This window comes from Amaranthus tricolor, chromosome 13, assembly GCF_026212465.1.
Source record: "Amaranthus tricolor cultivar Red isolate AtriRed21 chromosome 13, ASM2621246v1, whole genome shotgun sequence".
Taxonomy (NCBI): domain Eukaryota; kingdom Viridiplantae; phylum Streptophyta; class Magnoliopsida; order Caryophyllales; family Amaranthaceae; genus Amaranthus; species Amaranthus tricolor.
In genome coordinates, this window is record NC_080059.1 from 21,956,224 (window position 1) to 22,018,040 (window position 61,817).

Genomic DNA, 61,817 nt, shown 5'->3' on the forward strand with positions numbered 1-61,817 from the left:
AGATTGAGCAACTTGATGTGAAGACTGCTTTCCTCCATGGTGACCTAAAGGAGGAAATTTACATGGAGCAACCTGAAGGCTTCGAGGTCAAGGGAAAGGAGAAACTTGTGTGTCGCTTAAAGAAGAGTTTGTATGGTCTTAAGCAAGCGCCTCGGCAATGGTACAAGAAATTTGAGTCATTCATGGTTGATAATGACTTGCACAAGACATATGCTGATCATTGCGTGTTTGTGAAGAATTTTGCTGAAGGTGATTTTCTCATTCTCTTGTTATATGTTGATGATATGTTGATTGTTGGTCGTGATTCCAATAAGATTGTTGACTTAAAGGCTAGTATGAGCAAGTCCTTTGCTATGAAGGACCTTGGCCCTGCAAAACAAATTTTAGGCATGCGTATTTCTCGTGATAGGAAAAATAAGAAATTGTGGATATCACAAGAGAAATACATTGAAAAGGTGCTGAAAAGGTTCAATAAGAACAATGCTAAGCCTGTGTGTTCTCCACTGCCAGTGCATATGAAATTGAGTTCCAAACAATGTCCTACAACAGATGAAGATAAGAAGAAGATGAAAAATGTGCCTTATTCATCTGCTGTAGGTAGTTTGATGTATACTATGGTATGTACTAGGCCTGATATAGCTCATGCTGTTGGGGTAGTTAGCAGGTTTATGTCTAATCCTAGAAAGGAGCATTGGGCAGCAGTTAAGTGGATTCTAAGTTATCTCAGTGGTACTTCTAGAGTTAGTTTATGTTTTAGTCCTAGCAAACCTGCGTTAGATGGGTACACAGATGCTGATATGTCGGGTGATATTGATTCTAGTAAGTCCACTTCTGGTTACATGATGACGTTTGCAGGGGGAGCTGTTTCTTGGCAATCTAAATTGCAAAAATGTGTTGCTCTATCGACTACTGAGTCAGAGTATGTTGCAACTGTTGAAGCTGGTAAAAAGTTAGTATGGATGAGGGACTTCCTTGAGGAGTTGGGTTTGGAGCAAGACGATTATTTGTTACATTGTGATTGTCAGAGTGTCATTCACCTAGCTAAGAATGCTACCTATCATGGTCGAACGAAACATATACGAAGGAGGTATCATTGGATTCGAGATCAGATAGAAGAAAAAATATTTGAGCTTGTGAAGATCAGTACTCATGAAAATGGATCGGATATGTTGACGAAGATCCTTCCAAGAGACAAGTTAGAGGTGTGCCGTTTGAGAGCGGGACTTGTCATACCCCCCAAGTTGGAGTGAAGGGGAGATTTGTTGGGTTATTCCCTCCCACTTGGAGGAAGGTCCAATTAATATATTTAATTATGGGCTAATAATAATAATATTATTTATTAATTAAAAGAAAAAAAAAGGTGGAAAACTATAAATACCAAGAATAGGGCAGCAGCATATTGGTATTGTAATTGAAACACATATACACGCACAAATCAGAAACTGCGGCAGAGAAAGAAAAAGGTGCGACGCGAGTTTTTCGGCGATCCGATCGAAGGCCATTCGTACTCCAATTTTCGTCAAATTTTGACACAGTGTTCCTGCCTACCCAACCTACATATTCAACGGTTGGATTATCATTTTGTGCACTGTAAGTGGGTAATTTGTATTTTGCCCTAATTTTACCCTAATTATTATTTTACTACTTTTGAGTGATGTTTTAGGATTGTTTCGTGTTTGTATTACCTCTAGTATTGTCTAGAGAGGATTTTTGGTTGTACCCATTAATTTTATTGGTGAGTAGTGGAAGAGTGTGGTACCACATACGGTCCCGTGGTTTTTTCCCGCATTGGGTTTTCCACGTAAATATCATGTGTGCTTTATTTTCGCATTTTTTATTTTATTGTGCTTGATTGTGGGATTATTATTGTTTGTTTGATTGGATTGGTTATTTTTGCTCATCTAACAACACAAAGGGAGAAAGTGTGTATTATATCGCCTCTTTTCTCAACAGTTAAGAGATACTATTTTAATGTAAACTAAATCATAAAGCTTGTTGGAAATTTGGTGTGTTACAAAGATTGTCTATAATCAACTACAGTTGGGTTTTTCTGTTCCTGAAACACAACTGAGGGCATGTGTTTCCGTTAGTGAAGCCATCAAGATCATTTGTAGGGAGCATCTCTCTCTCTCACTTGGTGAAGAGAGTGAAGCTTTGATTGAAGTTGAAGGGCAAGGGTAGAAAAAAGTGAGTGAAGCCTTCCAATTCAAATCCAAGATCAGAGAAATCTGATTATATCTTTTTACATTTCAGTAGTATTTTTAAGGTACCAATTTATTTCCGCAAATAACTCAATTCAGTTCACTACACATCATCAAGAAAGACCATTGTTAATAGAAGGATCAAGGTTAACAGCCCTGGTTCACAATGCAGAAATCAAAATCTTAGCTATTTTGTTTTGTTTTGGTGTTTTAAAGTTTGTTAGCTATGTTTAGCCTTATAACTTTTCTTTATAGTCGTTGTGATGTAGAGGAATAACCTATATATAGAGCCTCCCTCATACATTGTGATTAATTCATCAATTTTTCAATAAACAAACACTTTCAGTTTTTTTTAGAGTTGTGCTTTCATCAAGTGCCTTTCTGAATTCATTCTTTCTTACTTGGATCTGAGAGGATCAAGATTTCAAGAAGATTCATCAATCATCAAGATCAAAGGATTGATAATTTTGTGAAGAGTGAGATTAGGGCCTTGTGATCAGTGAGAAAGTAGTGTTTTAATCAGTGACAAACAATCTTCAAGATTATTAGGATTTCATCAGTTTTTGACATTCTGTTCTGAGGAACATCTGAGTGTGTATAGGTTCAATTATGAGTCTAAAAGCCAGGGAATAACATCATCTTCCTCTCCATATTGGTGCAACTTCGTATCAGAGCCACGGTTGTTTTGAGGAATTCAACCAAGGAGAAGGAGGCAAACTTACAGTGTAGAAACAAGTGCAGAAGATCATTCGGGGCATATTTCTGATAAGGTATCTGGTTCAAATGAAAACTCGTGATTTTGATTCAACAGCATATGCAGGTATCCCATGTCAAAATTTCTTTGTAATTTTTTCAATTAAATCACCATTATTCAAGCAAAGCAGAAGATCAATCAGTATAACAGTGGTAAAGTGTTTTGATATTTAAAGATTTCTTTTCTTGAAAAACGTATCTGAATTTTGTGCCTTAATTTCGTGTTCTTTTTATTTTGTGTGCATTTTCTTGTTGATAGATTCATGATGGATGTAGAGGAGAGATTAGATGTTCGCACTAACATGGTTCAACAATTGGCTCTAACTATGGCTAATACAGTAAGCATGGTGTCAAAACTCAGCCGAGTTGACTCGAAACGGCCGAGTTCACATGATTTTTCAAGACACCGTTCCGAGAATTCGCAATTTGTAACAGTGGGTAGAAAAACGGCGCATTAAAACGGTTATCGGCCTTTATGACCGTTCCAAACCGGATCTAAACCCTTTTCACGGGCGAGTTTGATCGTTCCAAACCAATTGACAAGGTAAATTACAAAATTAAAATGAAAAACTGGAACAAAAACTTATATAACAATTTAAAAGATGAAATATTGAAATAAACTATAAAATTCGTATATGGAAGCTGGATTTAGATGGGAATTAGATGAAATGGAAAGCTTTTAGTGAATGAAAAAGTATAACAGAGAAAAAGAGCTTTGAAAAAAATGAAAAAATGACCATGCACAATAAGTTTTAAATTAAAAGAGTCGTACTTTATTTTTTATTAATTAATTACTAATATGGTGTGTCGAGTACCTATTGCTTCTAAGGGTAGGTGGCAGATACTACACTATTAGGATTTTAGGAGTATTTCTACTACTTACATGTCAAATACCTTTACTTAATTTAATTATTTTAATATTTTTTGAAAGTAAAAGTAAATTTCACCTTTATACATACAGTAGTTCACTGTTCAGTTTTAACGTTATTTAATGTGTATATATAGTGTTTCGGTGATGAAACGAGGAAGTGGGATACACTTGAAATACCTGGAGATAAGTAGAAGTGTGATCAAGAGAGGCGACTTATGAGAGGAAGCGACCTGAATTCCTGCAATACAACACGTTAGCCTTGTCCGGGGGGTGATCTCCCGGAAAACCCCTCCGACGCTCAAGTCAGAACGTAGATCGGAGATTAATGAATGACAGATTGTAGAATGAATGCAAGAAGGAAAGTCGGGATTGGGATTGCTAGTGCTAGTGCTAGTGTTTGGGAAGGCTAAGGGAGTAATGTAAGCAAGGATACTTGGAAAGCTATTTCAGATGTCCTTCTCCTCTCTGATGGTTGTCCTATTTATAATGTTGAAGGAGGAAGTTACTTCAGAGAGGAGAGGTAGAAGATCATGGGAGTAGTGGGAGGTGGACTGGTCATGAGAAGAGTGGATAGTTATTCATTTTCAAGCAAGGAGAGCCATACAATGTGGGAGAGTGGGAAATTAGGGTAACTGGCTCATGGGCCATTCAAGGAAGATGGGACTTCCAGAAAAAGCCCATTGACTGAAAGTCAAGGTCAACGAAAAAATGTCAAAGGGTATTTCGGTAATATGACGTTAATTACTTAAATAAATAAATAAATTAAATAAATGATACCATGACATTTAGCCCCATGCATGAAGGATGATATGAAATGAGAGCCACAACGACTGGAAACATCCTCCTTTATGCGGAAAGACAGGTGTCCGTCGGAGCTTGATTTAATAAGTGTAGAGAACATTCGAAAGCCCCATGAGGCAAAACATATACCCAACCTGGCGAATCTCCTCATGATTATTGAAAATTGAGCTGGCAGGCTTCGAATTGACAGTTCATGTGCTGAATTCCGAGTTGTAATGAAAAAGATATGACCTTTTTAAGCTTGTTAGGTAAGAATGTATTGAATCCGGATTAAACAGGCATATGAAGCCGCGGCTTGAAGTATGCCGCGGAGTAGCTTCAGACGCGTTATATCACAACAGCGTAGTGAATGTGAGATTTTGATTCCGCGACATCATGTCTCGGCCTTTGTTTCACTGATATCGCAGAAATCCCCACACTCAAAAATGTTTTAAACACCAAAAGAGGGTCCGACTTATCTACTGTACGGATTAGATCAACTTTCTGTTTTGAACTGATGCCGCGTAACGCCAAGGGTATTTACGAATCGAATCCCTAGTAAGGACGCGGCATAGCGTTCTCCTCAAGATATTTCTACACCTACGGTTGAACTATGCCGCGAACTAATAGTTTGCATCTTTACCCGCAAATTCAGCACGAGAATCCCTTCTTCAACACTTAGAATATTTTAAGAAAGAGAAGGACCACCTGGGGGTCCGACTTATCGACCACACGGATATCCTTGATATTTGTAAAAATGTTCAGTATTCCGTCAAAGCAGTCCCCTCTACTCTAGCATGATACGGAATGAGCCCCATAACTTCCATCTTCGATCCCACGGGCACACATGAGAGGTTCTATACTTAGAATTTTTCTCCTGGACTAAGGTCATTTGGGGGTCCGACTTATCGACTACGCGGATGAATATGGGAATCAACCAATTTACTTTTCACTTCTCATCTTTTATGACGGGGAACCAGCTCGCAAACCCGTGTCTTCAATTCATACAGAAATATGGTACTTCTCTTATACTTAGAATTTCTGCATCGTGACTAAGAGCACCAAGGAGTCCGACTTATTGACCACACGGATTTCCTTCGCCCTTGAGATATTTTTATATTTCCTTCAATCATATTTCATCCGCCTTGTCCATGAGTCGGACGGTTGAATGCGTAATCTCTATACTTAAAATGTTTTTCCTTCCTGGAGGTTCAGTTTAGGGTCCGACTTATCGACTCTCCGGACCTATTCGAGTGCTAAAGGACTTGAATAATTATCTGCTTCACCCCTCCCTGGGGGTCTGATTTGTCTACCCATTGGTTGGATGGCTTTTGACACTTAAACAAATTTATGTCGTTCCTCTCTAATTGGGGGTCCGACTTTTCGACCTTCCGGCTATATTTAAGGATTAACTTAGAAAATTTTCGCAACATTACCCTTTCAGCAAGGGTCCGACTAATAGACTCCACGGTTATTACTAAACACATAAGAAAAATCTGTCTTCCCCTTATTGGGTGTCCGACTTATCGACTTCCCAGTTTTCCTCTGGAATTCCACCCTTTCGTTCGAATGCTCAAGTCCCAAGTGAAGCATTTATTGCTGCAATAAATAGGGTAGTTGGAATAGTTTCATTTCACCTAATCCTCATTATCTCCCTCAAATCTTCAAATTGCAAGAAAGAGAAAGTAGAGAGAGACGCTCTGACAATCTTCATCCTTCCTTCAAACTTCTGATAAATTCTTCGAAGATCTTCAAGGTTTCTGACAGATCTTCATCAAGTTTCTGACAAATCTTCAAATTTCTTTAAGGTATTCAAACTTTTCCCAGATTTTTTCGAATTTCTTCAAGTTACTCTTCAAACTGTTCTTGAATGTTAGCCTAGAACTTTGAATTTGTTTATGAATTTAGTCTCTATTCTTTACAAGTTTCAACTGCTACTTTATTATTAACATGGATGTCGCGACTACTCAAGAGACTATAGCTAACTCAGACACCAACCCTACTAACTTGCCGGAAACTCCTTTGATAGTACGTAGGCGTCTTAATAAAAAGGGGTTACCAATTAATGACTCGGATGAAAGTAGTTCGGTGAGAATTACCCCCCATTATGAACCAATAAAAGTTGGGGACGAGTCGTCTGTATCCCCTATATACCCTCCGGAGATTGTGAAAACTGCTCCTTGGGAAGTGAGCATTGCTTTCTTTCCAAATTACTTGCCGCGAATAAATCCTGACCTAGAAGGGTTATTGTATGTAGATATGGAAAACCTTGAAGGATCAGCCGAGTCTTCTGGAAGGGAGAGTGCAGCGCCAGTTCCTCCACCGTTCTACATTCCAAACGGCGGCCCTCTAAATTACTTCATTGACTCACAAACCAAAAGAGATCTAGACAACCGTCGGGAGACCATCTCTCAGAAATGGGGTTTGAAGGACAATATAAACATTATTACCCCGGGGAATTATGACACCGTTAGGTTTCCTCCCCCACATTGTATAGCAGTATACTTTCCTTCTTTTGAATTAGGGCTTAGATTTCCTCTTCACCCGTTTTTTAGAGAGGTGTTAGAGTTTTGAATATTTCGGTACCCGAGTTATACCCAAACGCTTGGGGTTGTATGGTGGCGTTTTTGATCTTGTGCAAAGTTTTGGCCGTGCCACCAACACTCACAGCTTTTAGATATATATTCAGAGCCCGCCTATGTAATTCGCAATCATACGGCTGTGGCTGGATTGCTTTTACACACCGTCGAGGACTGAAGATAGTCCAAGACCTCCCCGACAACCAGAAGGGGTATAGGACAAAATTTGCATTTTTATATAATTCAGAGGGATGGAATATAAAGACCTCTTTCGACATTAAACCCAACCTTGCGGGTTTTAATAATGGGATCCCGCAGTGTTCTTTTAGTGACGCGGTGATCCTTGAATATGCAAAGATGGACGTTCAATTGGGAAGGAAACCAATGAACGTCCAACTTAATTGGATACCTAGTCGTCCTGAGCTGGAGAATGAAAACCTCCTCTCAGCATTCGGCATCAGCTTGGCTGTCGATCGGAGTAAGAGTTGCCGGGTTTCTTCCTTCTGTTTTCTATGACATGTTTAACTGTTTCTAACTTGCGGTTTTACAGGGATAGCCAAGGAGAACCTTCGAGCAAAGAATCCGGAGCTGATGAAAAAGTTCAGCGTCCTAAGACTTGCTCAAGGGGCCATCCAACGAGCCGAGGACAAGCCTCTTCCCCTTCCTCCGAAGGTATAATTTCACCAAGTTCTTTGTTATGAAAGATTTCTGTTGATTCTTCCTAACTTTTCTCTTTTGTAGGACTCGGCGACAGTAGAGAAGGGTCTGGAGGACGTGCCCTCAGAGCGAGAGGCTCTCCGACTTCTCGAGGAGAGAAAACGGATTCACCTCCCCGATGAATCTGTAAGGGTGATTCCTCCACAGACGAGGGGGGTGAAAAAGAGTGGGAAGAAGAAGAGGAAGCGGGATTCTTCTTCCCACAAGGAGAGCTCGGCCAAGAGGCCCTCTGTGGGTACGATCCCCACGGCCGTACCCCTCCGCATAAAGTCGGTTAATGAGGAGGCGTCGCCCCCTTTGGATTCTCCTCAGCCGGCTTCAAACAAGGGGAAGGAGAAAGTGGGGGAGTCTTCCGCGGCTCCCTCTTCGCAGTTTGCCGAGGTCTATCGTCGTCGGGAAGTTTCCCCTTTTCGACACGAGACACCCTTTCCGGAGTTGGGGCATAAGGGCTTAATTGTTCGCTTTAACAGGGCGACGTCCAACTTAATCAGCAAGGTGGACGTCGACCTACTAGAGTCCATGCCCCCCCGTGATAGGGTGCGTCAAGCACAAGCTTCGGCGGCAGAGGTAACGACTTTTTATGCTTAGTGGTGTGATTATTTGGTTTCCGGACTTTTTAAATAGCCGTTCCTTTGCAGGCGTTCATACGGTTGGCTTTTGAGCTCGACGCAAACCGTCAAAGTGCCGCAGACCAGGAAACCGTGGCTGCCCTTACCTCCCGCTGTGAGGAGCTTAACGACGAATTATCAAAATTGCGGGAGGACCTGCCGGGCCTAAAAGAGAAACTGGCCAAGTGTTCTGAGCTGAAAGAACGCTTGGTCAGGACCGAACAATGGCGGGAAAGGGCAAGGAAGCAGCTGGACCAGACCATCGAGAACTTAGATGCTGCTTCCACCAGGTCTGCGAGCCTCGGCCATGAAGTCGGCTTGCTGATGGATACCCATGCCAAGCTCGTTCATCAGAACCAGCAACTTATGCAGCAAGTATCGACTGATTCTGCCCACTTCGAGATGATCCTATCCGCGGCTAAGGTGTACAAGCTGTGTTTAACCAGGAAGGCCAGGATAGCTCGAGACTGGCTTCTTTCGGATGAGCCGGAAGCGTCGAAGTTTCTTGGAGATCTGACGGCGGAAATGGTGAAGGCCGGAACCCTGATTAGTGACGAAAAGTATCGTTTGGCTGCCGCAGAGTTGGGCATGGATTTTACCTTCCTTCAGCAAACTGCTGATCAGAAGGGGAGTGAAGCCTTGTCCAACCTTGCTCCTGTCTTGGACGGGGAGTCGGCGGTACTGGTCGACGCTGTCTGGGATGCGGAAGAAAAGAGGGCCTGGTCCGAAAGGATGGATGCTGAGGCTGAGAGGGAGGCTTTATGTCTCAACTTGGATCAGTTGGCTCTCTCTTCTCCTCCGGCGTCAGATGTCCCGGAAAACTTGACGCTCTCCAACCTGGAGGTTTTGTGCCTTGATCTATCGAATCTTATTATTGACGAAGGTAGGAACCTCCAGGGCTTGTCCCAAGAGTTGTCCGAGATCGGGGTGGAGCCGTTTAACGCTGAAGATTATATAAGCTTCACCCCCAGTCTCGAAGAGGGAAGGATCGGGTCTCCTCTGCCGCCGAATCAAGACGTCGAGACCTTTTTGAAAGATGTATAATCTTGTAATTTTTGTAATTTTGATTTTTACAAACATTCAACTCTGTATTATGAATATTTTGATGTATATATATATTCCCGATTACGGAGTTTATTCGTGGTATCCATGCTTTTGTTTGTTGAGCCGTGGCTTCTTTCGTCTGAGGCCGCGGAATATTGCTTGATCTTATTAGCAGAAGACGTGATTTGTCGATGTCACGCGCAGGCGACATCAAGGAGATTCGTACTTAGAATATTTCCAACCCTTAGACCCAGTACGGGGGTCCGACTTGTCGATATCCCGGTTGGGGGTATCTTAGTTGGAGACTTGGGATTTTTTGAACTCAGGGACCCCAAACTGGGGGTCCGACTTGTCGACGTCCCGGTTGGGAAACATCAATGCGAGAAACTTAGAATTTTTTGAACTCAGGGACCCCAAATTGGGGGTCCGACTTGTCGACGTCCCGGTTGGGAAACATCAATGAGAAACTTAGAATTTTTTTGAACTCAAGGACCCCAAACTGGGGGTCCGACTTATAAACGTCCCGGTTGGGAAATATCAATGCGAGAAACTTAGAATTTTTTGAACTCAGGGACCCCAAACTGGGGGTCTGACTTATCGATATTACTGGTTTAATAAGATTTGCAAAAGAATTTTACCAAATATTTGCGAATTATAAGAGCCGGATAATCTGAAAAACCTGTTTATTAATGATTCGATAAGGATACAAGCGATGATTGAAGTAATTGAATTACAACGCAACTATGTTGCGGAATGAATGTAGTCGCGGATTGGTACAGATGAGCCTGTCACTGATGAGGCTGTGGATGCTTACTGATTGCCCCTTGCAAATTTTATTAAATGAACAATTTTTTCAAATGGTCTCCATTCCATGGTCGGGGTAGCTTTTTCCCTTTCATGTCTTCTAGTTCGAAAGTTCCTGGTTTGATGACGTGGGTGACTTTGAAAGGTCCATCCCAGTTGGCCCCTAATTTTCCTTTCTCCACAATCTTTCCCGTGGCTTCTATTTTTCGGAGGACCAAATCACCAATTTGAATGTGTTTGGTTTTGACGTGGCGATTGAAGCTACGGATCATCTTTTGTTTTTGTGCTATTGATCTCAGCATAGCGTTTCCTCTTGTCTCCGGCAGCAGATCTAAGTTTTCTCTTTTTCCTTCCTCATTCTCATCGTGTGAGTAGTATGTGACCCTTGTGGAGGGTATGCCTATTTCAACTGGGAGCACGGCTTCAGATCCGTATACTAAAGAGAAAGGTGTATGCCCCGTTGCGTCTTTGATGGTTGTTCGACTTGCCCATAAGATGCCTGGTAGTTCTTCATCCCAATTACTTTTGACCCCGTCTATCTTCTTCTTAATGCCATTCAGGATCTCTTTGTTTGCGGACTCTACTTGACCATTAGTTTGCGGCCTGGACACAGAATTGAATCTGATTTGGATTTTAAACTTGTCGCAGTACTCGATGGTGTTCTTGCTGACGAACTGCCTTCCATTATCTGTTATGATCACCCGGGGGATGTCGTACCTTGTGATGATATTCCGCCATATAAACTGACAGACTTGTTTGTCCGTGATTGAGCTAAGGGCTTCTGCTTCTACATATTTTGTGAAATAATCAATGGCCACAATGATGAATTTGCGTTGCCCTTTTGCCGGAGGGAAGGGGCCAAGGAGGTCCATGCCCCACCTGTCGAAAGGTAGGACGGCTTGCATTGCGGTCAAGTAATTAGATGGCTTCCTTCCTATCTTTGAGTGGTACTGACATTCAGGACATCTTTTGATCAAATACTCCGCGTCTTCTCGGAGTGAGGGCCAATAATATCCACTTCTAAGGATTTTCCCAATGACAGTTCGTACTCCTTGGTGTATACCGCATCCACCCTCGTGTATTTCGCGGAGGATATAGTTTCCTTCTTCAGGGGATACGCATTTCAGGAGGGGGTGTGTATATGACTTCTTGTAGAGCGTTCCTTCGTGGAGTTCGAACCATCTGGCTTTCTTCCGGAGTATTTTGGCCTGACTTTCCTCTTGGGGAAGCGTCTGATTCCGCAAATATTCGATGTATGGCTCCATCCATGTTTCTGATCTGTCGATGGTATCGACCATGAAGTTGATGCTGGGGTTAGGAAGTACTTCCCAGATTATGTCTCGAGCCGCGGATGTTTCTGCTGAGCTGGCAAGCTTCGCTAGGGAATCAGCCTGGGCATTCTGGGATCTTGGAATGTGTTCCAACGTAAACTTGTCGAATTTTTGAACAAATTCCTTTACTTGCTGCAGGTACATTTTCATGCTATCATCTTTAGCTTCGAATTCCCCGTTCACTTGTCCAACAATCAATTGGGAGTCAGAGAAGGCGGACAATTTTTTGGCTCCCACTTCGTTGCAAATTCTCAGTCCCATCAATAATGCTTCATATTCAGCCTCGTTGTTGGATGCTGCGAACTCGAACCTGACCGCCCTTTCCATACGGACCCCGGCGGAAGACACAATGAGGAGTCCAGCCCCACTTGCTGATTGTGTTGAGGACCCATCTACATACAACTTCCATTCCTGATTGGGTTCAGGATGATAGGGGAGAGTGCTTTCAGCAATGAAGTCAGCCAGAGCTTGGGCTTTGATTGCTGTTCGAGGCTCATATTCGATGCCGAAATCTGCTAGCTGGTTTGCCCAATCTGTGACGCGACTTGACTTGTTTTTCCCTTCCAGAATCTTTTTCAAAGGTTGATCAGTCCGGACGATGATCTGGTGGGATTGAAAGTAGGGCTTCAATTTCCTGCTTGCCATGACGATTGCGAATATGACTTTTTCGATTTCTCCGTAGTTTCCCTCCGAGCCACGGAATGCATGGCTTACATAGTATATAGGAAGCTGTTTCTTTTCCCTTTCCGCAACTAATACTCCGGATAACAAATATTCGGAGACAGAGACGTATAGGACTAGCTTCTCCCCTTTGATGGGCGAAACTAGTTTTGGCAAGGTGGACAAGTGCTCTTTAAGTTGGCGGAAGGACTCTTCTGCTTCTTCTGTCCACTCGAACTTCTGTTGTTTTATTGTTTTAAAGAAGGGTGAACATTTATCCGCAGATTTGGAAAGGAATCTTCCAAGAGCAGCCACACACCCCGCGAGCTTTTGTACTTCTTTTACTGAGGTAGGGGACCTCATGTTCTGTATAGCCCGGATCTTATCATGATTTGCTTCGATACCTCGCTCGTCTACCAGGAAGCCGAGGCACTTTCCTCCGGTAACTCCAAACACACACTTGTCAGGATTGAGCTTCATTTGGTGCTTTCGAAGGGTAAGGAACGTCTCTCGTAAGTCTGCGGCGTGCTGACTTGCTTGTTTGCTTTTTGTGATCATGTCGTCTACATATACTTCCAAATTCCGTCCAATCTGAGATTGGAAGACCTTGTTGATCATCCTTTGATAAGTTGCTCCCGCGTTTTTTAATCCGAAGGGCATAACCTTGACTCCCATGCTGGTAATGAAGGCTGTGTGAGGTTGATCTTCAATTGCCAGCGGAATCTGATGATAGCAGGCATTGGCGTCCATGAAGCTTAATAACGCATGGCCTGCTGTAGAATCCACCAGACGATCTATCTTTGGAAGTGGATAATCGTCTTTAGGGCACGCCTTATTCAGGTCCGTGAAGTCGACGCACATCCTCCACTTGCCATTCGGTTTTTTCACCAGGACAACGTTGGATAGCCACTCAGAGTATTTGCATTCTTTAATAAATCCGGCTCTTAACAACTTCTCGACTTCCTCCTTGGCGGCCTCCGTCCGCTCTCTTCCTTGATGTCGTAGCTTTTGTTTTATGGGTTTATAGCCTGGTTTGATGTCAAGTTTATGACACGCGACACTGGTAGGGATGCCAGGCATTTCTTCCGTACAAAAAGCAAAGACGTCGCGGAACTCAGCAATGGTGGCCACTATGTCCTGTTTGACCGTGCTAGGAAGATCTTTCCCTACCTTGATTTGTTTCCCCTCGAACATGTCTACTTCCTCGTATCGTTCTATGGGGCGAGGCCTTTCATGCGTGCTGGGATTTTCTTTGTATACACTCATGACAGCTGGGACATTGTCTTCCCTTTTTCTTTTTGCAGATGTCTCGGAAGACCCGTGCTTCAGGGTGTTGACGAGGCATTGGCGAGCCGTCACCTGGTCTCCCTTGAGAATGCCAACTTGTCCATTATCTGTCTCGAATTGCAGCAAGAGTTGATGGGGAAAGATTGCTGCCTTGACCTTATTAATGAGTGGGAGCCCCATGATAGCATTGTAGGGGAAGTTGAGATCTACCACTGTGAACCGTATGGGCATGGTCCGGCTTTCACTTCTCTCCCCTACCCCCACGGGGAGAATGATCGTGCCCAACGGAATGACCTGACTTCCTCCAAACCCAATCAGTGGTTTGTCTAGGGGTTGTAAGTGTTTTTCCTCGAACTTCATCTTTCTCAAGCACTCCATTGTAATAAGATCAGCCGTGCTTCCCGTATCTACCAACACCCGTCTGACTTTCATTTGCCCGATTTTAAGAGTGACCACCAGAGGGTCGGTATGGGGTTGTTGCAGCGGTTGGGAGGTCGTGGCGTCGAACTTCATGACCGGTCCCTTAGATGCGGCCATGGGAGGTCCTTTCAGCAAAGTGTGGACGCTGTTTTTTGCAGCGCGGATAGTGGGATATTCTTCAGTGTATCCCCCAAAAATCATGTTGATAGTTCCTTGAGTGTCGGAACTTTCGCGTCTGGCTTCGTTCCTCTTGGGGGATGTGCGTTTCTGTTGCCATGGCCTCCTTTCCCCTTCTCTTCCAGCATCATAATCCCTCCTGTTGAGGAACCGGGATAGTTTTCCCTCGTCAGCCAACTGATGCAAGATGCGCTTTAGTTCGCGGCATTGTGTCAGAGTATGGCCGTGCTCTTTGTGGTAATCACACCACAGATTGTAGTTGCGCCTATCAGAGGGGGTGGTAATAGGAGGTGGAGCTGGCAATTGATCTCGAATAGCGAAGAAAATGTCCCTCTTGTTTCGATTGAATATGGGGTCGTTTCCTCCATCTCCCAGATTCCGCGTCCTAGTATCTCCTTCTGTAACATACACGCCTCGGGCTCGCGGAGGTCCCATATCAGATGGTGGTGTAGGATGACGCGGCATGTGATTCTTCTCTCTCCTCGAAGAGTGCTCCTCCCTATTTCGTGAGGATTGATGAGAGGGCCCGTTATCTTTTTTCTCAAATTTTCGCCTTTTCGGATCATGTGCTTGACATATCTCCGAAGCCGTGACATAGCTTTGGCATTGTTTCATGGCATCTGCGTATGTTTTTACTTGGCTTTCAACCAACTGGAACTTCAGCCGTTGGGCCTTCATTCCGTTGATTAGGGCATTTAGTGCAACCGACTCCTCCAAATCAGTCACTTCCAGCACTGCCTCATGGAACTTCTTAAGATATGAGGATATGGACTCTCCTTCCAATTGAGTGACACTAAGCAGGTGGAAGTTTGATTTCTCCTGCCTTTTTGAGGCTATAAAGTGGCCCAAGAACCTGCCCTCTAGTTGGGCAAAGTTGTGGATGCTTCCTCCGGGAAGGGCAGTGTACCACATCAAAGCTACTCCTGTAAGAGTAGTTGGAAAGAACTTACACCATAATGATGAGTTAGTGGTGTACAACAACATAAGATTCTTATATGCTGTCAGGTGTTCCTGCGGGCATGACGTGCCATCGAAAGCAGCCATGTTCGGTACTTTTATTTTCCCGGGATTGGGAGTATTCAGTATCTCCATGGCCAGGGGAGAGACTAATGATATGGGCTCTTCAGGGAGGTCACTCTTGTCGGCCTCATTCCGCGGTATGGAGGTGGGAGTGAGGGGACGGCTAGACCCCGCGAGTTGCGCCTTCTTCCTTTCCTCCCTTCTTTTATCTACCAGGGATTGGACGCTCTCAGACGTCTTTCGTTTTTTGCTCTCTAGGAAGGTTCGGGCATCTGGAGTGGCGGTTTTAGATTCGCCATCTCGTGCATCTGTCTTGCTATGGGGCGGGTAAGTTCTGGACCTTTCCCGCCTGTTTTTATTGCGTCTACTAGAATGGGAAGTCCTCGAGTTCCCATCTTGAGATTCATGAGATTTTGGTATCTCTTGACGAGGCTCGATTCGTTCCCGCAGATTTTTTATTTGATCCGCCATATCCTCCAATGCTTGTTGCGGAGCAGGATTATTGTTGTTCATGACGGCGCGGAGCTGTTCGGAAAATGCAGCAGTGAGGTTTCGTGCTAGCATGTCCAGATCACGGCGGGTCACAGCCTGATTGTTGGCCTGACCTGCAGAAGTGTCTGTATCTGTGCTATGCACGGTTGCGGTTTGTGTAGGATTTCTTTTGGGAGCCATGACTTTTTATAATAGTCCCCACAGACGGCGCCAAACTGTTTCGGTGATGAAATGAGGAAGTGGGATACACTTGAAATACCTGGAGATAAGTAGAAGTGTGATCAAGAGAGGCGACTTATGAGAGGAAGCGACCTGAATTCCTGCAATACAACACGTTAGCCTTGTCCGGGGGGTGATCTCCCGGAAAACCCCTCCGACGCTCAAGTCAGAACGTAGATCGGAGATTAATGAATGACAGATTGTAGAATGAATGCAAGAAGGAAAGTCGGGATTGGGATTGCTAGTGCTAGTGCTAGTGTTTGGGAAGGCTAAGGGAGTAATGTAAGCAAGGATACTTGGAAAGCTATTTCAGATGTCCTTCTCCTCTCTGATGGTTGTCCTATTTATAATGTTGAAGGAGGAAGTTACTTCAGAGAGGAGAGGTAGAAGATCATGGGAGTAGTGGGAGGTGGACTGGTCATGGGAAGAGTGGGTAGTTATTCATTTTCAAGCAAGGAGAGCCATACAATGTGGGAGAGTGGGAAATTAGGGTAACTGGCTCATGGGCCATTCAAGGAAGATGGGACTTCCAGAAAAAGCCCATTGACTGAAAGTCAAGGTCAACGAAAAAATGTCAAAGGGTATTTCGGTAATATGACGTTAATTACTTAAATAAATAAATAAATTAAACAAATGATACCATGACATATAGTATTTTTAATATTTTTAGTTTCAATAATTTAATTATTTTAATATTTTTTAAAAGTAAAAGTAAATTTTTTTAATATATATATATATATATATATATATATATATATATATATATATATATATATATATATATATATATATATATATATATATATATATATATAACATTTATCCTATATGAATATAACTATCGCAACCTGTTGTCCCGATAATCGAATTTTTTCCGTTCCTATTACACGCTATTGAGACCGTGATCGCAACCGCGACCGCGTTTTTTCACCATGACAGTAAGGCACAATAGGGATAGACAAAACCATGATCCACAGAAGAATAGAACTTTGGAATATAAAACCCTTAGGATAGAACTCCCTGATTTTGATGGTCACTCACCAAAACCAGAAGACTCACTAATTAGGAAAACCAATCTTGGGAGATACTTTGAATGTAAGAACACACCTTTAGAACAACAATTCCAACTGGCCAAAATCAAGTTAATTAAACTAGTTGCTGTATGGCTTGAGGGAATTTAGAAGCAAAGAAGGAGGGAGGATAGGGAGAGAATCAACACCTGGGACAAATTAGAGAAACACCTATGAAGGAGACACAACTATAAGCTATAATTATTTGTCTAGCGGAGCACACTAAGACAAGGTACTAGATTAGTTTCTGAGTATATACAAGAATGGGAAAAGTTCTCTATGTTATACAAGAATCGGAGGGTTAAAGAAGATTTGAGAAGAAAGAAAGAATTGACTCAAAATCTAAACTATAGCTTAGCCTACAACAATATCTTGACACTTGAGAAATATGCAAAGAAAAAGACGCATATACGAAGCACCTACACTAGGCCATACAAGACTACTAACTCTAGTAATGTTGCAAACTAAACACCTACTGTGACACATGCACTTGCACCAACAAAGACACCAGTCTTGACTAACTCACCTAAGGATAGAAATACCAAGTATTTCAACGGAGTACTTTAAGGCAGAGACATAGGATTATGGATGAGTATAACCAGGAGTGGGAAAGGCTATCAATAGTTTGTGATCTGAATGAGTCCGAGGAAATGTGAGTTAGTAAATTCATTGGTGGATTTAGGGAAGAATTGAGGAGGAAATTAGAGCTAAATGAAAATCCTACTTTCATATTAGCTTGTAGCACATCTTTAACTCTAGAAAAGTATTCCAAAAAGAAATCAGGACAATCTAATGCCCCTTCCAAGCTTTACAAGAATATGAGTTCTAAAGGCATAATAATTTAAAATACCAACACTCCCAGGGCTGTAAGTTCACCCAACACTAATTAGGACAATCTAATGCCACTTTCAAGCTTTACAAGAATATGAGTTCTAAAGGCACAATAATTTAAAAATCAACACTCCCAGGGCTGTAAGCTCACCCAGCACTAATCAGGACAATGTAATGCCGCTTTCAAGCTTTACAAGAATATGAATTCTAAATGCACAATAATTTAAAACACCAACACTCCCAGGGCTGTATGTTCACCCAGTACTAATCAGGACAATCTAATGCCACTTCTAAGCTTCACAAGAATATGAGTTCTAAAGGCACAATAATTTAAAACACCAACACTCCCAGGGTTGTAAGTTCACCCAGCACTAATCAGGACAATCTAATGCTGCTTCCATGCTTTACAAGAATATGAGTTCTAAAGGCACAATAAATTAAAACACCAACACTCCTAGGGCTGTAAGTTCACCCATCACTAATTAGGACAATCTAATGCCGCTTCCAAGCTTTACAAGAATATGAGTTCTAAAGGCACAATAATTTAAAACACCAACACTCCCAAGGCTATAAGTTCACTTAGCATTAATCACGACAATCTAATGTCGCTTTGAAGCTTTAACAGAATATGAGTTCTAAAGGTACAATAAGTTAAAACACCAACACTTCCAGGGCTGTAAGTTCACCCAGCACTAATCAGGACAATCTAATGCTGCTTCCAAGCTTTACAAGAATATGAGTTCTAAAGGCACAAAAAATTAAAACACCAACACTCCCAGGGCTGTAAGTTCACTAATCACTAATCAGGAGAATCTAATTCCGCTTCCATGCTTTACAAGAATATGAGTTCTAAAGGCACAATAATTTAAAACACCAACACTCCCAAGGCTGTAAGTTCACCCAGCACTATTCACGATAATCTAATGTCGCTTCCAAGCTTTACAAGAATATGAGTTCCAAAGGCATAATAATTTAAAACACCAACACTCCCAGGGCTGTAAGTTGACCCAGCACTTCAAAAAACTCATACACACCAAGCACTAAGGAAAAAAAAATACATAGGTGAAGATTGTAGTCTATTTTAAGTGTCATGGACATGGTCATATCAATAATGAATGTCCCAATGCTAGGGCATTCCTTTTAAAAGAGTGGAAAGACATTCAGGAGATCACAGGATCCAAGGCTATGTTAATTAGTAGGAATGGGAAGGAGGAAGTTGTATGGCCCTCTAATATAGATGATGATCCAGAAGGATCTTATTGTGTCAATGACTTAGGGATATTAGAAAGGATGGAGAATACTGAGTTAAGTGAGGATAAGGAAGAGAGAGAGAGAAGATATACCTTGAGACTAAACATCATCAATTACTCATTAGAAGAAGTTCTCATGCCACACATAAGACTAATAAGTTAGATCAGAGGGAAAACATTTTTTAGACAAAGTGTCGGGTAAAGGATAGGGTTTGTGATCTTATCATTAATAGTGGAAGTGAGTCAAATTTTTTTAGCTGGAATTTAGTGCAGGACTTGATCCTAGAAACTAACAGTCATCCTCATCACTGCAAACTAAATTGGTTGGACAGCAAGGCTAGTGGGTTTGTTAAGATACAATGTCTAGTTAGTTTCACCATAGGGTCTTACCAAGATCAAGTTTTGTGTGATGTTTTGGACATGAATGCTTGCTATATTCTCTTAGGCAGGCCTTGACAACATGATAGAAAGACCACTCATGATCGATACACTAATGTATACACACTCAGGCATGAAGGAAAGATTAAGGACCTGATACCTTTACCACCACACAAGGCTATTCCACTTTCTAATACTAAACCAAGTGTGATGATGATTAGCAGAAGGGTGGGGAAAAAAGAAATTCAGAGGGAAGATAGGGTTGTATTAATATATGGAAAAGAGCTGAACAAAAGGGAAATGATTCTACACCCCAGCAATAGACCTTTGATTGAAGAGTATTCAGATGTTTTTCCTAGGGAGTTACCTAAAGGTTTACCATCCTTGAGAGGAATAGAGCATCAAATTGAGTTGGTTCTCGGAGCAGCACTGCCTAGCAGATCTACTTACAGGGTTAACCCTTAAGAAACCCAAGAGATACAAAGACAAGTGGAAGAGTTGATGAGTAAAGGGTATGTCAGGGAGAGGAGGAGCCCTTATGCAGTTTCTACACTTCTTGTACCAAAAAAGGATGGCACATGGAGGATGTGCATAGATAGAAGAAGTGTATATAACATCACCATAAGTATAGATTGCCTATCCCTAGGTGTAACATACTTTTTTTTTCTTAATCTTAAATATTTTGACAAATTCAATCATCGTTTCGTTTTATTATTTCTAATTCGGTTTCGAATTTTATTCCAATCGTTTCTTGATTTTTTTTATATAATTTATTTCTCTTAAATAAAATATTAGGTTTTAATTATAAGTTTTATTTTTTTTATACATATTTGGTAATTGCATTTTTTTTATCTCTTCTTCGGCTGAATAATTATATTGTATTTTAAATATTAAGTCAAGCTAAATTACCTATAATAAGTTAATCTTTTTATTTCCTATATTATTTTATGAAAATAATAATAATAATAATAATAATAATAATAATAATAATAATAATAAATAAAATAAAATAAATAAAATATCTTAGAAATCTTTTGAGTTGGCGGCGAAGTGGACTAGGTGGCATGATTTTCATTTTTGCCTTATCTCCTAAATTACTTACCCATGAAGAAAAATTAAACTAATAAATAAATTTTACAAGCTTTAGCCTATATATACTCCAAAGCTACGTGGGAGAAGGGAAGAAAATAAAAAACGAGAGGAAGAAATAAAAAAAAATTAAAAACTAATCCCTTAAAAATCTCTAAAAACCTAGAAAAATTCCTAAAGATTCTCAAAAATTTCGTAATAATAGTATTTAGTATTAATTATAGAAATTCAAGGGGAGGAAGCTAAACTTGTGGCTAAAAATTCTACAAAAAAGGAAATCGATTAATAGTGAAATTATTAAAGGTATAAATTCTTACATATATTTATTTACATTAAATTATGCCCATAAATTTTATATGTGTTTATAATATGAATATTAAATTTTCTGTATATTTTGGTGAATTATTTCGTTGTAATTTAATTTATATGATTTATTCATTAAAATTTCCAAAAACCGCATATTCTGAAATAATTTTAATTAAAATATTAAATATTAATATTTTTAAACGAAAATTTTTTTGTACATATAAATATATGAGATATGAATTGTGTATTAATATCGTGAATTATAGTTGAGTATAAATATTATTATTAATTTTTGCTAAAAAAACGCATAAAATAAGGAAATTCATAATTTGGGTTAAAAATATATAATTCTGAAAAAATAATTTATTTTATTGTTACTGCAATTTTTTTCATTTAAACGAAACTGAAATCGTGAAGGACGGGAGGAAATTCGGGTGTTACATAAAAAGAAACGGAAAAGAATTTAAATAAACGTTAAAGATTAATTAAAAAGGTGAGTGGAAATTTCGTCAGAATCTCTACTAAAAATCGAACATGTGGTAGAGCAATTAGCACAATAGAACATTAAACTAATTGAAGGCATCATTGCCTTTAAAATCTCTCACCACGGCTGAATAATTCATCGCCGGTTTCTCAAATCAACATGCCAAGCATAGATCGTGGTTCCAGTGTCGACGCTTGCTTTTTAAAATGACTTAACTCCTTAAAACCATACAAAGTTATAAATTACGCAGCGGAAATATAAATATACAAGGGAGGACACAAGGTCTCATAACAAAACATATACAACCAAAGTTTACAAAAGATAAATAAGAACTACAAAATCAAAAGATAACGGTATGACACATGTTATGCTTCGCCCTCATCACTCTCCCCCAATGCAATGCAATGCAATAGAAGCTCCAATACCTGCCACGCCTGTCTATGATCCTCCTGCTGCTCAACATCAGACCAAATAGCAATGTGTCATAGCAGGACAATCATAGAAAGTCATCAAACAATCAAACATAAACACAAACACGTACAAGTCAGTAACTAGCATCAAATATAATAAGGCCAACTACTAGATAACATTATGTTATACAACAACATAAGGTGATTTCAAAAGGCACAAGCACAGATAGTAACCGTTTATTGTCCACTTATACTTCTTAATCTCATTACGTCCTTTCCAACCCGAACCATGTATTCTTGGGTAGAATACAGGTCTTCACACTCCTCTTCTCAAAACATAAACTCTTGTAAAACATGCTAGTATCAACTCAACTTAGGCATTAACAGAATACCTAACACATGAGCTTATAGAGCTTGTCTATCTTAAGGTAAGTATGATAATAGTCTATCTTTGGGAATTGGTAATACCCTTGAGGTAACTTAACTTAGACACACTTCTCACTAGCATAAATTATTCTATCAACGAGTAAATTTTCTATCAATGAGTAAACGTTCTGTCAATGTGTAAGCTTCCTATCAATGAATGAACCTTCTATCATTCAATAACTTTCGATCAATGAATAAACTTTCTATCACTGAATAACTTTCTATCAGTGCATCTTTTCTCTCCTTCATGGCATAGTGACACTGCCAAGGGCATTATCGGCCATTCGGCGCCCATGGCAAAGTATGAGCTCATACCCCCTCCAACTGACCCTCTCGGGTCCTACCTTCGGGGAAAACTAACACACTAGGGTACTAAACCAGTGAAGAGGCCATCGTATTGGGGTTTGCAAGGCCCGCATGGTAACACCTCAGTCAAGGGGCGGTATCGGCCATCTGGCGCCCAATGAAAAAAGTATGCTGAGTCATCCCGTCGGATTTAACCTAGGGGACTACTAAATCAACCGGACATAATCCAGCTGAGTCACGTCAACTAATCATAATCAAGGCTCAATAAGTAGGAAATTACTTTGATGCCACACACAGCCATGGTGCGTTCTCTACTATTTAGAAATCTGTTCTCATAGTCTCCTAATGCTTTCATTCTACTTGCCTATATCTCTATTATGACTATTTGTTAGCATAGTTTACTTTTTAGCGCTCTATAATTCTAATACGATGCATATAATCATGAAATATTGATAATACTTTGAGACGATGAATATGATAATTAATTACTGCATGTACGTACCTGTAAGCGTCACTGCACGACCAAAAAGTCACAAAAATCACCCAACTAAAGCTCTACCTTCCTCTTATGAAATGGGCACCTATATAGGTTAGGAGTAGATTCACTTATCTACTTTTTCATACCAACTAAATGCCAAACCACTATCATCCATTCAAGATAATTCTCTAATTACTCTAGCACGCACACATCTCATTCAACATAATCATAATCATTAACTTAACAACGACGCAAGTCTTTCCATCACTTTAAGAATAGAAGTATTATGTGAATCATTCATTTAAATCAACTAAATGTGAGTTATATGATTCACGTCACTTTAAAAACATAACAATTCACACTTAAATCTTACAATGTTAATATGACACTAGTATGACGATAATGACAAATCTTAAAGTTATCCAATCGCGATATCATTCGCTACATTCCCCAAGGTTAGGAAAACTACAATCAAAACATCACAACAAGTAACTTTAGTAACCATCAACAATAAGTTGACACAATATTCATGATCTTATTTATAACTTTAATAACAACCTAACAAGAGTAGTTGTAATTAACAACAATCAACCAACAACCATTAACAACTATTACTCTTAATTAACAACCGAAATCACTTCCATAGTCAACTAAAATCATCACCATTACTAATTATCACAACAATAACCAATCGACTAAGTCTTAAAACAACTTTCAAGGTTATTTAATCAATCATCACACCACCAAAATTTAGCATAAAACACACATCATTAATAACTTCATCTCTAAATCAAAACCCTAGTCATTTCATGTTTAAAGATAACACTTTTAACTATTATCTATAGCAAGAATCAATGAAACTAATACACCACAAAAATATAACATGAAGGTCCACACCATTACTAATTTCAACTCTAAATCAAACCCTAATTATTTAATATTCAAAGATAGCACCTTCAATTATTTCTCATTGTAAGATTCACTAATCATAAGGCAAAAGTCAACACTATACTCATAAACTTAATAAAATTCTAATTAGAAACTAGGAAAATTACTTAGAGTAAAGATGAGAGGCTTACAATGGGGGAACTAGAAAAGGAGTGGTGAGAAGACAAGTGTTTAATGTAGTGGTGGTAGCGCAGGAGGGCTAAGGCACTACGGTGGCCTTGGTGGTGGTGCAGGCAGCCGTAGCTACTGTTGGGGTGCACGAAAACACAGCAGAAGTTGCTGTTTAGGGGGGAGAAATTGGAGTTGTTGTTGCTGCCTGGAGGAAGGAGAAAGGTGCGTCGGCTACTGCTGGTGGGAGTGAGGGCTGCCAGCTGCTGTCTTGGTGGCTGTGGCGGCTCACAGAGAGGTGAGGGAAGAGAAGAGGAGAGGGAAAGAATGAAGGAGATGGCAGCCGTGGGTTTTGCAAGGTGAGGGAAGGGTTATCTCACTTAAAACCCTAACCCATCCTTTTTATTTTTTTTATTCATTTATTTATTTATTTATCTAGATTCGTCTTCTTGGGATGGACCTTCTTGTGCTCACAAATTTTAATAAAATAGTAATTTTAATTCGAACCTCTTTAGTTTAGTAGTCGCAAATCTATTTTTAATATAAATTTGTTAGCCTTTTTAAATTTATATATATAAGTAATCAATATAACTGATTTCAAATAATTTAATATAATTATAAAATCTCCAAAAATTATTAAAATATTAAATAATTACGTCATTAAAAATCTCGGAGTGTTACAGACATAATAGTAGCACCAAACACTTTTATAAGACTTATGAATGAGGTGTTGAGACTAATCCTGGGAAAGTTCATTGTGGTATATTTCGATGATATTTTGATTTACAATAAGGAGATAGATGAACACATAGATGACCTTAGACAATTCTTTGATGTTCTTAGGAAGCAACAACTATATGAGAATCTGGAAAAAAGTTTTTTCTAATACAACGAACTAAGTTCTTTGGGTTTATAATAGGGGTGTTCAAAGAAATCCGGTTTGCAAAACCCGATCCGGAATATCCGGTATCCGTTTGTTAAAATCGGATAATTAACCCGAATTGCCAAAAGCGAATATTTCGGACCGGGTACCCGGTTTATAAACCGGATATTCAAGTCGGATCCGGATACCATTTTTATAAATACGAATACCCGATATCCGGTTTTGTGTTTTTTTAAAAAAAAATTAAAATGAGGCATCAGTATCAGTACACGTCTACACTCACTGCCTAATTTAAATTTGTAAACCTAATTGCAGCTGCAGCTTCAGCCCTCAGGATACCTTCATTCACAGCGTCGTCCCCTTCTTCAATCTTCATCATCATCATCATTCATCAGAGCTGTCCTTCATCGAATCATCAGTTCATCACCATATCTTCATCCTTCATCACCATCTTCGTCCTTCATCACCATCTTCAATCTTCAGTAATTAGTCTTTATCTTCTTCATAGTGTCAGTCGACTTCTTCATCGTCTTCAAAGGTATTTTACTTAAATTTTAAGTCTTATTCCTAATTTTAGTTGTTTTTAACTTCATTTTAATATTTTGAATTCAAATTCTGATATTTGTTTGTTCAATTTATTATTAGACCCTTTTTACAATTTTAAGTTGAAGATCTTCATGGATTCTTACCCACCACCATCTGGATTTTCGGTAGCTCTTTATCATTTTTATTGCGCCATTATCTTTGATATTTGATTCTTATATTTGTTTGACTTAAATGCTAATGTAATATTTTGAATTCAAATTCTAATATTTGTTCAACTTGTTTCAATTTGTTCAATGTTTTTGATGTATATGATGATGGTAGATTATATATAACTGAATTCTGCTTGTATATGATGATGGTAAATTATGATGATAATTGATGATAATTGATAATTGATAATCTTTTTCAATTGATTGTGATGATGGTAGATTGGTAGGCTTTATGATGTTTTTGATGAGGAAAATCAATGTTTTTGATAATTGATAATTGATAATTGATAATTGTGATGATGGTAGGCTTTAATGTTCTATTTTATATATAACTTGTACATTATGAATTTATAGTGATAATGATAATTGATAATCTCTTTTCAATTGCTTGTGATGATGGTAGATTGGTAGGCTTTATTTAACTTTACAATAATGGTTACTTAATCTAGAACCAATTCACTTGTATTTTTAAAGTTTATCTAATAAGTGAAAGTGTGAAATAAGATGTCTTAATTTAAGCTAATTGAAATTCTTTATTATATGTTTTGTATAGAAGATGGGGGTCGTCTTTTAATGATAATGGAAATTCACTACCGAATGAAGGAACTCAATTTGAAGAGAGTGTTGATCGCTTGTTCGATGAGGATAAAGATACAAGATTACCAATTAAAAAACAGAAAAATCAACGTCGTGCAACTACTGGTACGAGGAGTAATAGGTCAAAATGGTGGGATCATTACGCAGTTGATGAATTGAATTCGACAATTGCTCATTGTAAGTATTGCAAAACTTCTATTAGTTGTCCTAGAAAAAATGGAACAACACCTTTGGCTAATCATACTAAAAGATGCAAAAAATATCCTCAAAATTTTGGATATGAAGGAAAAGAAAATTGAATTTGATTTTGCTAGAAGAGTCAATGAGTAGTGTTGATAGTGTTGGTGTTCCGAAATTGTGGGAATTTGATTATGATTTGTGTAGGAAAAACCTTGCTACAATGCTTATTGTGGATGAATTGCCTTTTGCTTTTGTTGAACGTGAAGGATTTCGTGAGTATTGTAGGGCTTTGAATCCTTTATTTAAGATTCCTTCTCGTAGCACTACCACTAGAGATTGTGATAGTCTTTTCATTGAAAAAAGAAATGAGTTGAAATAGTTTTTTCAAAACTTTAAGTCACGAATTTGTCTAACAACAGACACTTGGACATCGGGGCAAAACTTAAGTTATATGTGTTTCACTTCATATTTTATTGATGATAACTAGAATTTGCAAAAGAAAATCATAAACTTTTGTCCTATTGCTGGTCACAAGGGAATACTTGTTGGAAGAGCTGTTATAAAATGTTTGATTGATTGGGGTTTGAAAAATATCGTGACATTGACAGTAGACAATGCAAGTTCAAATGACATAGCGGCTAATTACCTTAAGAAAAGACTTAACATTTGGAATACTGGTTTGTTGGAGGGTCAATACCTACATATGAGATGTGATCACATGTTTTGAATTTGATTGTAAAAGATGGTTTAAATGAAGTTGATTTGTTTGTTTTGAAAGTTCGTGCTCTTGTGAAGTATGTGTAGACTGTGTTAGAGATGGGAACGACAACAAGAGGGGGGTGAATTGTTGTTTTAATAAGTTTAAGTATTTAGCTCTGTTTTTGCGGAATTAGACAAAAGAAATAAAACTTAAACTTAGAGCGAAATACTGAAAGAGACAACACAATTTTACGTGGAAACCTTCTAGGCCTAAATAGAAAGAAAAACCACGACCTCTCGGGATTTCAAAACTCTCCACTACGTTTTAGGCAATTCGTTACAATTACATAAAACAACTTGCTTCACTCGAAGCTTCTCTTACTAGGCCAACTTGTCCTTTCACTTGCTTCACTCAAAGCAACTCTCTTAGCTTTACTCAAAGCTATTCTCTTCTCTAGCTTCACAAAAAGCTTTTCTCTTAGCTTTACTCAAAGCTATTCTCTTCTCTAGCTTCACTAGAAGCTTTTTTCTTAGCTTTACTCAAAGCTATTCTCTTCTCTAGCTTCACTAGAAGCTTTCTAATTCTTCACTAGACTTACCCAAGTCTAGTTACAACGATTCACTCAAAACAAGGATAAATTCTCTAAAGATAAAATCAAAGAGTTGCACAAGAAAATATTATAAGTTAATTGGCAAGTTTTGAACAAAATATTTCTTATTAATTATCCCAAAAATAACGTATGATTTTAATCGCTCATACATGGCTTGTTTTGAGGAACAAACAAGTCCTCTATTTATAGATTTTATTTTGGCTAAAAATAGAAAGTAACTACCCATAATTCCCTTATCCCTAATAAAATGGATCTTGAAACACAAGGTCAAACACACGGTTATTTCCTTGTATCTTTTCAATAAATAAGGGAGAAATAAGTGGAAGCTTAGTCCAAAAGCTACGGTTCCCTATTTCTAATAATAGGTAGGTTGGTTACACAGTTCCCCTTTACCTAATTTTAGCTACTGTTCCTTTTACTAAAATTAGCCACGGTTACTTTTACTAACAATAGCTACGGTTCCTTTTACTAACAATAGCTACGGTTACCTTTAACCAATGTTAGGCACGGTTCCCTTTTACTAATATTAGCCAAATTAGTTACTCGCTAAATATAGGTCCAAAATAAAAGCCTTTTAAAAAGAAGAAAAATATTCCTATACTTAGAAAATCACACGGTCATCTTTTAGGTGGTTATAAAATCTTTTGCCAATTAACTTAATAATTAAGTAATGCAACAAATTTTTAACTAATACATCAACTAAAAAATCAGAAAACATAATAATCAGAATTTCAGCAGACGTATTTTCTTCAGACTCCAGTCTCGAAACAATGCACTGTTTCCATTTTCCAGTTTTGTTAGATCATCAAACTTGGGAACAGTAGACCTCCTATCTACATTTGACATCCTAAGCGATATACCTTTTCTAACTTCTTTTGGATTCTTTTGACCAGTACATGTTCATAGACTAAGTCATAGGTACTATCAACGATCTTAGTCACGACCGGATATTAACCTGCAAACAATCTCTAAAAATACATTTGTTTACATAAAGTGTAGTCATCATCAAAACCTAAGAGAGTCAACAAATTCCCCCTTTTTGATGATGACAAACTTTTAAACAAACTTAAATAAACTAGAGTAAAACCAATATTATAGAGCATGCCAGAGATTAAAGCTACTTTACATAACTTAGTAAATCAACTCGTTACAATATAATTTACCAAGCATATATGAAAAACAGATTACTCTAACAATTAGAATTATTTAAAATATTCTAAGCATAATTAGATCATTGGAAGTAGTTTATTGCTTAAGGCTTAAAATAACATAACATAGCTTATAAAGATCCTTAATCTAAGCATAATCAGAACATTATCATATTACTGAGTACTAGAGCACAAGTAATCAAAGCATAAGTAAAGTTAAAACTGAATACATGTATTATTCATTCAAATAGGACTCAGTATGTCAAGAATATTTAGAAAAATATCAGAGCAAGCTTTTCATTTTTCAAATAACAACCATAACAATCAGAGTCTTAATTAATGAACCAATTTGAATAATCAGAGCTAATTAGAATAGCTTAATCAGAGCTTGACTAATTAGTATATCAGAGTTCAGAGCATAGCTTAACTAATTCAGAACATATTCAGAGCATCATATCATCAGAACATATATGAGCATACTCACTATCCTTAGGTAAAACAAATAAGAATATTGAACTAAGTCATAAATCAAGTATACCTTTAAGTTTGTGCCAAATATTCCCCCTTTTGAAATCATTCAAAAAGACATGGGATAATCAAACCACAACACTAATCATGTAGATATAGTCAAGGAAGAAAACAAGAGGCAGTAAATGAAAGCAAATACCAAGAAATGCAGTCAAGATATGTAGAGTTTAAAACATCACAGACCTGTTCAGCATAAAGGATAACAGTATGTTCAACAAAATAAAATTACATAGTTTGTACCCCAGCTGGTACATAAAAATAAAAGAGAAATATTGTTTGAAAGTTGGATAAACAGATGGTTGAGCCAATCAAAATATAAAATTTTAGTAGGTGGAGGGATCAGGGTGCAGTTTTCTTCTTCAACATACTCGGTCTGCACCTCTATTGTATCAAGTTTTGCACCAAGACGGGCTTCCATCTGGGTAAGTTGATCAGTAATTGATGCCAGTGAGACACGAATTTCATTCAGAAACGCAAAGAATTGAGACTGCAGATTATTTAGCTTCAAAAGGATAGAGTCTGGTGGAGCTGTAGGAACAGAAGAAGTATTAGCAAAGCCATAGCCGGGTGAATTGTGTATGGTAACTGGTGGTGGTGTAAATGGTATAGGTGATGGTGGTGATGATGGAATTTGATGAGATGGTGGTGTGGCCGGCTTTGGTGAGGGAGGTGCGTCATTGGTAGGTTCAAAGGTGTTGTGTGAGGTAGAGTCATCATCCAAATCCACAACCGGACTTTTTCCCTTATAAGCTAGCCTTCGACTTTTCCTTGGTGTTACAGGCTTCTTCTGAATCGGCAATTGAACCTCCTCATCACTATCATCATTATCATCCTCCACATCCTCACCTTGTTCTTCAGCTTCCCCCTTACTTGCTTCTTCCCCCTGTTCCCTCGGAGAACAAGCTTCTGCCCTTTCAGCAGTGGCAGAGGGAACAGGCTCCTGATACTCTTTCTCCAGTTCCTCCTCTTCTTTTTCTTCCCTTCCTTCCTCATTTTTCTGTGCCTCCTCTTCCTTGTCAGAATCAACAACATCAACCAGCTCATTTGTATCCTCCAGAATCCAATTGTCATTTAATTTCAAATGCAAATTATTCACACTTTGCACCTATTTTATTGTTGGGACTCATGGGAAAATGCAGACCATCGAGAGGGACACCAAACTTCTTAAATATCCACGTTAACAATCCTCCATACCCTACAAAATATTTGTAACACCCCGGCCCCTCAGACCGCTGGTGAATACTCATGGAGACTGTAGACTAACCCCACAAACCAACACAAGTCTTTCCAGCGCACTTTGGCTTCACTCGTGCGCACCTGTGAAAACTTCCCAGGAGGTCACCCATCCTAAGATTGCTCTCCACCAAGCACGCTTAACTGTGGAGTTCTTAGCAAATGGGCTCCCTAGAAAAGAAGATGCACCTTGTTGATATGAGTAGTCTATCATTCCTTTTTCAAACTAAACTTGGGGTATTACACTCACCCCCACTTAAGAATACAACGTCCTCGTTGGACCGTAACTTCAGGATCTTTTTCCCCCGCTAGGTGCACTAAACACTATCAGCCACGATCGCAGGGTTGCACTGATACCATTTGTAACACCCCGGCCCCTCAGACCGCTGGTGAATACTCATGGAGACTGTAGACTAACCCCACAAACCAACACAAGTCTTTCCAGCGCACTTTGGCCTCACTCGTGCGCACCTGGGAAAACTTCGCAGGAGGTCACCCATCCTAAGATTGCTCTCCACCAAGCACGCTTAACTGTGGAGTTCTTAACAAATGGGCTCCCTAGAAAAGAAGATACACCTTGTTGATATGAGTAGTCTATCATTCCTTTTTCAAACTAAACTTGGGGTATTACAATATTTCTTCTCAATACAATCACTCAAATGTGAAATCATCAAAGAAGGAAAATTAATTTTTATGTGATTAGCCAAAAAGGAAATCAAAGTAGCATCACGTAGATTTACCTCACTACGCTTAGAGTTGCGTGGCAGGATAAATTGACGGCTATGTTGCAAAGCAGTTTGTGAAGTGGAGACAGTATGTTGTGACTAATTTTACCCTTCTTTTCATGAATCCCCAAAACTTCAGAACAGTCTTCTCGTTTATACCAGAAAATACAATTTTAGACCCAACATGATATGTATCAAAACCTACAGCTGGCACTCCAAACCATTCGCCCAACATTAAGTTGTTAAATTCTATTTTAATCTCCTTAACAACACTCGAACATACTCCATTGTCAATAGAAAAATTTGAAATAAATTCCCGCATTAAATTTGGGTAAATAGGGTTACAACAGTAATCATCCATTAGAGTTTCCCAATATTGATTTTGTAATATAGCGTGAAGTTGAGGGAAAGGAGTGGATTCATACCAGTACTTGTCAAGACCGAATCCCACTGACATTTCCTTTGAGATTTCCTCAGCGCTGTTGGGATCACTCTGCTTAGTTCTCTTTGCTGATCTAGATTACGATTTTTCTGTTGGAGTGTCATTGGGTCGTTTGTTTCCAACATGCATCGTAGATGCACTTGGTGTACCTGAGTGTTCTTTTGATAGAGATAGGGTAGCGACGATTTGTGAAGGATGGACTACCTTTAATGGTTTTGGTTGAGTGGATTTCTGGATTGAAGATGAAGGAATGAGATTGAATGAGGGAGATTTACGGTTTGAGAATTGTTGGTAAAGTTAGAGTGATGAAGTGATATGGTGTGACGTGAGAAAAAGTGTTTATATTGATGATGAGGGGACGGATACTAAGGGTTTTAATACACATTATTTAATTTTGCATGTGTGAACAATGTGTTTGAAAAGGTAGGTTAATGGAATGAGTAGTTAATAACGGTTTTTCAAAGCACTACGATGATCCGTCTCCCACTATTTAATTATTTTGCGTTAGCCATCAAAAAAAATTGCTGGAATAGAAAAATGTAGAAATTGAAAATATGAAATATTTTATCTGAGGATAAAAATATATAGAATAAATATATGCTGCTTTGGTCCGATCAGTTTAAACATGCAAGCAAGAAAGCATTCATAGCACATACTTTAAATAACTGCGTACCTGATCCTTTCAATAATTGATTTTTCAATCAAGATTTTTGTGGATGATTTAACCCTTTTAATTTTCATTTTTCCTTGAGGAGAATGTTTGTCATATACTTTAGTGCAACTTAATCATGCCAAGTTCTAGTCTCATTATTTCATGTTGTTCCCTTGGAAGTGGTTTTGTCATGCTGTCTGCTATTTGCTCGTGAGTATTAACATGCTTGACAATAATATTTTTATTTTCTACATTATCCTTAAGAAAGTGATGTCTTTTGTGGATACGTTTTACTCTTGAATGATGCACTGGATCTTTAGATATACAGATGGCACTGGTATTATCACAATAAATAGGAACACATTCAAACTTAATACCAAAATCTCTTAGCTGCTGTTTTATCCAAAGCATTTGGGAACAGCAAGCTGCTGCTGCCACATATTCTGCTTCGGCGGTGGATAGTGCAACGGTATTTTGTTTCTTGGAACACCACGATACTAAACATGAGCCAAGAAATTCTACCATACCTGAGGTGCTTTTCCTGTTAACAAGATCTCCTGCATAATTTGCATCACTATAACCTTTTAAATCATAGACATCACTTTTAGGATAAAATAGGGACAAGTCATCTGTTCCCTTCAAGTATCTCAGAATTCTTTTCACTGCTGTATGATGTGATTCTTTAGGGTTTGATTGAAATCTAGCACATAAACCAACACTAAAAGCAATATTGGGTCTACTAGCAGTTAGATATAATAAAGAACCCATCATGCCTCGATACATAGTTTGATCAACATCTATACCATTTGAATCTTCATCTAATCTAAAATTAGTAGCCATAGGTGTGTGGTTAGTTTTAGCATTATTTAAACCGTATTTCTTGAGAAGTTCTTTTATATATTTTTGTTGGTGAATAAAGATTCCATTTGCTGTTTGTTTAATTTGCAAACCAAGGAAGAAATTTAATTCTCCCATCATGCTCATTTCAAATTCAGTGCTTATTAGGTTAGCAAATTCTTTAAATAGCAATTCATTGGTAGCACCAAAAATAATATCATTAACATATATTTGAACAACTAGAATATCAGAACCACTATTCTTAAAGAATAAGGTTTTATCTATTTTACCTCTAACAAAGTTATTTTCAATCAAGAAATTTGATAATCTTTCATACTATTGCCTAGGAGCTTATTTTAACCCATAAAGAGCTTTATCAAGCTTATAGACATGATCAAGAAAAGAGGGATTTTCAAAGCCAGGGGATTGTTCCACAAAGACTTCTTCATCAAGAAAACCATTCAAGAAAGCACATTTTCACATCCATTTGATATCATTTAAAATTCATGAATGCAGCAAAAGAAATTAAAATTCTAATAGCCTCTAACCTCGCTACCGTAGCAAATGTCTCGGTATAATCAATTCCTTCTTGTTGATTGTACCCTTTAACCACGAGCCTTGCTTTGTTTCTTACAATGATTCCACGCTCATCCAATTTGTTCCGAAATACCCATTTTAGTCCAATCACCTTTTTGTATTTTGGTTTGGGTTCTAAATGCCATACTTTATTTCTTTCAAATTCATTCAGTTCATCTTGCATGGCTACAATCCATTCGGAATCTTTTAGAGCTTCTTCGTGATTTTTGGGTTCAAGTGTTGAGAGGAACACAAAGTGTGCATAGAAATTTCTCATTTGGGATCTGGTTTGTGTTCCCTTATTCAAATCACTGACTATCAAGTCAAGAGGATGACATTTTTGATATCTCCAAGGTTTGGGCACAAATTCTCTTGTGGGAACTGTTGTAGGCTCAGGGTCATTAACTTGATTTTTATTCTGCTCATTTTCAGCTGGATTAGTTTGCTTATTTCTGAGAACAGCTGTATTGGGAACAGCTTGTTGGTCCTCATTCACTAGCTGTTTTGTATTGTCTGGTACTTCGATTTGTTCTTGAATCAACTGTTCTCCTACAGTTCTTTGATCTTGCTCTTTCATTACATCTTCATCATCTTCCAAATTTGCAAGACCTATTTTAAAATTATTTGTATCCTGTTCACTTGTCATAAAGTTTCTTTCATCAAAAATAATGTGAACGGATTCTTCTACGCACATAGTTCTCTTGTTGTAAACTCTATAAGCTTTACTATGAGATGAATAGCCAAGAAATACTGCTTCATCACTTCTTTCATCAAACTTTCCTATGTTTCGTTTTCCATTAACATGAACAAAGCATTTACATCCAAACACACGAAAATAGGAAATATTTGGTTTTACACCTTTAAACAATTCATAGGGTGTCTTTGAAGTAATAGGTCTTATTAGTACTGGATTTAAAATATAGCATGCAGTATTGACAGCTTCGGCCCAAAAATTTCTCGGTAGACCATTAGCAATTAACATGGTTCTAGCCGTTTCCTCTAACTATTTTTTCTTTCTACCACACCATTTTGTTGTGGTGTTCTATGTGCGGAAAAATTATAACTTATTCCATGTTCATTACAGTAATTTATAAAGCTTGAATTTTCAAATTCTTTACCATAATCAGACCTTATGTGATATTACTTGATTTTTGTATTTTGTTAGCAAAAGAAGCAAACTCATTAAAAGCTTCATCTTTGCTTACTAAAAATAAAGTCCATGTAAATCTACTATAATCATCAACAATAACAAATACATATCGTTTGCCACTACGGCTTTGGATTCTCATAGGTCCACAAAGATCCATATGGATTAGTTCTAGCGGTTTTGAAGTGGTCACCACATTCTTTGGTTTAAAGGACGACATTACTTGTTTTTCTTTGGCACAAGGATCACAAATTTCATCCTTTAGGAATTTTATGGATGGCAATCCTCTTACTAGGTCTTTTGATCTTAAAGAATTAATCAATGTAAAGCTAGAATAACCTAGGCGTTTATGCCAAAGAAGAGGGTCATCTTCTATGACACTGAGACAAGTCAGACTCGATTTGGGAACAGTGTTGATGTCCACAACATAAGTGTTTCCTTTTCGGATCCCTTCCAGAATAGTGTCTCCTGTGTCACTCCTAGAAATAATACATTTTTTAGAAGTGAAGTTTACAGAGTTACCTTTATCACATAACTGAGAAATACTTAGTAAGTTATGTGTTAAATTCTCGACCAAAAATACATTATCAATTGCATAGGAACTTGACCTTCCTACTTTTCCTTTGGCGATGATTTCACCATTCATGTTGTCATCGAAAGTCACAGTTCCCCCATCATAGGTTTCCAGTGAGAGAAATTTTGATTTATCACATGTCATGTGCTTGGAACACCCACTGTCGAGATACCATGAGTTGTTCCCCCTCACTAGAGTCTGTATGAAAAATTAATTGTTAGAATTAGGAACCCAGTCTCTCTTGGGTACCTTGTCGATTTGACATGAATTAACTTTCTTAATCTACATACGATCGACATAGACTCTATTGGAGACAGTATGCTGTTCCCTTCTGATACACTGAATTTTTAGATGTCCAGTTTTTCTGCAAAAGGAACAGACTTTGTCACTTGGAAGATCAACATAGACCTTTTTCTTTTTATTATTCTTAAAGTAATCTAGGCCTTCTGAATTTTTACTTTTAGCATTTTGAATCCATTTGGGAACATTTTTTATTTTCCCTTTTTCTCTTGAATTTAATTCAAGTTCTAATTTATCATTGTCGGTTTGGTTGGATTCTAAGTTGATTTTCAAATTTTGAAAATCGGTACACAGATCTTTAATAGATGCATCATTTAATTCCTTATTCCAACCTAGTAATTTGTATTGTGTCAATTCAACATGAAGAATAATATTTTCCTTTTTCACTCTTTCCATTGTTTCCTTTAGAATTATATTTTGGTCCAACAAACTGAAAAATCTGTTTTGGAAATCGGATCTAAAGGTATTTATACAGGAAATATGGTCTTTACTTATCTTAAGGTCTTTTTCAAATTGAAGAAATTTATCATTACATTTTTTCAATTTATCTTGTGTCTCCATAAGCAACTCTATTAATTTATATCTATTTAATTTAAACGGATGGTTAGAAAATGAATTAGAAGACTTTACATGTTTTCCTTTGGACTTCTCATTCTTGCTTTCGTGTGAGGCCTTGAGACATAAGTTAGCTGTTTCTTCTTCTTTGGGGTTTTCAGTCTCAGCATCACTCTCGGATTCTCTCCATGCAGCTATCATGGCTTTGCGAAAGTCACTTTTGTTGAGATTTCCTTTGCTTTGTAGTCTTCCTGTATCCCTTGCCTTTCGCTCACCCTTTTCATTTTTCCATATAAGGCAATCTTGGATGAAGTGATCGGTACTTCCACAATTGTGGCATTCAAGGTTGGATTTTATATTGGTAGTTCTTCTGTCTTTGTTATTTCTTTGATTGGTGTACCTGCTATTCCTGAAGAACTTCTTGAATTTTCGTACCAGCATGGCAGCCTCCTCCTCCTCAAATTCTGATTCTTCTTGATCTGCTGCTGTCAGAGCCAATCCCTTGTTTTGGGAATTGTCAGCTGTTCCCTAATGTAATTCGTGTGTCATTAGGGAACCAGCCAACTCTTCCAGGTTGAATTTTGTAAAATCTTTAGATTCCTGGATTGCAATGACCTTGGCTATCCAGCGTTCATCTTAAGGGAGACTCCTTAGAATTTTCCTTACTTGTTCATCGGTGGGAATAAGTCTTCCAAGAGAGACAAGTTCGTTTGTGATGTTAGTGAACCTCGTAAACATCACTTGGATGCTTTCTCTTGGTTCCATAACAAACCGTTCATACTTACACATCAACAAGTCTATCTTAGAACGCTTCACTTCACTTGTTCCCTCATGGGTAACTGCTAGGAGGTCCCAAATCTGTTTGGCAGATTTGCAACCCATAATGCGGTTATGCTCGTTTGGTCCAAGACCACAGTGAAGTAACTTGATGGCAAGAGAATTTATCTCCATTTTCTGAAAATCTTCTTTTTCAAATTCGGTTATAGGTTTGGGAATAATTTCGTTATTGGAGTTTGTAGTTGTTACCTCAAAGTCTCCAATTTCGGTAACTCTCTAAACTTGATAATTTTCGGCCTTGATGAAGATCTCCAACCTATTTTTCCAATATGTATAGAATTTTCCATCAAACATGGGTGGCCTTTGAGTAGAGTACCCTTCTTCCATTAGTTTATTCATTATCGACATTTCTAAAAATACCAGGATATTGCTCTCAGGGTTTCCTGATCAAATGAGGAACAAGGCTCTAATACCAATTGTAGACTTTGTTAGAGATATGAACGACAACAAGAGAGGGGGGGGGGGGGTGAATTGTTGTTTTAATAAGTTTAAGTATTTTAGCCTTGTTTTTGCGGAATTAGATAAAAGAAATAAAACTTAAACTTAGAGCGAAATAATGAAAGAGACAACACAATTTTACGTGGAAACCTTCTAGGCAAAAATAGAAGGAAAAACCACGACCCCTCGGGATTTCAAAACTCTCCACTATGTTTTAGGCAATTCGTTACAATTACATAAAACAACTCGCTTCACTCGAAGCTTCTCTTACTAGGCCAACTTCTCCTTTCACTTGCTTCACTCAAAGCAACTCTCTTAGCTTTACTCAATGCTATTCTCTTCTCTAGCTTCACTAGAAGCTTTTCTCTTAGCTTTACTCAAAGCTATTCTCCTCTCTAGCTTCACTAGAAGCTTTTCTCTTAGCTTTACTCAAAACTATTCTCTTCTCTAGCTTCACTAGAAGCTTTCTAATTCTCCCCTAGACTTACCCAAGTCTAGTTACAACAATTCACTCAAAACAAGGATAAATTCTCTAAAGATAAAATCAAAGAGTTGCACAAGAAAATATTATAAGTTAATTGGCAATTTTTGAACAAAATATTTCTTGTTAATTTTCCCAAAAATAACGTATGATTTTAATCGCTCATACACGTCTTGTTTTGAGGAACAAACAAGTCCTCTATTTATAGATTTTATTTTGGATAAAAATAGAAAGTAACTACCTATAATTCCCTTATCCTTAATAAAATGGATCTTGAAACACAAGGTCAAACACACGGTTATTTCCTTGTATCTTTTCAATAAATAAGGGAGAAATAAGTGGAAGCTTAGTCCAAAAGCTACGGTTCCCTATTTCTACTAATAGATAGGTTGGTTACACAGTTCCCCTTTACCTAATTTTAGCTACTGTTCCTTTTACTAAAATTAGCCACGATTACTTTTACTAACAATAGCTACAGTTCCTTTTACTAACAATAGCTACTATTACCTTTAACCAATATTAGGCACGGTTCCCTTTTACTAATATTAGCCAAATTAGTTACTCACTAAATATAGGTCCAAAATAAAAGCCTTTTCAAAAGAAGAAAAATAATCCTATACTTAGAAAATCACACGGTCATCTTTTAGGTGGTTATAAAATATTTTTCCAATTAACTTAATAATTAAATAATGCAACAAATTAATTTTAACTAATACATCAACTAAAAAATCAGAAAACATAATAATTAGAATTTCCAGCAGAAGTATTTTCTTCAGACTCCAGTTTGGGAACAATGCACTGTTTCCATTTTCCAGTTTTGTTAGATCATCAAACTTGGGAACAGTAGACCTCCTGTCTACATTTGACATCCTAAGCAATATACCTTTTCTAACTTCTTTTCGATTCTTTTGACGAGTACATGTTCATAGACTAAGTCATAGGTACTATCAACGATCTTAGTCACGACCGGATATTGACCTGCAAACAATCTCTAAAAATACATTTGTTTACATAAAGTGTAGTCATCATCAAAACCTAAGAGAGTCAACAATATGTAAGGTCTTCTCCTGCTAGGCTTAAAAAGTTTAAAGAAAGCATAAAATAGGAGACAGAGGAGAGCAAAAGCCTTGTTGTTTTGGATATTGAAACTAGATGGAATTTAACTAATTTAATGCTTGAATCTGCTATCAAATTTAAAAGGGATATTATCAATGGTACTCCTGTATTATTGCATTTTATCAATGGTACCCCCGTGTTTTTTTAATTCCAATGGTACCCCCAAACTATATTGCTAATTACAACCGTGACACTTTATAACTTTTTTCCGTTAAGTGGCCGTTAAATTTTGATTTTGACCTAACCATGGTTAGTTTCTAATTGTTTATAGACCCAGATGCATCACTTCAAACACACGTATCTTCTTCTTCCCTTTTCCCTCTCCTCTTCCATCTCTCCTTTTATGGCTGCTTCTTCAAGGTACTCATCATTTTGCGGTAAGGTGTATTCCGGTACTACCAAAAGACGACTTGAAATCCCTAACGTTAATTCCATTGAAGTTGGTGATAGCTGGGTAAGGTTGAAGAAATGTTATTGTGACCCAACAAAGTTCTATGATATTAGGGTTTCGGGTTCAATTAACAATCTGGGAAGAATCTACTACAAATGTATGTCGTGCCAAGCTTTTGAATGGGGTTATGATGCTGATTTGAAGGAAAACCTTGATGAAGCTCCACCTCCAAAGGTACAAGGTGTTGCTCCTGTAATGATGAATGGGGAACAATTTAATGAACTCAAAGCTACTGTTCAAGGGTTGTCCAAGAAGGTTGATAGCTTACTTAAGGTTGTGGTTTTCATGAAATTTGTTGTTATGTTCTACCTACTGTTGGTTTTTCTTGCCATTGTAAAGTAAGATTGTAAGCATTGAAATGGTTTCTATGTATGTAAGCTTAGGTATTATGTTGGTTCTTGCCATTTTAAAGTAAGATTGTACTTTATCTTTCTTTCCAAAACACATGTTCATTACCAAAAAATTTAGATAAATATGCATACCAAGTTGGAGCTGTTCATCCATAATCATCAACAAAAAGATCCGTCTCTTTACCCTTGTATACAAATTTCAACACCAGACTATCATCCATTTAAAATCAATTAAAAAATAAACAAAAAAAATTCCAAGATCAATCATCCATTGCACAACACATTCAAAATTCAAAAAAGCCCTAATTTTTAGGGTTTAATACTTACAAAAACGACTCAGAACACTTTTAAACCACATAATTCAAGAACAAAACCCTAATGATCGCAACATTTAAGGCGACAGAATAGAAAAAATTGCGGCATTATACTCGACATTTAAGGCAAGAACTCAAACAACCCAAGATCTTGCATGTACAGAAAGAAAGGAGGAAAGATTAGGGAACTAACCCAAGTGAAGAAAAGCAGTAATAAGGAAGAAGAAGCTTCATTAATGGCGTACTCAACCCAAGAAGAGGATGATGAAGACAGAGTAAGCAAGTACGCGTTAGGAGGGAAAAAGAAGAGGGAAAACAAATGAATCAAAAATGATGTGCAAGTGTAATGGGATCGTTTTAGAGTGTATGAGTTAGCTTAAGAACAAGCTCAACAAGGAACAAAACAAGAGAACACCCACGCAACTTAGAAACTTATTCTAGATTGGATGGTTTCTTTGAGCAGCAAAAATTCACTAAGTATTTTTAAACTCTCAAAGCTTTTACTCTCAAACACTAAGTAATAAGAATAAAAGGGGTGTACAACACAAAGTAAGCACAAAGAAATTCAGAATTTTGTTTTCAATCTCACTTGCCTAAAATGCATGGCAATGAGTTCCTTTTATACTAAAAATAATGCAAGTGTTACAAGCCTTCAAGGAACCTTTTCACTTCCTTCAAGGAACCTTTTAACTTCCTTCTTAATGTTAAGCATTAAGGCTAACAATGACCTCTTATTATTAGCTATTTAATTAGCAAATTAAGGCTAATTAAGAGCTTTAATTCCCCTTGCATTTAACCTAAAAAAAACCCTTTGCATTCCTAAAAGAAAACTCCCATTTAAGCATTAAAGCTAGAATTCAAGTGCATTAAAGCTAGAATTCTAAGCATTAAAGCTAGAATTCAAGTTGCTGCTTGAATTGTTCCTTATTCAAACTCCCATTTAAGGCAAGTAATAAAGGATTGCTTTGAAGAGAATCCCATGAAATTAGCAGCCATTTGCTTGACATTTGTGTGGCTAAGTAAAGCATGGACCGTAGCTTGTGTTGTAGGAACCGTAACTTGATGATCTTGGACTTTGTGGACTGAATTCTCATCATTTTCCCCTTCTTAGAAAAAATTCGACCTCGAATTTTTGTTGGGTTAAATTCCACAAATCTCTCTACATGAACATAATCCATTAAAAGTGATTTTTTAAGCACGAAATCAACCTTGATAAACTCATGCTTCTTAGTTTGCTCTACTTGTAAACCAACCTCCAATCTTGGATAATAATCTACTACTTCAAGGCACTCTATTGTAGAACTAACATTCTTCATGCAAATTGTCTCAACAACCTCCTTAAGATCTTCAAGGTTCTCAATACAAGGTATTTCAACCACCTTTTCAAGAGTTTCAACAATCTCTTCACAGGGTGCTTCAACATCTCCTTTATACTCATCAATCATCTCTTCACAAGATGCTTCAACAACCTCCTCAAGATCTACAACACTTTCAACAGAAGGTGTTTCAACCATGCTTTCAAGATCATCAACAACCTCTACACAAGGTGTTTCAACCTTCCTAGCAGCCTTCACAACCTCATCATAAGTGGAATAAGGTAGAAGATTCACCTTATTAGAGATTGGTTTAGAAAGCCCCTTTGTGAAACGCGTAATTTTGAGTGGTTCCTTCTCTTGTATGTCACACACCAAGCTAAGCTTCTCAAACTCACTCACATATTCATCAATATTACGCTTACCTTGATTTAGGCGAGTTAGTTTGACATACTGATCTTGCACATATTCATGTGGGACCCAACGTTGCTCCATTTTCTTCTTGAGTTTTTCCCAAGATGCAATCTTTTCTTTCCCTTCTCTCCTTCTCTTGGCTTTGAGGTTATCATACCAAAGCCCAGCAAGTTTTGTCAATTTAAGAGTCGCCATTTTACAACTCTTTTCATCATCATACTCTTTATACTCAAAAATATTCTCTAATCTTCGTACCCAATCATAAAAAACCTCCGGATCACTAGAACCATCAAATTGAGGAAGGTCTAGTTTGAAACTTCTATCTTCTTGATTGTTAAAAAAATGGGACTCGCCATGGGTGGGAGTGGAATTCTCTAATTCCTCTACCCTTCTACCCACTCTAAGCAACGTCTCTCCAATGGCATCCATCCTTGTTTCATGCCTCTTCATTCCATCGTGCATTACATGAAGTTCATCCACGATTACTTTTAACATTTCGGCATTGGACTGATTATCACCATGCTGCGTTTTAACGAGTGTAATCTCGTTCAACACAATTTAGCTCTGATACCAACTGATGTGGAAGTGTAATGGGACCGTTTTAGAGTGTATGAGTTAGCTTAAGAACAAGCTCAACAAGGAACAAAACGAGAGAACACCCACGCAACTTAGAAACTTATTCTAGATTGGATGGTTTCTTTGAGCAGCAATAATTCACTAAGTATTTTTAAACTCTCAAAGCTTTTACTCTTAAAAACTAAGTAATAAGAATAAAAGGGGTGTGCAACACAAAGTAAGCACAAAGAAATTCACAAAGAAATTCAGAATTTTGTTTTCAATCTCACTTGCCTAAAATGCATGGCAATGAGTTCCTTTTATACTAAAAATAATGCAAGTGTTACAAGCCTTCAAGGAACCTTTTCACTTCCTTCAAGGAACCTTTTAACTTCCTTCTTAATGTTAAGCATTAAGGCTAATAATGACCTCTTATTATTAGCTATTTAATCAGCAAATTAAGGCTAATTAAGAGCTTTAATTCCCCTTGCATTTAACCTAAAAAAAACCCTTTACATTCCTAAAAGAAAACTCCCATTTAAGCATTAAAGCTAAAATTCAAGTGCATTAAAGCTAGAATTCTAAGCATTAAAGCTAGAATTCAAGTTGCTGCTTGAATTGTTCCTTATTCAAACTCCCATTTAAGGCAAGTAATAAAGGATTGCTTTGAAGAGAATCCCACGAAATTAGCAGCCATTTGCTTGACATTTGCGTGGCTAAGTAAAACATGGACCGTAGCTTGTGTTGTAGGAACCGTAACTTGATGATCTTGTACTTTGTGGACTGAATTCTCATCAAAAAAATAACCATGGTTGGTTTTTTATAAAATTTAACGGCCACTTAACGGAAAAAAGTTATAAAGTGTCACGATTGTAATTAGCAATATAGTTTGGGGCTACCATTGGAATTAAAAAAAAACACGAGGGTACCAAAGATAAAGTGCAATAATACAGGGGTAACATTGATAATATCCCAAATTTAAAAAGTCACTTCCTTCTTTATGCATGAAAGATTCTGCGTTAGTTAAGTTACTTAGGAAGTTTGGTGGTGCTCCTACTGAAGAGGATTGGAAGAAAGTGTCTACTTTCTTACCTTTCTTGAGTGTTTTTTATGATGCAACTTTGAGATTTTCTGCTTCTCGTTATGTAATTTGCAACTCTTATGCACATGAGATTTTTGGGACTAGATTATTGATTGCCAACAACATGAGTGCCGATGATGAGGGTATGAGGAAAATGGCTACCAATATAATGGCGAAATATGACAAATATTATGGAAACATTGATAATATCAATATTTTAGTGTTTGTAGCTGTTCTACTTGACCGTAGGCATAAGTGGAATTATGTTGATTGGATTGTGCGTACTTCATATGATGCCACAAAAGCTACTCTCTTGTCACTAAATATTAAAATGGGTTTTCAAAATTTGTTTGATTGTTATACTTCTTCTATGTCTCCACCAAAGACAAGTGGGGCTACTTCCTCCACTTCTACCTCTTCAACCTCTTCCATTTTTACTCAAAGTAGGACTCAAGGAATGGGGAAGGTGGACCTTGTTGAACTAATGAATTCAAGATATCAAATGGAGATAGGTTGTTCATTAACCAATGTAAACAAAAGTGAGTTGGATAGGTATTTAGAAGATGCATGTGAACCTCATGATTCTAACTTTGAGATTTTACTATGGTGGAAAGATCAAACAAAAAGGTATCCCATTCTTCAAAAGATGGCTAAAGATGTGCTTGCTATACCTATTTCTACCGTTGCTTCTGAATTTTTTTCACTACTGGTAGTCGTATTCTTGATGATTTTCGAACATCATTGACTCCAAAGATGGTCGAAGCCCTGATTTGCACACAAGATTGGCTTCGTATTTCTACAACTCCTTTAGAAATAGAGGAGAGTTTGCTTGCACTTGAAGAAATGGAGGAAAGTTAGTATAAATTTTAAATTATTTTTCAATTGATTATTTAATATTTAAGAGTAAAAATATTTTTTCTTTAAACTTATATTGTTCGACTGCTCATGCTCTTGGGGGTTTAGGTAATGTATTAACTTTGGAGCATTCGGAGGTCATAATCAATGAAACCCATGACGTCGTTTAAGATGATTAATGGAGCTTGAAGTTTCAACTTATAAATTTTAATCGCTTGCTTTTGTTTTTTAATAGTTAGATGTGTAACTTTATGAGTTTATGGAATTATGGTTGTATTTCAATTAACTAATAGTTGTATTTTAACTTTTTGTGACTAATTAAGTTAAGTATTTATAGAGATTTAGTATTTGAATTATATATAAAAAACAATGTTAAAAGAAATAAAAAAATAAATGTTTTTAGCTTATAAACAAAACCGGATCGGAACCCATTCACAATTTTAGGTACCCGAAAAAGCGGGTACCTGGATTTCCAGATCCGGGTCGACCTGGTATCCGGTTTTGAACACCCCTAGTTAATCATTAGCAAGGAAGGAGTGAAAGTTGATTCCACTAAAGTAGATGCTAGAACTTGGCCTATTCCTAATAACACTACTCAGGTTAGAGCTTTGTATGGTCTTGCCTCCGTTTATAGGAGATTCACCAGAAATTTTAGCACTATTATTGCTCCTATCACTGAATGCACTAAAAAGGGTAGTTTCACTTGGACTAAGGAAGCTCAGGAAGCTTTTAAAGTTATCAAAGAAGCTATATGTAATCCTTCTGTCCTAGAACTTCCTGATTTTAGTCAACCTTTTGAGGAAGACTGTGATGCTAGTGGGACTGGCATAGGAGCTGTGTCAATGCAAAATGGTAGACCAATAGCTTATTTCAGTGAAAAACTTAAGAAAAGTAGGATTAACTACTCTAATTATGATAAAGAGTTCTATGCAATGGTTAAGGCCTTAGATCATTAGTCTCATTATCTCAAAATACAACCATTCATACTGCATTCAGATCATGAGTCACTTAAGAATGTCTGTGAACAAAAGAACCTTAGTGCTAAACATACTAGGTGGGTAGAGTTCATGAAGAATTTCAATTTTCTGCTAGGTATGAGACTGGAAAAACCAATGTGATTACAGATGCTTTGAGCAGGAGGGAACACTTTTCAGCCCTATGGGAGACCAAAGTTTTGGGATTTGAAATGATCAAAGATTAATATAGCTCAGACCCTGATTTCAGAGATTTGTATCTAGAATGAATTAAGAGACCACAAGGACCATTTTGTATACAACAAGGTTTCTTATTTAAGGAAAATAGGTTATGTATACGTAGAACCCCTCTTAGACTTGTTTTGGTTAAAGAAGCACATAAAGGTTTTTTGGTAGGACACTTTGGGATAAAGAAAAAATTAGACATCATAGCTCAGAACTTTTACTGGCCAAAGATGTTGGGCATAATGGGAAAGTATGTTCTTAGCTGTGAAAATTGTATTTAGGCTAAGATAACCTTCCATAAAGAAGAATACAAACCCTCACCTATTGTATAAAATCCCTAGGAACATGCGAGTATGAACTTCATTATGGCTCTTCCTAGGACATAAAGAGAAAGAGGTGCAATTAAGGTAGTTGTGGACAGATTCTCTAAGATGGCTCACTTCATAGCATGTAACAAGGTATATGATGCTAGTAACATTGGTATATACTTTGCAGAGGTTGTTAGGTTGCATGGGGTACCTAGGATCATTGTGTCCGATAGGGACAGTAAGTTCCTAAGCTATTTTTGGAATACCCTTTGGAGACTGCTTGACACTAAGTTAATGTTTAGTACCTTCCATCATCCTCAGACAAATGGACAAACTGAGGTTACTAACAAAACTTTAGGATCCATCTTAAGAACATTAGTAAAATAGAACCTTAAAGATTGGGACCTAAAACTATTTCATGCCGAGTTTGCCTATAACAGAATACTATCTATGGAACTAAGTTTTCCCCCTTTAAATGTGTATATGGGGTGAACCCTTTGATGCCTTTACTCTGATTGATCTACCTAAAACTGACAAGGTTCATGGGGATGCCAAGAGATAGGCTGAGGCTCTTCTAAAGATACATCAACAAGTGCAGCACAACATCTTAATGGCCAATGAAAGAAACAAACTCAAGGCAGATAAAGGGAGTTGGTGACTTTGTGTGGCTTCATTTAAGAAAACATAGATTTCCTCAACTTAGGAAGAACAAGTTGATGCCAAGGGCAGCTGGGCCATTCCTAATTGTTGTAAAATTTGGAGAAATGCTTTTAAGCTAGACCTGCCAAAAGGCTATGGCGTAGCTACAACCTTCAATATTGTAGACCTGGCTCCATACTATAAAACCTCTGAGTTGAGGATAATTCATGCTGAAGAAGGAAGGATTGAAGCAAATATGATTGGTTCAAAGATAAATCAACGTCACTCAAATTCACAAGAATTAGTTAAGAACAACATATTCAAGCTTGGGCATCAATTGAACCTTAATTCACACACTGTTGAGTCAAGCACACTTGAAGCAGACTACTTAATCTAAGAACAGACACATGAGTTGTCATCTATGTCTAAACCTAGGAAGGAACCTAGGACTGAGTTGGAGACTTTAAGTAGCATTGACAAAGAGGCAAGTGCGCATGGATTCTAAAATCAAGGAGCACATGTGCTGTCAATAATTGAAGCACGTGACAATGGTTGATCAGATCTTAAAGGTGCAAAGCCACAATCCATATATAAGGCTAAGTTCAAAAATATGAATCAAGAATTGATGACATGTATCAATGTTTCTTGATTGAGTTAGTGCTTTCCTTTTATTAGCCGTTATATTCTGTATTAGATGTTGGCTTTAGGAGGCAGAGAATTATAAATAAAGTCCCCCCCTCATTGTATAGATCATGTAGCATTTTTCTAGGAAAAGTTCAATAACATTCAGCATTACACTTTTGTTTACAAAGTATTTGTTCTTGTGTAGTATTGTGTCTGTGTGAGTGAAAGCAAGGCTAACATTACTTGTTCATAAAGGATTCGAGGGAGTGAAGCTTGGTCTGATTGTGTGAGTGAGGCTCGTGGTTTAGTTGAAGAATCAAGTGTCTTATTCGAAGAGGAAGGCTGGGAGTAGACCTGTCAAGACTCATATCATAAATACGTGATTTCACATTCCTTGGTGGAATCTTTGTTTGTTCAAAAGGACTGAATTGTCTGTAATACAAACCACAACATCAAGAGTGTTTCTGTGGGTGAAGATCATCCCCAAGAATTGTGCAATTAGCATGGTTCTTGATCCTTTGCCTTGCATCCCATGTATGTTGTTATATAGACAAGCATGTTGTGTTCCTTCTGTATATATTGATGCCTTGTGTTGTTCTATCACAAGTACTTCTTTATGCTGATTAGTAGTCCATGATGTTTTTTGAGGAGTGTCATATGCTCGAGTAAAACTAATTTTAGACAGTTGAGATTGAGACTTAGTGTTTTCCTTTCCTTATTATTCTATCTCTTGATTTGTTCTAAGCATATCTTCAAGTTCAGACTAACGCTAATGATTTTCTTTAGATCAATCCCTCCCTCTTCAAATAGAATTTTCCTCAATTCTATGTTGTTGTAATGTGGTGCCAGATCCCCTATAGTGAAGGTGTTAGAAACTCCATACTGTACTGGGAGATCCACCTCTTATGCATTGTCACCAATCTTTTGGAAAATCTAATAAGGGTCATCTGCTCTAGGAAATAGTTTATTCTTCCTTTGCTTGAGAAATCTTTCTTTTCTTAGGTGAATCAACACCCAATATCCCGGTTTGAACTGCCTCTTCTCTTGTAGATCCTTGTTTGTCATGCTGGCATACTTTTCATTTGCTTTGTTGATATTGTCTCTTATTTGTGCATGCATCTTCATTATAACTTCAGCTTGATGTTTAGCTTCTTCATGGAACGTGTCATTATGTTTAATGTCCATTAGTGTTACTAACATCAAAGGGTTTATTCTATACACACATTCCAAAGGTGAATGCTTTGTAGTATAACTAGGAATTTTGTTGTAGGCAAACTCTACATGACACATTTTTAAATCCCAGTCCCTTGCATTCTTGTTTACAAGTGTCCTAAGTAGGACTCCTAGGGTTCTATTAGTTACTTAAGTCTGCCCATCTGTTTCTGGGTGATATGATATGCTAAATAGTAATTGTGTGTCCAACAGTCTCCAAAGGGTGGTACAAAATGAACTTAGAAATTTACTATCCCTATCAGACATTATGGTCCTAAGCACCCATTGCAACCTACCAGTCTCTGCAAAGTATAACGTAGCTATATGTTTAGCATCATCCACTTTGTTTCATGCTATGAAATAGACCATCTTTGAGAATATATCTACAACCACCATTGTTGGCTCTCTTAGGTTTTGATGATGACTACACTGAACAAATGTGTTTTAGAGATTGTGTGCAGGTCGATATCCGATCTTGATAAAGATCGTTGATAGTACCTAAGAGTTGGTCCATGAACTATGTATATGTCAAATATATCCAATGAAGTTAGATAAGGAAGAACACTTAGGATGTCAAATGTAGATAGGAGGTCTACTGTTCCCAATTTTGATGATCTGACAATACTTGTTGATGGAGACAGTATTCTATTCCCAAGACTGAAGTCTGGAAGAATCAACGTCAGCTAAAAATTCTGTAGAATATATTTTTTCTGATTTTTAGTTGATGAATTGTTTAAAATTAATTTGTTGCATTATTTAATAAGTTAATAGGCAAAATATATTTTAAAGAAAAATAACCAATCTTTTCTAAAGTGCAGAGAACTTCTCCATATTTTTCTCCACATAAATAGGCTTCCATTATGGATTAAATTAAGAAAAACTACCATACCTATTTTTAGAAACGTAACCATGACTATTTACTTGCTATTCAAGATCCACTTACATCTCATTAATCTAAGGAATAAGGATATAGTGGGTAGTTATTTCTTTTTACTAGCTACATGAGCTCCGATATAAAAGGGACTTGTTTTTCAACCGATTAGAGAGAGCAGGAGTGTCCATACGTGAGATCAAAAATTAGCAAGAAATATTTTTGCTCCAAAAGTTGCCAATTAACTTAAAATATTTTCTTATGCAATGCATTAATTTTATCCTTAGGAATTTGTCCGTTGCAAAGGGTATTTGAGAGAATTGTTGTAACTAGACTTGGGGAAGTCTAGGGGAGAATAGAGAAGCTTCGTGTGAAGTAAGAGAAGGAGAAAGAGAAAGAGATGGAGAAAGAGAAAGAGAAGGAGAAGGAGAAAGAGAAAGAGAAGTTGGCCTAGTTTTGTTTATTTGTTTTATGTAATTTTAACTAATTGCCTAAAATATAGTAGAGAATTTTGAAATCCCGAAGGGTCGTGGTTTTTCCTTCTATTTAGGCCTAGAAGGTTTCCACGTAAAATTGTATTTTCTCTTTATTATTTTTCGCATCAAGTTTAAGTTTTAATTCCGCAATCTAATTCCATAAAAACAGGGCAAAAATACTTAAACTTATCAAACAACAATTCACACTCTTGTTGTTATCCACCATCTTTAATCGTTTCTACAATTGATATCAGAGCTCTGTTCCACAAACTGATCAGGAAACCCTGAAAACAATGTCTTGGTATTTTAGAGATGTCGAAGAAATTCTTCAGGAACAACAGATGCGCCAATCAAAGAAATTACAAGGAATGAAGATCTGCAAATTCCAAATCCGACTACGAATGCCACAAATATGGAAGTACTGATCAGTTCATCAAAGATTTCCTAACATGGAAAAATGAAAAGGGCAAAGGAAAGGCAAGGGAAACTGGAAGACTACCGATGAAAGGAAATCTCAATAAAACAGACTTTCACAAAGCCATGATTGCTGCATGGAGTGAATCCGAGAGTGAAGCTGAAACAGAGATCCCCGTAGAGGAAGAAACAACCAATTTATGTCTCATGGCTTCCCACGACAACAATAATGAAAAGTCAAGAGGAAAAGAGGTAATGTCTTCTAATTCATTTCTTAACCACCTATTTAGTTTGGATAAATATAAATTAATTGAATTGCTTATGGAGAGACAATATAAATTGGAAGAAATAACGTTAAATGTCTCCAAATTGAAAAAGACCTTAAGATTAGTAAAGACCATGTTTCCTATCTAAACTCTTTTAGATCCGATGTTCAAAATAAATTCTTTAATTTGTTACATCAAAACATCACCTTAAAGGAAATATTATAAAGGGTAAAACAAGAAATTATTATTCTTAATGTTGAGTTAACCCAATATAAATTATTAGGGTTAAACAAGGACGTTAACGACATACCTATTCATGACTTTAGTACTGATTTTCAAAAATTAAAAATTGACCTAGAATCCAGTAAAGCCCAAAATGAAAAATTAAAGCTTGAATTAAATTCAAGAGGAAAAGGGAAAATCAAAGATGTACCTAAATGTATTCAAGATGCTAGAATTAAAAGTATTAAACGCTTAGGTTACTATAACAATAATAAAAAGAAAAAGGTCTATGTCAATCTCCTAAGTAGTAATGTTTGTACCTTTTGTGGCAAAACTGGACACCTAAAACATCAATGTGCCAAAAGAGAACAGCATGATAAATCTAACAAAATTTATGTCGATCGCATTTGGATAAATAAATATGATTCATGTCTAATCGACAAGAAACCCAAGGAAGACGGGGTTCTTGATTCTAACAATTAATTTGTTTTGCAGGTGTAACGGCATGATCCCGGTTCACATAACGGACACTAAAGAAACATCTCTACTTGGATCGTCAGCGTTCCATCGATAAAGGAATATAACTAAGACAGAAAACAGACTCGAACAAAAAAAAAAACAAGTCAGCGGAAGTCTTTTACATACAATTCGAGAGCCTAAAGGCCTCTAAACCAACTAATTGAAATAGCGGAAACGAAAAGAAAACTACACAATCGCCTGGTTTTTAATTACATAATTTCTTTCTACTCATAATCTAAAAAGATAATAGCATAGTCTTGATAATTACGGGTTCTAAACCGAGATCTCACTCCAGGCCCCACCTACAATCAACCTACTAGTCGTTATATGACAACACACAGTAGGTTCCAAAGAAACAAACCAATACACGTCAGACACTTCATACAAATATCAATCAGGATGAATACAAGAAAAATGTTCATCCTAGCATGCATAGGCTCTAATACATTTATTATTAATAAATCCCAACTTGTAATGTTGCCCGTCCTGTTCGGGTCGTCCAAGTATAGACCATTCATTATTAGATAATTCTAACTTGTAACGTTGCCCATCCTGTTCGGGTCGATCAAGTATAAATTCGAATATTTTTGGAGGAATACACTTGGGAGAGCTAATCCCAAGGCAACCACCGAACTAAGACGTTGCCCGTCCTGTTCGGGTCGTCAAAGGCTAAAGTATGCACACCCCCATGGTGACCGTAATGATCCAAAACTGCCATGGGAACAATAATTGTAATAATCCAAACCGAACGTCAACCCCTTTTGGGTAACATAACCAAACGTCAACCCCTTTGGGTGAAAAACACATAAATTCTCAATTTCCAATTAATTTCTTTCAAATTATTTGAGGTGTCTAATCCTTATGTGATTTACAATGCCTCGATTAGGAATAAAACAACACTACTTGCACAACCACATAAACAGTATGGTCTAAGCGCTGCAAACAACAATGTTCAAGCACGACCGAAATTTTGCCCTCTTATGAATTGAGGTCCTAAATAACACACACACAAAACGATCACGTATTAAAACGTGTTTTCACATTTAATCCACTCCATACTCTAAAATATCACTAAGACTTGATAATTTTTAATTGTTTACATCCAAAACCCAATGGTCCCAAATTTCAAATTCTGACCAAAAATTTAAGGGTCGTTTCGGACAGTTTAAAAAATTCAAATGAAAAATCCAACTTCGCCATTGCGTTCGAAACGTGACAATTACCTTGGGTACCAAATTTCATAATTTCTAACATCCATTTACTATTTTTAATTATTTTAAGCGTTTAACGAGTTTTTAACGCAACGATGCATAAAACAACGGAAAACGATTAACGTTTCCCGGTCGGCACCTCTAACGAGGCAGAACAGCTGCTGCCGAATACATATGTATATATATATATATATATATATATATATATATATATATATATATATATATATATATATATATATATATTTATTATTATAATTATTATTATTATTATTATTATTATTATTATTATTATTATTATTATTATTATTTTATATATACATTATCAACCCTTTTTAAATCTCATGATCAAAATAACTCTAGCAAGATCACATTCACAAAATCCTTCAAGAGACTTGAAATTTCATAAATTATGATAACTAGATTAAATACTTAATTCTCTCAAAAAAATAAATTTTGTAGAGAATTACAAAACCATGTCACATTTTTAAATCAAGACACATATACATAAATATAATACAATCTTTCAAACAAATCGAATTTTGCTAAAGGATTTGCAAATTCTTGGTTGACTACCTTACTTGATCCATACCCTCCAAATTTCTACTATCAAATTTAAATTTAGTTGGAGAAATTTAAACCATAAAAGAAATTTATTTAAATATCAACATAAACTCAATTCTTATAACAAATTTAAACTTTGTTAAAGAATATAAATCAAGAAACATAACCTAATCCTTTTAACAAAATTAAGGTTTATTAAGTGATATAGGTTGGCTATGTATTAAACAAGAACCAAATTATAAACACACGTTTGTATTTTGAAGTTTCGAATTCAATAAAGAAGGCCGATTATTTTCTATTGTAATGGAATTGTTTTGTGATTTTTTTGTGGTTTGAAACAAGGAAAATTAAGAAAGATATGTTGATTGAACAACTTAAAAATGGCTGAACCAAAGGTTTAATTTCGATATAGAATTCACCACGAAATTAAAGCTAGGGGCTCCTAAGAACACGTTCAATCTTTAGCCAAAAGAAAGAAAAGCAAAGGAACTTCAACTTACTTTCAACTACTCCAAGTTAAAACTAAATTGCAAAGAAAGAACAAGAAATGCTCAAAGGTTGTTTGTATTAAAGATGTAAATGGAAGTGAGTGAATTACAAGAGAGCAAGTAGCCTATTTATACTAAAGAATTCAGCACAAAAGATTACAACTTGCAAGCTCCCAACAGCTATATTTTTAAATCTAGTGGATAGGAACTCCAACAGCTATATTTTTTTATCTAGAGGATATTTGGAAATAAAGTGATTTGGCTTGATTTGAATTGATTTGCAAATGTCCTTCAATAATCTTAATATATCCTTGATGATTTTCAGCCATTTTGTTGATTTATGGCTGAATGTTTTGCTTCGATTCTTGCTTCGCACGTTTTGTAAATTTCGAACCCATTTGAGCCAAAAATAAATACTAGACTTAAAAGAAAATTACAACTCAACTAACTAAACATGAGACATGATTAAGCTTGATCCTAAACCTGGCTTAATCATCTCTAAGACTTTGTTTCATTATAAAAATGAAAATACAAAATAAAGACTCATATTAAAGAAGAAGACTTAGTTCATGATTACAAAATTAAAAGACTTGACATTTGAACCTTGAATTTGAGCATCTTCCATATGATGAATCATGGTATTGATCTTGGTTAGCTCATGAGAACTAGATGTAGGTGATCCTACATCATCCTCCCCTTCTTTGAAGAAGCTTGACCTCAAGATTGGTAACATATCCTCCTCATGGAATGGAATTAAATCTGCAACATTAAAAGTAGAAGACACACCATAGCTACTAGGTAGCTCTAGTTTGTAAGCATTGTCATTTACCTTGTCCAAAATTTCGAACGGTCCATCAATTCTAGCACTTAACTTTGATTTCCTTTGTGTGGGAAACCTATCCTTTCTCAAGTAAATCCATACTAAGTCGCCTTCTTTAAAAATCACTTCTTTTCTCTTTTGATCCACTCTTTCCTTAACCTTCTCATTCATTTTCTCAATCCTTTCTACAACTTACTTATGCACCTTTTGAATCTCATTGGCTCTAGACTCGGCATCATGACTAAACTTCAAAGGTGTAGGAAAAGGCGTAAGATCTATAGGGGTTAAAGGATTAAGGCCATAAACTATAAAGAAACGAGAAAACCCGATTGTCTTGTTAGTAACTCGATTATAAGCAAATTCAGCATGTGGTAGCAATTGTTCCCATTGTTTAGGATTCTTAGTAATGAGGGCACGCAACAAGGTTCCTAAGGTCCTATTGGTTACTTCGGTTTTACCATCAGTTTGGGGGTTGCTAGAACTACTAAAGTTAAGCTTGGTTCCCATCTTTTTCCACAAGGTAAGCCAAAAATGACTAAGAAACTTTGAATCTCTATCACTTACCATACTTCTTGCTATCCCATGTAGTCTTACTATTTTCTTAAAGTAAAGATTAGCAATGTTAACGGCATCATGTGTAGTATGAAAGGCAATGAAATGGGCCATCTTAGAAAACCTATCAACAACAACCATAATGGAATCCTTATTGTTAGAGGTTCTAGGAAGTCCGGTTATGAAGTCTAAGCTCACATCTTCCATGGGTTTTGTGGTGTAGGAAGTGGTTGGTAAAGACCTTGAGACGTTTTGTGGGCTTTGGCTTTTAGGCATTGCACACACCTCTTAATAATATGAACAACATCTTTAGCAAGTTTGGGCCAATAAAAGGTCTCACTCACTAAAGTTATGGTCTTTTCTTCCCAAAAATGTCCTCCAAGTCCTCCCTCATGATATTCCTTAATTAAGGTCTCCCTAACACTATGTCTAGGCACACATAATTGATTACCTCGAAAGAGATATCCTTGAAAGATGTAAACAAAGTCCTTGAGGTTTGTTATGACATTTTTCAAATATTTCTCCAAAATCGACATCATCAATATAACATTCTTTTAACAATTCCATCCCAACAACCTTAGTATTCAAAGTACTCAAAAGCAAGTATCTCCTAGATAAAGCATGAGCTCCGGTGTTTAGTTTACCCGCTTTGTGTTTAATGGTGATATGAAAGGTTTGTAGGAACTCGACCGACTTAGCATGTCTAGATTGAAGTTTGTGTTGGCTTTGAATGAACTTTAAGGCCTCATGGTCAGAATGTAACACAAATTCTTTGGCAATCAAGTAGTGTCTCCAATGCTCTAAACATCTAATGATAGCATAAAACTCCTTATCATAAGTTGAGTATTTCCTCTTAGCATTATTGAGCTTCTCACTAAAGTAAGCAAGGGGTTTGTTGTTTTGAGTAAGGACACCTCCAATACCTGCCCCAGATGCATCACACTCTACTTCAAAAATATCATCAAAATTAGGCAAAGCTAGAACAGGTGCGGTGGTAAGTTAGTTTTTGATGGTGTCAAAGGCTGCTTGTGCTTTGGAATTCCACTCAAAAGTCTTAAGTTTTGTGAGTTCGGGTGAAAGGGGCCATGATTGAACTAAAGTTTGGGACAAACCTCTTATAAAAAGAAGCTAAACCATGACATGATCTAACTTGGTGAATGGTGGTAGGAATAGGCCAGTCTCTAATAGCTTCAACTTTCTTTTCATCCGCTTTTATTCCCTCAATTGACACAATAAACCCAAGAAACTTAACTGACTCCGAAAAGAATTGACATTTCTCCAAGTTACCATATAACTTCTCCTTAGCTAGCACACTAAACACTTGATGTAAATGATCAACATGTTCATCTTCACTTTGACTATACACCAAAATATCATCAAAATAAACCACTACAAAGTGACCTAAGAAAGGCTTCAAGTTTTGGTTCATAAGTCTCATAAAGGTAGAAGGTGCATTAGATAAACCAAAGGACATAACTAACCATTTATAAAGTCCTTCCTTAGTCTTAAATGCGGTTTTCCACTCATCCCCCTCATGGATTCTAACTTGGTGATATCCACTCCTAAGGTCAATCTTAGAGAAAACTTTAGAACCATATAGATCATCTAACAAATCATTAAGTCTAGGTATGGGAAATCTATACTTGATAGTGATTCTATTGATGGCTCAACTATCTACACACATCCTCATTTCTCCATTCTTTTTAGGCACAAGTAAAGTAGGAACGGCACAAGGACTTATGGATTCTCTAATCAAACCTTTAGCTAACAAATCATCAACTTGTCTCCTAATTTCTTCGGTTTCCTTAGGATTAGTCCTATAGGCTGGTTTGTTAGGCAATGAGGAACCGGGAATGAAATCAATTTTATATTGTATATCCCTTTTAGGTGGAAGTCCATTTGGTATTTCATTAGGAAAACATATGCAAATTCATCAAGCAAAGGTTCAATCAAAGGGTGATCATGCAAAACAGATTCGGTTTCATCATTTAGCAATAACAATTCTTATCGTTCCACAAATTCATGTTGTTCACTTTTAAGTATAGGAATTAAAGAATGAAAATTAGTTAAAGTTGCTTGTAATTTAGAATTATGGGCAGGTGCATATGGAGCCAACGTGATCTTTTTCTTATTTAAAACAAAAGTATGTGTATTTTTAAAGCCATCATGCATAACTTTTCTATCATATTGCCAAGGTCTTCCTAATAAAACATGACATGCATCCATAGGTATAACATCACATAAAAGACTCTCCTTATAACTATTACCAATGGAAAATGAAAGCAAAACTTGAGAGTTTACAGGAATACCTTTGTTTTTATTCAACCATTGAATCATGTATGGCTCGGGGTGTGGAGTGGCGGTGAGATTAAGCTTGTCCACTATAGTCTTTGAAGCGACATTAGTGCAACTTCCTCCATCAATGATAAGCAAACAGATCTTACCTTTAACCGTACATTTTGTGTGGAATATTGCTTCCCTTTGTGGGTTTGGATCTTTGGCTTTGACCCCACTAAGAGCTCTTCGCATAACCAATAATTCTCCTTCATCCAGATATATCATTTCCTCATCAAGTTCAGCATCGTCACAGAAATCCTCCTCTTTTTCCTCTTGATGATCATCAAATTCAACCAAGTTCACCATTTTTCTGTTTGGGCATTCGGAAGAAATATGTCCTAGGCCTTGACACTTAAAACATCTCCTAGGTGTGAATGAATTGGTGTTTGGTTTGGGTGTATTGGGCACGCTTAGGGGCTGCTTTAAATTATTGTTTTGCAAAGCTTTTGAATCTTGTGAATGGGCTTTGGAATAGGAATGGGGAGTGTTCTTTTCGTAGGAATTGAAAATGGTAGTTCTTCCTGAAGTGAAACGTGAGGTTTCTTTCATTTTAGTTCTTTGTTGTTTATCCACTTTATGTGCAAGGTTAAATAAATCATCAAGGCAAGCATAAGGTTGTAATTCAACAATGTTTCTGATTTTTGAATCTAAACCATTTAAAAATCTTACCAAGGTTTGGTGGTCATCCTCCTTAAGGTCGCATCTAATGATCATGGTTTCAAATTCTCGACCATATTCTTCTACACTCCTTCCATCTTGTTGTAGATGTTGAAGTTTGGTGAAATTCTCTTGCATGTAGTATGAAGGCAGAAACTTTTCCTTCATTTGCTTCTTCATCTTTTCCCATGATCTAATCTTGTCTTTCCCTTCTCTTTCTCGTTTTGCACATTTTCTAGCCCACCAAGTAGAAGCATATTTGTGAATTTTAATGCTACTATCTTTACCTTCTTTTCTTCATCCGTATTCTTGTAATCAAATACTGTTTCAATGGTTCTTACCCATTCAAGGAACTCATCTCCATCTAATCTTCCTTCAAATTCTGGAATGTCAACTCTAAGATCATCTCCACGGCTTGTTTGCCTATTAACTTTAGGACTTTCAGACTCATAATCCCCACCTTCCCTTAAGGTGCGTTTTAGGTCTAGAAACTCTTTAAGTTGGGCTTGTAAATATTTAATGGTGGCATTTTGCTCTTCAACAATTCTGCTCAAATCACTTGTTTGTCCTTCACCACTTTGAGACATGGTGTTATGCTTTGTGAATGAACGAAATTAAGGCTAGGAGCGTAGCCTTGGCTCTGATACCAAGATGATATAGGTTGGCTATGTATTAAACAAGAACCAAACTATAAACACACGTTTGTATTTTGAAGTTTCGAATTCAATAAAGAAGGTTGATTATTTTCTATTGTAATGGAATTGTTTTGTGATTTTTTTGTGGTTTGAAACAAGGAAAATTAAGAAAGATATGTTGATTGAACAACTTAAAAATGGCTGAACCAAAGGTTTAATTTCGATACAGAATTCACCACGAAATTAAAGCTAGGGGCTCCTAAGAACACATTCAATCTTTAGCCAAAAGAAAGAAAAGCAAAGGAACTTCAACTTACTTTCAACTACTCCAAGTGAAAACTAAATTGCAAAGAAAGAACAAGAAATGCTCAAAGGTTGTTTGTATTAAAGATGTAAATGGAAGTGAGTGAATTACAAGAGAGCAAGTAGCCTATTTATACTAAAGAATTCAGCACAAAAGATTACAACTTGCAAGCTCCCAACAGCTATATTTTTAAATCTAGTGGATAGGAACTCCAACAGCTATATTTTTTTTATCTAGGGGATATTTGGAAATAAAGTGATTTGGCTTGATTTGAATTGATTTGCAAATGTCCTTCAATAATCTTCATATATCCTTGATGATTTTCAGCCATTTTGTTGATTTATTGGTGAATGTTTTGCTTCGATTCTTGCTTCGCACGTTTTGTAAATTTCGAACCCATTTGAGCCAAAAATAAATATTAGACTTAAAAGAAAATTCCAACTCAACTAACTAAACATGAGACATGATTAAGCTTGATCCTAAACCTAGCTTAATCATCTCTAAGACTTTATTTCATTATAAAAATGAAAATACAAAATAAAGACTCATATTAAAGAAGAAGACTTAGTTCATGATTACAAAATTAAAAGACTTGACATTTGAACCTTGAATTTGAGCATCTTCCATATGATGAATCATGGTATTGATCTTGGTTAGCTCATGAGAACTAGATGTAGGTGATCCTACATCATTAAGGGATTATTAAAGAAAAATACATAAAAATATACTCAATCCTTCTCAAAGTCATAGGATATCATCATACATAAAATATAATTTATCTTAGAAAACCTTGTATATAAAATCTACAATTAGCAATTCCATTAAATTTACCCCTTTGATCAAAAGATTAAATGACAAAAACAAGAGAACAATTTTTTTTTTATGTTTGTGAATGCCGAAAGCAAGAAGCACAAGGAAGAGAAAGATTTTTCTGATTTTTCTTTGTTCACATGAGGTTTTGAAATGTGAAGAAAACAAATGATGTTTAGGATTAATAGGGAAATTAAGGATCAACCAAATTAATCCTAATTACACCATTATGAGAAGTGTTACAAGACTCCTCCCATACTCTCAAAACCGGCTGCCCCCTTCACCTCCTTTCCATTATAATTTTTTTTAAATTAATTAAGTAATTATTATACTTTTGTTAAAACAGCAAAGAAACATCACGCGATAACATCGTACGCGATAAAACTTGTTACCGTTAAAATTAAACTTACTTTATTTCTTATAATTAACTATATAAAATAGTATAATTTAATATTACTTATTTATTTTATTTTGTTATACTTTATTTTATTATATTTTTATTTATTTTTAAACCCGATAAATTACGGGGTGTTACAGACTACCCCCCTTAAAAGAAGTTACGTCCTCGTAACTTGCATGGCAACGGAAAACGCAGAACACACACATGTTATCATAACACAACACTTGCAAAACAAAACTACCAACCAAAGATTTAACATTACTCGCGCGAAATTCCTATCGCCCTCTACCCCCCTTAAGAAGTTACGTCCCCGTAACGCTACTAACCTGAAAAAGGTGAGGGTACTTTTCTCGCATAGCGTCTTCCGTTTCCCATGTAGCCGCTTCACGCTCGTGATTTGACCACAGGACCTTTACCATAGATATATCCTTCTGTCGTGTACTACGGACCTTCGTGTCCAAGATTTGAACCGGTTGCTCAGAGTAAGACAAGGATGCACCCAACTCTGAAGGTTCAGGATCTAAGACATGAGTGGCGGCGACATGATACCGCTTTAACTGAGACACATAAAATACATCATGTACTTTTTCCAAGGAGTTTGGAAGGGCTAACTGATACGCCACTCTACCCACACGTTCCATTTCATATGGCCCTATGAATCGAGGGCTCAACTTCCCACGAGCACCAAAACGTACTACTCCGCGCATCGGTGACACGCGAAGTAATACCTGTTCACCCACGGTGAACTCTTCTGGTCGTCGCTTCAAATCAACATAAGACTTTTGACGATCTTGTGCCGCTTTCAAGCGATCCCTTATCAACTTCACTTTTTCCGTCATTTGGAACAACAAATCAGGTCCTAAGGTCACCGCTTCGGTGAAATCATCCCAATAAACCGGACTACGACAACGACATTCATACAAAGCCTCGAATGGAGCCATCTGTATAGATGCCTGATAAATGTTGTTGTACGAAAATTCGACTAGATCCAAATGTTCATCCCACGACCCTTGCCATTCCATGGCAATAGCGCGCAACATATCCTCTAATATCTGATTTGTCCGCTCTGTTTGCCCATCCGTCTGCGGATGGAATGACGTACTATAAAGCAACGTAGTACCCATTACCTGTTGTAAGGTTTGCCAAAATTCTGACAACTGACAAATACAGTGTATCTCTATCGGACACAATAGTACGGGGCACACCATGAAATCGCACAACATGCTTAATGTAAGCTCGAGCTAATTATTCCATCTCCCAACGACAGTCCATAGGGATGAAATGTGTTGATTTGGTCAAATGGTCCACTATAACCCATAACGCATCATTTCCCGCCTTTGTCCGGGGTAAACCTGTTGGAATATGAAGAGATGATCAAATGCAACAAGAGGGGGGGGGGGGGGGGGGTGAATTGTTGTGTATTGAGTTGTACTACGTTTTTGCTCTAACTTGCGGAATTTTAGCAAACAAAATAAAACTTAAACTTAAGAAGCAAGAAATAAAAAAGAGACAAAGATTTTACGTGGAAACCTTCTTGGCCTAATAAGAAGGAAAAAACCACGACCCCCCGGGATTTCAAAATTCTCACTATGTTA

At 37.1% G+C, this 61,817-nt stretch overlaps 1 protein-coding gene and 1 long non-coding RNA gene across 3 annotated transcripts; both read left to right on the forward strand.

Annotated features, from left to right (window-relative positions):
- Positions 1–1,953: 1,953 nt before the first annotated feature.
- On the forward strand, positions 1,954–51,639 carry LOC130799023 (uncharacterized). 2 transcript variants are annotated; one of them, XR_009039172.1, is made up of 6 exons: positions 1,954–3,498; positions 25,246–25,468; positions 25,576–25,640; positions 26,239–26,459; positions 50,334–50,689; positions 51,421–51,639. It is a non-coding gene; the product is annotated as an uncharacterized LOC130799023 (long non-coding RNA). The 2 variants fall into 2 exon arrangements; XR_009039171.1 differs by lacking the exons at positions 50,334–50,689; positions 51,421–51,639 and adding an exon at positions 39,633–40,262.
- LOC130799022 (uncharacterized) lies at positions 7,772–16,541 on the forward strand. The gene is made up of 3 exons (XM_057662132.1): positions 7,772–7,856; positions 7,926–8,468; positions 8,540–16,541. Exons 1-3 carry the CDS (start codon positions 7,776–7,778, stop codon positions 9,551–9,553), a joined length of 1,638 nt encoding a protein of 545 aa, XP_057518115.1. The 5' UTR covers positions 7,772–7,775; the 3' UTR covers positions 9,554–16,541.
- Positions 51,640–61,817: the final 10,178 nt, after the last annotated feature.

What these genes read in the sequence shown, in the direction of transcription:
- LOC130799022 (XM_057662132.1), top strand. Translation starts at nt 7,776, where the DNA reads ATGAAAAAGTTCAGCGTCCTAAGACTTGCTCAAGGGGCCATCCAACGA. An exon ending in CTCTTCCCCTTCCTCCGAAG is followed by an intron (nt 7,857 to 7,925) that starts GTATAATTTCAC and finishes TCTCTTTTGTAG; the next exon opens with GACTCGGCGACAGTAGAGAA. An exon ending in CACAAGCTTCGGCGGCAGAG is followed by an intron (nt 8,469 to 8,539) that starts GTAACGACTTTT and finishes GTTCCTTTGCAG; the next exon opens with GCGTTCATACGGTTGGCTTT.